Source organism: Hyperoodon ampullatus (assembly GCF_949752795.1).
Source record: "Hyperoodon ampullatus genome assembly, chromosome: 2".
Classification (NCBI taxonomy): Eukaryota; Metazoa; Chordata; class Mammalia; order Artiodactyla; family Ziphiidae; genus Hyperoodon; species Hyperoodon ampullatus.
The window spans coordinates 6,820,283-6,885,204 of NC_136915.1; the positions used below are offsets into that span (position 1 = coordinate 6,820,283).

General features: G+C 49.7%; 2 protein-coding genes across 3 annotated transcripts in view; both read right to left on the minus strand.

Annotated features, from left to right (window-relative positions):
* The window catches only part of SLC2A7 (solute carrier family 2 member 7), a gene marked incomplete at both ends in the record, with an annotated part of 24,044 nt that extends 6,297 nt beyond the window's left edge, over window positions 1-17,747 (minus strand). The window contains 12 exon segments of the mRNA XM_079719699.1: window positions 938-1,018; window positions 3,533-3,580; window positions 3,584-3,613; window positions 3,615-3,647; window positions 4,509-4,696; window positions 5,176-5,295; window positions 6,883-7,035; window positions 7,871-7,992; window positions 10,987-11,147; window positions 14,791-14,889; window positions 16,032-16,089; window positions 17,743-17,747. Coding sequence (XP_079575825.1) covers window positions 938-1,018; window positions 3,533-3,580; window positions 3,584-3,613; window positions 3,615-3,647; window positions 4,509-4,696; window positions 5,176-5,295; window positions 6,883-7,035; window positions 7,871-7,992; window positions 10,987-11,147; window positions 14,791-14,889; window positions 16,032-16,089; window positions 17,743-17,747 — 1,098 coding nt within the window.
* Window positions 17,748-24,725: 6,978 nt separating this feature from the next.
* On the minus strand, window positions 24,726-58,130 carry SLC2A5 (solute carrier family 2 member 5; the record flags this gene model as incomplete). 2 transcript variants are annotated; one of them, XM_079697038.1, is made up of 12 exons in its annotated part: window positions 24,726-24,929; window positions 25,022-25,149; window positions 25,617-25,692; window positions 25,980-26,081; window positions 26,579-26,689; window positions 26,814-27,001; window positions 27,117-27,242; window positions 29,990-30,142; window positions 35,064-35,188; window positions 40,225-40,385; window positions 41,175-41,273; window positions 58,077-58,130. In XM_079697038.1, 12 exons carry the CDS (start codon window positions 58,128-58,130, stop codon window positions 24,726-24,728), a joined length of 1,527 nt encoding a protein of 508 aa, XP_079553164.1. The 2 variants fall into 2 exon arrangements, with proteins under 2 accessions (XP_079553164.1, XP_079553165.1); XM_079697039.1 differs by lacking the exon at window positions 58,077-58,130 and adding an exon at window positions 48,866-48,898.
* Window positions 58,131-64,922: the final 6,792 nt, after the last annotated feature.

Below are 64,922 nucleotides of genomic sequence, written 5' to 3' on the forward strand. Positions count from 1 at the left end.
TGTATTTTCAAAATTTTTGTAGAACACGTATAACAAAAATATGCTAAGAAAATGACAAATTAAAGTGATGTATTTCTTGCTTGGGCAGCCTTTTGTGTTTTAATCTTACTCTGATACTATTCCCAGTTACTCCATAGCCTCTCATTGCTTCTTTTCCTACTTTCTGATCTGGGCTCCAAGATATTTTTAATAGTAGAGACCGACATGCTTGTTGACACGTGTTAGGATTTCAAGATGAGAGCTCTACCCCATTTTATACTTGGGGCACGCATCAATCAGACCAAGCTCACCTGCCAGCACCTCACCTTCCTTCTTCACGTCCTCCATCCTAACCTTCCGATTGGCCTGTGAGTGGTGTTCCTACTTCAGTTAAGGTATCTTCCTCTTTGTCTTACCATATACGAATATGTTTGGTCCCTGGTCGTCACTTATCCTCACACTAGTGTAGTCTGCCGTCCACGCCGACCTCTGTTCTCATTTTCTTCTGCTTGTTGAATGGAATGACGTCCGATCTTCCGTCTCTTTATTCTACTCTAGATCATTATTGGTGGACATCTTGTAGTGCAGTGCGCTTAAGCATTTGCATATTGAAATATATGTTTTATGGAACTTCTTGTTTCTCCTTTACTTCATGGTTAGGGCATTCGATTTAATTATTTATTTGCATGTGCATGGGTAGGTAATTGAAGTCACCCACGAACTCTACTTCAGGACGGGGCATTACATTGCACACGAAGGGGGCGTGGAGTTTGACACGCGGAGTTTGAGATCACTGGTTCTAGCGGTGTGGGTTCTGTTACAGGGACCTCCCACCACCCTGCTCGTCCACCCCTGCGTGCCCCGCCCCCAGTCCCACCCCTCTGCGTGCCCCGCCCTCCGCCCCACCCCTCTGCGTGCCCCCGCCCCGTCCCTTCCGGGCAGGAGAGCGAGGTCCGACCTGGAAGCGCAGCGCCGAGACGCGGATGCCGTAGCCGACCAGGAGGAGGCGTCGCCTACCCAGCCGCTCGACGACGCCTGCCTGGAGGGGAAGGGCGGGCGGTGAGGAGCCTCGACGGCACCAGGCGGGGGGCGCCCGGAATTCTTGGGCCTGGGCCCCCCACTACCTCCTCAGCCCCTCCTTAAGTGCCCGCTCGCCCCTGCTGCCTGCTCCGTGGAACTTAGGCCCTTATCCTCATGGGAACTTGACGTTCGTGCCGCGGACTCTGCACCACTACTCCTCCCTGTCTCAGGCATCTACAGACCCCGGGTCTCGGCTCCTTGACCACCTCCCCCCCGCCCCCCCCGCACTGTAATAACTACGTTTTCTAGTTTCTGCGTCTGATGCTTTGACATCTGGGGGCCTTCCTGACGCTGGAGGGACTGTCCCCCACACACCGTTAGCCGGTTTCTAGAGATAGCAGACAGCTCAGCTGTACGTGCGCCTTTCGCATGGAACCCGCCCGGAGCCGCCCCCACCCCACCCCCTGCTCCATGAGGCTCTCACCTGCCCCCGCCGCCCCCAGCCAGCGTCCCCCTGCCTTATCGCCCAGGGCAGGTACCAGACAGCCAGGAACAGCCCGGCATCGGGGCCCCGGAACCGCCTGAAATCTTTCAAACTAGGCAGTCCTAAACCCGCTTACCTTGCCTTGCCTGTTCCTTCCCACGGAAACCACGAGAAAGGCTCTTGCCCACGTACTGCTGCCCGCCCCCCCCCCCCCCCCGAGATGCTTCTCCATGTGGCCTTGTGTGCACCTCTCTCCCTTGGGAACCGTGAGCAACGCTGTCTTTTCAGGGACAATCATCTCACACCCCCGAGATAATAATAATACCTACATTTTCACATAGCCCCCTCCCATTACCTGCTGCTTCAACTCACGTCGAGGCCGCCCAGAATCTGGCCTCACATCATGAGGGTCCCTCTCACCCCCAGGTACTTGCTTCTCCACTGCCAGGACACACACCTCCTGATCAGCCTGTACCTTCTCGAATATTCCAAGCTTGGACAGTGCTTCGTCCGACCAGCACGCCTGCCTTCCTTCTTGTTCTAACGCCCTTTTCATTCGACTCCATCCTCACCTGCAGCATCCACAACAGTGCCATCAGCAAGGCATCACTGTCACTCCATGCCAGGCCCTGGACGGTCCCTTTACACAGGTCCCCTCCGTCCTCCCAACAAACCTACAGACGGGGATTATCACTGCCGTTCAGTGAGGGTCCAACAGGAGCAAAACGGCAATCCCAGGATTGCATAAACAAGGTAGAGGTAAGACCAACGTCTCCTTCTGTGCTTAGTACCCAGACACCGCTCCTCAGGGAGAGGGAGGGAGGCGCCCCTGTCTTTCTGGCTTGGGTTTCTCCAGGTAGGATGACGGGGAAGAGGATCCTAGTTATGACGATGTACCCTAGAGGAGGAGGGCTCTGAGGACAGAGGGTGGACCCTGCCCTAGAGGAAGGCGAGGGGCTACGGGAATCCGCTGGAGGAAGGGGTGCACAGACTCCAGGGAGGGTGGAGAATTGGGCCTGGGGGCCTCCCAGCTCCTCCCATTTCCGGCTCGTTTCAGTCACTCGGCCCTCCCCACCATGCTGAATCCTCTGAAGTTTGGGGCTTAAACTGTCTCTGGGGAAAATACAGATAAGTAATAAATAATTTTCTAAAACACCTTTAACCTCCAAGGTAACTCAAGAAACAGGAACCAGGGCTTCCCTGGTGGCGCAGTGGTTGAGAGTCCGCCTGCCGATGCAGGGGACATGGGTTTGTGTCCCGGTCTGGGAAGATCCCACATGCCGCGGAGCGGCTGGGCCCGTGAGCCATGGCCGCTGGGCCTGCGTGTCCGGAGCCTGTGCTCCGCAACGGGAGAGGCCACAACAGTGAGAGGCCCGCGTACCGCAAAAAAAAAAAAGAAACAGAAACCAAAATAATAGTGAGATAACTTGGAAAAGTTCTAAAGGACCATCATGGTCACTTGACCTTGTAAATGAGCACACCTCTGTCTATTCACTTTTTTTTTTTTTTTTTTTTTTTGCAGTACGCGGGCCTCTCACCGCTGTGGCCTCTCCTGTTGCGGAGCACAGGCTCCGGACACGCAGGCTCAGTGGCCATGGCTCACGGGCCCAGCCTCTCCGCGGCATGTGGGATATTCCCGGACCGGGGCACGAACCCGTGTCCCCTGCATCGGCAGGCGGACTCTCAACCACTGCGCCACCAGGGAAGCCCCTGTCTATTCACTTTTTTAACACAGGCATAAGTGGTTCAGATTTTAAATATAAAACTCTGAAATAATAATTTTATGCCAACAGTAACAACACGTGCATCAGTATACTGGGCATTACAACCACCATAACCATTGTACAAAGGAAGAAACTTGAATTTGAAGGGGTTTAAGTGGCCCGGTTAAGGTCACACAGTGGTAAGTATGGGCACATCCGAAAGTCTGTGTCCCTCCAGTCACCCCAGGACCAGTGCCACCAGCAGTGGACCCTGGGGGGCTCTTGTCTGCCTGCGGGGCACTGACTCAGAGATGCCCAATGGGAAGGACACTTCTGGGTGGCGCACCGAGATGACGGTCATCACTGTGTTGACCACGCTGGCACCCGCTGTTACTTACTGGGAATGAGCCGCCTCCATGCCAGCCGAGGGAGGCGTAGATCATGTCTGCATAGTAATTGACCTAAAACAAAAGCACAAGGGCTGTGAGGAGAGGCCTGAAGGCCCAGGCCGCTGACAACCTTCCTGACTCTATAACACACAGTCCTGAAAGCCTAGGGGACCCCTTGGACCGGAAGGAGGCAGTAGGTGGGAGAAAAGAGCCGTGACCTGAAGATGTGAGACCTGCGATGGAGGCTGGCTCTGCCGGAGCCTGGGTTACAGCTCTTCCCCTCTCGGGGCCTTGAGTTCTGCAACTGTAAAATGGGACCCCGAGATTTTTCCCTCTGTCGCTTTGTTAGTCTATGATCTCAGGCCCCACAGAATGACTCCTCGCCTCTCATTCCAGGCCTAGGCAACCCCAAGCTCAGCTTCTCTCCTGGCCCAGCCCCAAGGATGTGGGCAATGCAGCACTTCCGAAAGCCACCACGCGCCCTGGCTCCTGCCTGGGCTGGGTACCACTCGACGTCTCCTGCTGAGCAACCGTGAGTCCCCGAGGGCCTGATGCCACCACTTCCTGACACTTTCCTTAAGCACCATATGGGTTACGCATCCAGTCTCCGACGTTTCTGGAGGCAGCCTCCCAGCCCTGTTTTTGCAGATCTTCACCCTTCGCCTACACCATCAATAGGTACAATTATAGGGCTTCCCTGGTGGCACAGTGGTTGAGAGTCCGCCTGCCGATGCAGGGGACACGGGTTCGTGCCCCGGTCTGGGAAGATCCCACATGCCGCGGAGCGGCTGGGCCCGTGAGCCATGGCCGCTGAGCCTGCGCATCCGGAGCCTGTGCTCCGCGACGGGAGAGGCCACAACAGTGAGAGGCCCGCGTACTGCATAAATAAATAAATAAAAATAGATACAATTATAGCAAAAGAACTGCGCCTACCACATTGACCCTGGACAGCTGCTGGCCGGCCATGGGCAAGACGATGGAGACCAGCTGCCAGCGGACAGGAGGAAACGTGAAGAGGCTGAGCACAGACAGGCGGCCCTTGGCCCTCTCGGCCTGGTCCTCCACATGCGTTTCTTCCATCTCGTCCTCCACATCTGCCCAGCCTCTCAGCTTCCGCAGAGCTGCGGGGAGCACAGTGGTCCCCTCCTGCCACTGACAGCAGCTGACCCAAGGCTTAGGGAAACACAGGGGGACAGCTCCCCAGGAGCTTGGCCCAGCCCTGGCCACAGGTTCCCCGTCTTCCCAGGGCAGGATGCTCATTGGACCCCAGCTAGGTCCCCAACACCGTGACCGTGTCCCCAGTCACAACCACACCCCCACCTGGGGAAGCTTGCAGAAGTCAAGGCCCACCAACCATGATGCCGGCTCTGACCATGTTGTCCGCTGGACCACACCCCAGAGCTGCCCTGGACTCCCCAGTGCCAACGGCACCTCTGTCCCGTCCCACTGGTGCCTGTGTCATGGAGTGCATTTCCCCACCCTGCCCCCTGCCCGTTCTCTGCTTCGGGCACTAGAGAGGGATGTTTGGCCGGCACGGGGAGGCAGCTGGGAAGTGAACATGGTGGGAAGGTCTTGACAGAGCAGCCTGTATCTCCAGTACCTTGTCGAACTTCATCTCTTTTCCGAGTCAGGGTGGACCTCGGGCTCTCGGGGAATAAGGGCAGAGAGGGGAGCCAAAACAGTGCGGGGACCCCCGTGAGTGCCAAGAGCACAGGCCAGCCTGGAGGGACCCGACACCACTGAGAACATGGACACCCAACACTGGGGAATCCCTGACCTCCAGCCGACCTTCCGCGTGTCCTGACTCTGTCCTGACTCCCTCCTCTTACAAACTCACTCACCCACATTGTTCCAGCCCTCCTAGGTCCTGGTGAGAGCCAAGGACAGCAGGGACCTAGTCCTTGCCAAGATGTGACTGCCCAGAACTCACCCACAGCAGGGTTCCACATTTTAAAATGGAGAAAATAATTACAGTTTTCAAAAGATCTGCTGTTAACTCTTTCTGCAGGAAGAGTATTGCTTTTCTTAGGAACAGCAGGTGATTTAAAAGTGTGAGCCTTGGAAAAAGTGAACCCATGTCTTGTTCCTAACTTTATGGCTGGAAATGGCATAATCTCTGCCTTGCTGGAGGCTGGGGTCGAGGAGGGTGCTGGAACCAGCACTGTGGCTGTGTGAGCTCCTTCTGGAAGGTCTGGGTTAAGGAGGCGGCATTGAGATTCATCTAAGCCTTACCAGCTATGATGGAAACTGGAAGAGGTATTTTACTTCTCTAAGCCTCAGTTTTCTCATCAGTAAAATAAAGATGATGATGATGATGATGGTGATAAAGTGCCCCCTGAAGAGTGGTGAGGGGTGACAGGCATCGCACACTAGGCATCAGTACAAGGCAGCTGTTGGCAGCAACGGGCCCAGCCTGGCTTCCCCTTCAGCTGCACTGGGGTAGTTTGGGAATCGTTAAAACTAATGACCTTTCACTGAGCACGACTGGGTCCTGTGTCTCTTCAAGGTACTCTGGGGAATACAAAGTCATAAATCCACCCATTAAGGAATTCCTGTGGAATTTAGGTGATTTGAAAATGTTTACAAGGAAAAAAGAAAGAAAGAAAGAAACCCCACTGTGTTCTTGTGGGCCTTTAATGCTGGCCTGCATTCAAGCCACACTCTTGGGGCCATTCTCTCTCGCCCACTCCCCCAGAGGACCATTTTCCCCTTTCTCCTCTGTCCTAAAGCTTCCCTCCCGCTTCCCCAACCCGCCCTCTCAGGCAATGGCCTGGCCACCTTTCACTTGGAAAGTAGAAGCAACCAGAAGAAAATGTCTAGCGGAGCCACATCCACCCACGTGACAGTGACCGTGGCTGTGTGCCTGCCCTTCCTGCATCGATTGCCCTCGCTGCAGGACCATTCGCACAGCGTCCCAGCTGAAAAAAACAAAGCAAAATAAAAAACCCTTCTCTCCAGCCTGCTTCCCCTCCCAGCTACCCCCCAACTTCTCTCCTTCCTTTACAGCAAAACTCCCAAGAGTCGTGTGTGCCCCTGGTCTCCGATGTCCTCCCGGCCCCACGCACAATTTGTCCCCATCGCTCACCCAAACTGCTCTCGTCAAGGTCACCCGTCTCCAAACAAGCCACACATTGCCCAACCCAAAGGGCACCTCTTGGCCTCACCTGACTTGATCCGCCAGACACATGGGCACAGCTGAACCCCATGTGTCCAGACCCCGCTCCCTCGGCCCCCCCATAGCTCCCACGCTCCCTCTCACCCTCCCCCCACCCACCCCCCCCCCCAGACCTCGGTGAGCCACAGGTACCTGTAGGGTTGCCCAGGATGGCTTGCAAGCCGAAGATCTGTGCTAGGAAGATTCCCACGATGACAAACACCTCCGTCATTGTTCCCAGAGCACGCCTAAGTTTCTTGGGAGCTAACTCTCCCAGGTACACGGGAAGGGCACTGTAGGAGGTGCCTGGATCTAGCGAAACAAAAACCAGGGGAGGAGAAAAGAAACAGTCCCAACCTCCTGGGGCCTGGAAACTTGAGATTTAATTCATCTCATAGTCCCCGAGCTTCTCTGTGGTGTCAGCACCACTGACAGGCAGCCTGTATCACCCCCACCACTCCCCGCCCCGCTTCCCCTCCATGGAGATGGAAATTGGCCACAGGGACTGTTTAGTTCGCACTAAGAAGGAAACCTTTCCAGAATTCTCAGACTCCCAGGGGACACGGCAGGATATCCTCTCCTTCCTAGCTGCGGAGCTGGGGCCACTTGTTACAGGCGAGGACTGTGTTCCTGGGATGTGGGACTGAACGATGGGTCTTTGGCTTGGGATTATTTTCTGATTTTTCTGAAGCACAGGTTACTTGTATCATTTTTGTTTTTTTTAATAGAAAAAAACACCATAGTTAAGAAACCTCAGTCCCCTGCTGACAGGGTCCCCAAATCCTGTACTGTTTTGCTTGAATCTTCTCATCCTCAGTGTGAACTATACACCTTCCTTGGAAGATACCTTGTAAAGCCTTATCAGTTTGTACTTCAAGGTAAAAGTGTGTTTTTAAAGATTTTCCCCTGATACATTTTGTTAAAGAAGGGGAAGGGGAGAGAGAACATGAGGTTTTCGAGAGTCTGGGGATGGAGACAAGAGGATGCCCGCAAAGGGAAAAGAGCCATTCAGAACCAGGAAGACCCTTGCTGCTCCTGCTTCCAGCCTTGGCCAGTGGTGCTGGGTGTGTCTGACTCAGACCCTTCCCCCCACTGCTGACCCTCAGCATGGGCTTGGGGCTTCAGCCATCACTGTAGGCACCTGCACAGACTCCCAGTGCCACTAGAGAAAAGATGATCAGCTCGGAAGCTTTGGTCACTTCGCTGACTCCCTTCGGGATGGCAGGGATGGCGAAGACATTGTTGATCAGCAGTGTTCCCTTTCTGCAAGGACAGCAGAGCCCAGACGGCATGGGGGCTGAGGCAGCAGAAGCTCTCCTGACACCAACTCCTATTCTCCAGGGCAGCCGTTATAGAAGTGCCGGGAACGTGCCTGAGAAAGGCTGATGGCTGGGAAACTCAGAAAGCAAGGACCAGGGGGCAGAGGCCCCAGGAAAGGAGGTTTGGGGCCAGCAGGGGGCGGTGAGGAGTGGGAGCATGCTAACCATTGGAGCTGACTGAAGATAGTAGGGAAAGAGAAAGCAATGGGCCTGCCTCTGCAAGTAGGGAGCTTCCTGTCACTGGTGGTATTCAAGCAGAGAGTAGGCCGGATGAAGACTGTCAAGAATGGTGAACAGGGGAACCCCACAACAGGTGGGAGACAGAGCTGGATTAGATGATCACTAAGATTCCTCCCAAGGTTGAAAAACCATGAGACTATGAAGAGGAGGGAGGGAGTGTCTGAAAAATAGAACTACGCTGGATGCCCCTGCCTGTCCCTCAGGATCCATACCTACCTTCCAGACTGTGTTCTGTGCTCCATGCTGACTGGCATCAGTGGCTCCCTTGCCCCCTCATCCCCACATGTGGCTTGGATTTTGCCAAAGGAGAAAACAGCAGTGGATCAGGAAGGAAGATGGTGGCCCAGCTATAGGGTGGCTGCTGGCTGCACCACCCTTGGTGATCTCTCCACACGCTGCCCACATTCGAGGACCATCAGGACCCTGACTGACACAGGTGCATCATCTCTGATGCCAGGAGTGGAGGAGGGGGGATCTCTAAACAGAAACCCAGACACCTCTCTTGGGGGGATAGTCCTAAGAGTTCTACAAAAGTCCCCTGCTAGGCAACACTGAGGACTCATCAGATACACAGACTGGTTTTCTCAGGCCACTTTTCTCTTCCTGGGGTGGGCATAGCTCTGAGAGAACTGCCATCAAAGCCCAAACTCAGAGCAGAGGATCAGCCAGCCCAGAGGCTGCAGGTCCGGAGAGAACAAACAGCCCACATGAGCCCCTTCCTGATGACGAGGAAGCCTTAGCTTAGCTCAGGGCTGGTCCCGACCCCACTAGGGCAAGGCCAGCTCCACCACACCAGCTGGTCTCAGGGTCCTCATCTGCAAAATGAGGGCAATGATGAAACCATCTCTGAGGTCCCAAGTTCTGTGACTCTGGGTTCAGACAAGGAGGTGGGGGCCAAGCTTCTAGAACAGTCCAATCACTCTTGGTGTAGCTGAGAACAGCACAATCTGAATTACATAAAAGCCTGGATTATGGCATAATTGCAATATAGTGCATGTTTCCTTCATTCACGTATACAACGAATGGCAAACTAATTGTTAATCAAGGATCTATAAGAAGAGGTCCTATGAGTCCTGCTTTAATACATAATTAATTTTCAATTGCCAATATTTTCTTTGTTTTTTTGTTTGTTTTTGTTTGTATGTTTGGCTGAGACTTGCCGTTTGTGGGATCTTAGTTCCCTGGCCAGGTATTGAACCCCGGCTCTCGGCAATGAGAGCTCGGGGTCCTAACCACTGGACCACCAGGGAATGCCCCAGTATTTTCTTTTATGCATGAAAAGTGAACTGGTATGGTGCTTTAAGAGCTAGTTTTCTTTAGAGGACTTCCCACTCCTCCCTACAAACTGCTGACCATGGCACATCAAGTCCGGGTGTAACTGTGAATTCCAAAGAGTGAGATCCGGCCAAATGGAGTTCCGTGGGGCCTCACCCTGAGAACCTGGCTCACTCCCTTCCTTCCTGGGAGCCTTGATCTGGACATCCGTCCTTATCTGCAGAGTCACGTCTTGGCAGCAACTGGGCTTACGTGTAAAGATTAGTGAGTCTGTGTAAACCAAGCAAAGTACAAGAACTATTCTTCAGGGGCACATGGACTGACTCAGTCTGAACCCCAAAGCTCAGAACAACACGGGTGAGGCTGCACAGGGAGAGGCTGCAGCTGTTACAACTTGGAGCCATGGGTCTCCTGACCTCGAATTAAACCCAGTCAACAAGCATTTATTGAACACCTGCCAGAAGTGCTGAGTATGGTCAAGACTTTGCTCTCAAAGGCTGATCCATCTCCACGGGGTGGACAACAGAGGGGCTGCTGTTCCCATGCAGCTGACAAGGGGAAGAAATCCCAAGGAATTCAAGGACTTGCTTTAGGGTCAGGATGTCTATGGCAAAGTGGACTTTAGACCTCCTGATTTTCAAGGTTGCACAACTCCCCATCACATGCACAATCTCCAAGAGACAGCATGGCTTACTAATGTGAATTTTGAAAATGTCTTTATTAGCCATTTTATTTCTTATTTAAAATGCACAGTTTGATGTTGTGACATCTGCACACATCCATGATATTATTGCCACAATGAAGACAGTGAGCATTTCCATCATTCCAAAATTTCTCCCAAGCAACCACTGATCTGTTTTCTGCCACTATAGATTAGTTTGCATTTCCTACAATTTTACATAATTGAAATAATATAGTATATACTTTTTTGTCTGGCTTCTTCCATTCAGCAGAATTACTTTGAGATTCATGCATACTGTAGCTTGTGTCACAGTCATATCTTTTTATTGCTGCATAGTATTCGATTGTGTGGATATACCACAGTTTGTTTATCCATTCAACTAGGGATGCACTTTGATACTGTGTCCAGTTTTGGGTCATTACAAATAAACCTGCTATACACATTTGTGTACAAGACTTTGTATGGACATATGCTTTAATTTCTTTGCTCTCAAAGGCTGATCCATCTCCATGGGGTGGACAACAGTGGGGCTGTTGTTCCCGTGCAGCTGACAAGAGGAAGAAATCCCAAGAAATTCAAGGACTTGCTTTAAGGTCATGATGTCTATGGCAAAGTGGGGGCTGGACTTCAGGCCTCCTGATTTTCAAGGTCGCACGACTCCCCACCACATGCACAAATGCCAAGAGACAACATGCTTTACTAATATGAATTTTGAGTGACAGCAGCACCCTTCTTCTTTACCTGCCACATTTGTCAACCAGCAGGCCAATAAGCAGGGACCCCACTAAGACGCCCAGAGGAGACAAGGACATGGTGCAGGACCACAACAGCAGCATGACTTTCTCGTCCATGAAGGCTCCGTGTCGCTCAAAGTAGGTTTCATTATAAAAGGACTTCAAGACCTGGAAGACATTGACCCATCCATTGACAATCAGGCAACTCATGAGAGACCAAGAGGTAATGTTCTCAGTTGCCTCTGGTCATTGTCATGAAGGATGTGTCTACCAACACCCTCAGGACACAATTGATTCTCTGTTGTTACCTGGAGATAAAAAAAAAAAGCCTACTGTATGATGGGGTGAGATGAGGAACTAGACTGCTCAAAGTGTTAAAAATTCACTGTTGGGAATTCCCTGGTGGTCCAGCAGTTAGGACTCCAAGCTTCTATGCCAGGGGGTGCAGGTTTGATCCCTGGGTGGGGAACTGAGAACCCACATGCCGAACGACATGGCAAAAAAAAAAAAAAAATTCACTTTGCAGAACCTTGCTGTGCAAGAGGCAGCATAAGAAATATTGTTACTTCAAGACAGTATGGGGCTTCCCTGGTGGCGCAGTGGTTGGGAGTCCGTCTGCCGATGTAGGGTACATGTGTTCGTGCCCCGATCCAGGAAGATCCCACATGCCACGGAGCGGCTGGGCCCATGAGCCATGGCCGTTGAGCCTGCGTGTCCGGAGCCTGTGCTCTGCAATGGGAGAGGCCACAACAGTGAGAGGCCCACATACCGCAAAAAAAAAAAAAAAAAAAAAAAAGACAGTATGGTACTGGCACAAAAACAGAAATATAGATCAGTGGAACAGGATAGAAAGCCCAGAGATAATCCCACACACATATGATCACCTTATTTTTGATAAAGGAGGCAAGAATATACAATGGAGAAAAGACAGCCTCTTCAATAAGTGGTGCTGGGAAAACTGGACAGCTACATATAAAAGAATGAAATTAGAATATTCCCTAACACCATACACAAAAATAAACTCAAAATGGATTAAAGACCTAAATGTAAGGCCAGACACTATACAACTTTTAGAGGAAAACATAGGCAGAACACCCTATGACATAAATCACAGCAAGATCCTTTTGGACCCACCTCCTAGAGTAATGGAAATAAAAACAAAAATAAACAAGTGGGAGCTAATGAAATTTAAAAGCTTTTGCACAGCAAAGGAAACCATAAACAAGATGAAAAGACAACCCTCAGAATGGGAGAAAATATTTGCAAACGAAGCAACTGACAAAGGATTAATCTCCAAAATATACAAGCAGCTCTTGCAGCTCAATATCAAAAAAACAAACAACCCAATCCAAAAATGAGCAGAAGACCTAAACAGACATTTCTCCAAAGAAGATATACAGATTGCCAAGAAACCCATGAAAGGATGCTCAACTTCACTAATCATTAGAGAAATGCAAACCAAAACTACAATGAGGGCTTCCCTGGTGGCGCAGTGGTTGAGAGTCTGCCTGCCGGTGCAGGAGACGCGGGTTCGTGCCCCGGTCCGGGGGGATCCTGCATGCCGCTCAGCGGCTGGGCCCGTGAGCCATGGCCGCTGGGCCTGCGCGTCCGGAGCCTGTGCTCCGCAGCGGGAGAGGCCACGACAGTGGGAGGCCCGTATACCGCAAAAAAAAACAAAAACAAAAACAAAAAAACTACAATGAGATATTCCCTCACACCGGTCATAATGGCCAGCATCAAAAAGTCTACAAACAATAAATGCTGGAGAAGGAATGGAGAAAAGGGAACCCTCTTACACTGTTGGTGGGAATGTAAATTGATACAGCCACTATGGAGAACAGTATGGAGGTTCCTTTAAAAAAACTAAAAACAGAACAACCATACGACCCAGCAATCCCACTACTGGGCATATACCCTGAGAAAACCATAATTCAAAAAGAGTCATGTACCACAATGTTCATTGCAGCTCTATTTACAATAGCCAGGACATGGAAGCAACCTAAACGTCCATCGACAGATGAATGGATAAAGAAGATATGGCACATATATACAATGGAATATTACTCAGCTATAAAAAAAAAACCAAAATTGAGTTACTTGTAGTGAGGTGGACGGACCTAGAGTCTGTCATACAGAGTGAAGTAAGTCAGAAAGAGAAAAACAAATACTGTATGCTAACACATATATATGGAATCTAAAAAAAAAAAAAGGTTCTGAAGAACCTTGGGGCAGGACAAGAATAAAGACGCAGATGTAGAGAATGGACTTGAGGACACGGAGAGGGGGAAGGGTAAGCTGGGACAAAGTGAGAGAGTGGCACTGACATATACATACTACCAAATGTAAAATAGATAGCTAGTAGGAAGCAGCCGCATAGCACAGGGAGATCAGCTCGGTGCTTTGTGTCCACCTAGATGGGTGGGATAGGGAGGGTGGGAGGGAGAAGCAAGAGGGAGGAGATATGGGGATATCTGTATATGTATAGCTGATTCACTTTGTTATACAGCAGAAACTAACACACCATTGTAAAACAATTATACTCCAATAAAGATGCTAAATATATATATATATATATATATATATATATATATATATATATAGTTACTAATTGTATGACTTTGGGCAAGCTACCTTACAGAGGTAGCTCTGTAAGTCTTAGTTTCCTCCTTGGTTATAGAAATAATATATATCCAATAGAGAATTTAAGAGCTTCACTGTGATATATTGATGGTACATTGCTTGACTGAGAAAAAAATGTTCCTTCAATGGTAATAATGATAAGTATATTAATATAAGCCATGAGCAACTACTGCAGTACCTCCTATAAAGCAGAATAAAGTGTAGCTATAAAGTAATGACAGTGATTTTTAAAAGTAGAGCAGGACTCGTACACCCAAATGAATGGGAACAGACACTGGGACCTGTCTTTGCCCTTTCAGGGACCTTCTTCCTGTAACTATTCCCTGTCTCTCCTGCATCACTGGTTCTTTTTTTTTTTTTTTTTTTTTTTTTGGTCACGCGGCATTGCTTGTGGGATTGAAGCTTGTGGACCCAGTTTCAATCCCTGACCTGGGCCCTTCACAGTGAAAGCACCAAGTCCTAACCACTGGACCACCAGAGAATTCCCAATACATCTTTCTTTATTGCATCCTTCTCCTCACAACACAAACATGACTCTTGCCCTATAAAACCCCAACACAACCCCCCTTCTCCCTTCACTAAGCTTCATTTTTTGTTCCCCTGTGCAGCAAAACTCCTTAAAATGTCGTCTCTCCTCCACCCCTCCCATTCTCCCCAAACCCACTCCAATCAAGCTTTTGTCTCAACTCAGCTGGTCTTGTCAAGGTCACGCATGCCCTCCATGAGGTCAAAGCTCTGCCTCCTAAGTCCCTCCCTCCTGACTCACATGCTTTACTAGGCCTTTGGGATACTCTTTTTCCTTTGCTTCTCCTCACCCCAATCCCAACCCCTAAGGGTTTAGTCCTTGACCCCATTCTCTTTGTCATCTGCAAGTGGCCTTCCCAGGGGGAAAGGCAGTGGGACTAAGCCCAAAGCGACTGGTCAGGGAATCCAAGCCCATCCCCTCCCACCCCCTTCCCAGTGTGCCTGGAAAGGATGACATTGCGGGGCGGGGGGTGGGGGGGAGGGGGAGGGGACTAGCCCACAACCCTAGTCATTCCCTGGTCTGCAGAGGCCGGCCTCCCAAGAGTACTAGCGGAAGGCAGCTGCTTCCGGAAAAAAGCCGGTGGCTTCCGGAAGAAAGATGGCGGCCTCCACAGAGTAAGATGGCAGGCTTCTCCTGCCCACCCAGCTTGTGAGGTGCGTTAACCACAGCGATGTTGCAGCCGTATTGGAAGGCCGAGCCAAAGGCTGTGTTCAGCGTGGCCAGCACCAGCGTGGGTTGGAGGCGCTGCGGGAGCGGAGGTTTACGGTCAGGGACTGGGAGGTTAGTCCTGGGAACTTCCGGAAGTGGGGCCGAGGCTGGGCTGGAAGTGGGGGTGGAGGACCCCAGGCCATGCCCAGGGGAGTGGGGAAGGTGCCGGAGGCTGGGGGCAGTGGATGGCATCATTTCCTGCTCCTTGAACGCATCCCCCTCCTTAAAGATATATCTGTGCGTCTCCTCTGGGCCTGGCCCTGGATGAAGTAGGGGAAGCTTCAGGAAAAAGGTCCAGCGTACTGTGCCCTTGAGGAGCTTACGTTCTAGTGAGGGGAGGCCAACAAAACAAAACAAAAACACAGACAAGTACGAGACCTCCAAATAACGATAATGCTGTGAGAACAAAAAACAGGTAATGGGATAGAAGCCAGTGGGGGACAGAGGAGGGGGCTCTCTGAGCAGGTGCTTTTAAGCTGAAACCTGAAAGGATGAGGTGGGCCTGTGAGCTGCTGGGGGAGGAGTTTTCAGACAGAGGAAGCAGCAAACAGAGGCATGGCTTGCCTTTCACTCCTGGACAGGCCCTGGGGAAAACCAAGGCAATCACGTTTCCATGGCTACCGCAGCACCCAGGGTAGCTCCCGGGAACTGGCCCCCGGGCCAAAGTCTGAGGAGGGGCCAGCAGAACTGGGGCAGGGTCTGTGGCTGCCTGAGTCGGTGCCACCCAGGGCTCCAAGAAGCCAGCTGGTGCAGAGCCATGGCCCCAGACCATCCCCCCACCCCTCTGCTTGCCTGTTACCTGTACCTCTGACCCCCACCCCCACTATCTGCCTGACTGCCGACGGTCTCAGCCCTGTGCAGCCAGCAAACCAGCCAGGCAGACAAAAGCAGGATTTGGGCAACTTCAGAGGCTGGGGGAACAGGACGGGGACAGGGGTCTCCCACACTTCCCTAGAGCTGGACTCAACCCCTCCTCTCTCGTGTCTGAGCTGGGATGTTTGGGGAAGCTGCTTCTCCTCCACTGCTCTCCCAGGGCTGGTGGCTCCCCTGGAAAGCCAGGGGCAGTGTTGTCCTCTCCTTGCTAGAAGCATTTCAGGGGTCTTCCCCTCCCTCCACAGTCCCCTCACCTGGTGGCAAAGGGACAGTGGCAGTGACAGTTTCCTAGACTTGGCACGTACCCCTTCCCGGGGGGGGGGGAGGGTGGGTAGTGGAGTCCCTGCCTCTTTTTTTCTCGTCCTTGTTCAGCTGAGAAACAGGTGTGCTCTGCCGCCCAAGTGACACCTGGGTCCTGCTCTGTGTTGACAGCCTGGGGCCTGTGAGGCTTTATTACCCTTTTGGTCTCTGGACCCTGCTGACTTTCCCCAGGAGAATGTTTTCCTTTGACGTGTTGATAAGATAAAGATTCAAACTCAGCGTGAGTTTTGTCTTTGTCTCCATCAAGTTTCAAACCAGAAACTCTCTGGTTGCACCAAGGAGAAGAAAAACACCACCTGCTCTGGGTCCCTAGAAATAAGGTGTCTTGGAAACCAAGTCGGGCCTGATTGCCTGGATCCTTTATGCGTCTCCTGTGTTATCTCTCCATCTGTGCTTCCCCGTACGAATTTGGACTAATTGTCCATTTGGGGGAAAGAGCAAACTAAATACTTTTAAAGAGATACAACTTAGTTATTTCTACTTACACTTATTAGTATTAAATAAGTCAATAAAATATTGAACAAAAAAGTGCTTATTTCAGAATTATCACTGTTAGAAAGAGAAATATCATATGATATCACTTATATGTGGAATCCAAAAAGAAATGATACAAATGAACTTATTTACAAAAAAGAAACAGACTCAGAGACTTAGAGAATGAACTTATGGCTACCAGGGGGGAAGGGTGGGGGAAAAGGGATATTTAGGGAGTTTGGGATTGACATGTACACACTATTATATTTAAAATGGATAACTGCTGATCTATATTTCTATTTTTGTGCCAATACCATACTGCCTTGATTAGCTTTGTAGTATAGTCTGAAGTCAGGGACAGATGAATGGATAAAGAAGATGTGGTATATGTATATAATGGAATATTACTCAGCCATAAAAAGTGAAATTGGTCATTTGTAGAGATGTGGTTGGACCTAGAGTCTGTCATATAGAGTGAAGTAAGTCAGAAAGAGAAACAAATTTCGTATATTAACACATATATGTGGAATCTAGAAAAATGGTGCAGATGAAGTTATTTGCAGGGCAGGAATAGAAAGGCAGATGTAGAGAACGGACGAGTGGACATGGGGGAAGAGGAGGGTGGGATGAATTGGGAGATTAGGTTTGACATAAATCCACTACCATGTGGAAAACAGTTAGCTAGTGGGAACCTGCGGTATAGCACAGGGAGCTCAGTTCGGTGCTCTGTGATGGCCTAGTTGGATGGGACGGGGGGGAGGGAGGTCCAAGAGGGAGGGGATGTGTGTATGCATATGGCTGATTCACTTCGCTGTATGGCAGAAACAAACACAATATTGTAAAGCAATTATACTCCAATAATAAAAATAAAAATAAAATAAAATGGATAACCAACAAGGACCTACTGTATAGCACAGGGAACTCTGCACAATGATACGTGGCAGACTGGATGGGAGGGGAGTTTGGGGGAAATGGATACATGTCCATGTATGGCTGAGTCCCTCTGCTGTGTACCTGAAACTATCACAATATTGTTAATCGGCTATGCTCCAATATAGAATAAAAAGTTAAAGTAAAAAAAAAAAAGGAATTATCTATATTAGCAAAACAAAAAAGTAGGCAATAACTGGATAAGTTATGACAAATCAACTGGAATGCCAGGCTGCCATTTCAAGGGATAATTATGAAAATTATGTAGGGACATGGAGACCTGTTACGAACGTCATGTTAGGTGACTAAAGCAAAATACACTTGTGTGCCTGGGTAAAAACCTGTTGGCACATGGACAGCAGCATGACGACCACCGGGATAAGAGAACATGGGGGCCTTATTTCTCCTAACGGTCTGCTCATGACAAGTTAGGTATTCTCCCAAGTGCTACATGTTTTGTCTGCTGTGCCCCTCATCCCTTCTGAGGCCTTGCTAGCAGAGTGTTAACTCTTGGGAAAGGCCTGGGCCCGGGACACTTCCCTACCAAGACATGAAGAGCCCTCACAGCCTGTGCTGGGCTTTTCACCCTGGGAGGGACTATCTTTCCGTCTCAGGCTCAGTGTGCGCTTCAGGGTTCTGCTTAAAGCACATTCAGCAGTGGCCAAAGGCAGGCCCCCAGCTTCTGTATTTCAGCCCTCACGCGGTGGGGTGAGGGGAGACGGTGGGGTCCTCCCACGCAGCACAAAGTGGGGCATGTGCAGCCTCCAGGGCTGTGCATCCACTGGCTGTGGGGGACGCTTTGCCTGGAGCTGGATCTGGCACGTGCTCTCCTCTCCTGCAGTAAGTAGACGCTGTACCGCTTGAGCGTGGTGTGTGAGTGGTCTGTCCTCAGCAACCTTGAATCATGCACTCATCTCTCACTTCCCTGCCTTTTAACCTTGGCTGCACAGCCTGGTCCGCAGTGAGCAGTGAAATCTTAACATTTCTATTTCTACCGCGTCTGTCCAAGGTCATCTAGGCTTTTTCTATCATGTCCCTGAAAGTTCTTCCAGCCTCTTCCCACTGCCAAAGCCACTTCCATATTTTTAGGTATTTGTTACATCTTCCCCTGCTTCTCAGCACCAAGATCTGTATGAGTTTCCTGTGGCCACTGTAACAAATTACTACACATTTAGTGGATTAAAACCACACAGATGCATTACCTGACAGTTCTGGAGGTCATAAGTCTGACAAGGGTCTCAGTGGGCTTAAATCAAGGTGTCGCCTTTCTGGAGGCTGTAAGGAAAGGCCATTTCTCTGCCTTTTCCAGCTTCTAGAAGGCTTCCTCCATCTTCAAGGCCAACAATATCAGACTGAGTCTTTCTGGTTCTTCCTGCCCCCTGTGATTACATTAGTCCCACTTGAATAATCCACAGCAGTCTCCCATCTCAGGGTTAGCAGACCACAGTTATCTCTCAGTTTGTTCCTAAAGACTCTCGAATGCTAGTCCACTCCACCTTTCCACTTTTATCAGCCGAATTCGGTATCCTTTTGGCAGAAATCACAATACCTAGTCACAATGCTTACAGTCTAATAACATTGATTCAACACTGTATGCCTCCCCTCCCTTCTCTGAGTCAAGGGCAGCAACAAAGTCAAGCTGATGGCAAAACCAAGCTCCTTCCTGCTGTTCCTTCTGCTTGAGACATTCCTCCCCCAGGTCTCAGGTCAAATGTCTCCTCCCTGGGGAGGTCCTCACTAGCACCACCCTTTTGGAAGTAACCCACACCCCTCACCCGGCACTCTCCACCGCTTTCCCCTGAGCACTATCTGAAATGACCTCCAGTATTTGCTTACTTGTATTTTTGTTTTGTTTTGTTTTGTTTTGTTTTGTGGTACATGGGCCTCTCACTGTTGTGGCCTCTCCCGTTGTGGAGCACAGGCTCCGGACGCGCAGGCTCAGCGGCCATGTCTCACGGGCCCAGCCGCTCCGCGACATGTGGGATCTTCCCGGACCGGGGCACAAACCCGTGTCCCCTGCATCAGCAGGCGGACTCTCAACCACTGCACCACCAAGGAAGCCCCTACTTGTATTTTTGACCATTGGATCCATTACATCCACTGGCTGGCACATAGTAGGTGCTCAACAAATATCTGTTGAATGAATGAATGTCCTTGATGCATGATGCTCCCTCTCCCACTACCCTCCAAACACCTTATCCTCCCTTGCTATACAAATCTCACCCATTCTTAGAGGCTCAGCTCACCCCATTTTCCTTGAAGACGACTCCAGGTCACGTCCATTCAGTCAACGTTTACTAAGTGCCAACAAGCGTCAAGCTCCCTGTCAGGCATTGGAGCTGCTCGGATGGTTAAGACAGTGCTCACAGCAGACTCAAAACTAGATACAAGTCTTCTGTCAATTCTTATTGCCCCATAATTCCTTTTTGCATGTGGTTTGCCTCTTCCTGCCTAGACTGTAAATTCCTTGAAGACAGCAGATGCCATATAGGCAACTCTGCCGTGTCCCCGTGCTGAGCTGAATGTTGGGTGACTGGAGAGCCCTCAGCAGCACTTGATCAGCTGGTTAAGGAATAACGGGGGAGGGGAGGAAGAGGAACTATCCACGGGTAAGAGAACCAAATCACCACGCACTTTTACAACGAAACCCATGCAAGTGAGGGTCAGAATGGTAGCCACCTGCCGCCTCATTCTTCCTCTGGGAACTGAGGAACCAGCCCTCGAGGAAGCTGATTGCAGATGGCAAGACTCTGTGTCACTTTCATTCCAAAGTGGGACTTCAGACTCTGCCCTCCAGGCTCTTCCATAACAAACATCGCCAGGGTTGCTGCCCTCCCATTCCTGAAGTCTGTGTTCTGCTGGTTAAGTGACATCAGGACAGAGGACAATGTAGTGAGGTTTCCATGAAGAAAAATCTATTCAATTTAAAGGACTGAAATTTGTTCTGTGGTCACATCCTCCCTATATAGTAAAATGCCCTTTCTTTTTTTTTTTTTTCTGTACGCGGGCCCCTCACTGTTGTGGCCTCTCCCGTTGCGGAGCACAGGCTCTCCGGACACGCAGGCTCAGCGGCCATGGCTCACGGGCCCAGCCGCTCCGCGGCATGTGGGATCCCCCCCAGACCGGGACACGAACCCGCGTCCCCTGCATCGGCAGGCGGACTCTCAACCACTGCACCATCAGGGAAGCCCGCCCTTTCTTTTAAGTAACCTACTTCTCATTATGATAGTAGTTGAGAGTTATTATTTTAGGTTTTGTTTTGTTTTGGCCACACCACACAGTGTGGGATCTTAGTTCCCTGACCAGGGATTGAACCCACGCCCTCAGTAGTGAAAGCACGGAGTCCTAACCACTGGACCACCAGGGAAGTCCCTATTTTAGGTTTTTACTTACAAAATAAAAAGTAGGCAGCCCAACGCTAGTTCACCCAGTTTTGGTCTGTGAAATCCAGAAGTGTGGAAACCACTGGTGAAAGCTACCTGCCTCGTCGGGTTATGAACGTGTTGCCTTGGGGCTGGCAACTCCTCCATTTATGCTCTCCCTACGTCAGCTCAGCCTCACGCTGCTCTGCTCTCGCTCTTAAAATCCTCCCGGCCAAGACTCATCGATTCAAAACAACACCCAGTGAGCCCTGCTGCGTGCTCTTGGCACTGTGGACACACAGCAGCGAACAAACAGGGTCTGTAGCCCCTCACCGCCATCTCTCTCACTTGCTAACTGCCCTGACCTTGACTGACCTTGATCAGCATCCACGGACCTCCCATCTCCTGACATTTTCTAATGGAGGGACTCTTTAAATTGCAAATCAGATCAGAATTGTCTGACTCATGTCAGCCAGTGACTTCCCCTCACGTTCAGAATAAAATCCCCAATCCTCCCAGTGGCCGGCTGAGTCTCTGCCAGCTACCTCCTTCCTTTCCCTTTCTGCTCCAGCCGTTCCACCGACCTCGCGTCACTCCCGAGCTGCGGCCAGCCCTCTCTCACTTCAGGACGTTTGCACCAGGCCGGTGCTTGTGCAGATTCTCTCGTGGCTGCCCCCTCCCTCCCTCAGGGATGCCTTCCTCCCTCTCCCTGGAAAACAGCCGTTCTCCACCTGTCACCCTCATGCTACCTGATCTTTCTTTATCTCACCTCTCGCTCAGTGACATGGTTTTCTTCACTGTTGCAGCCCCAGTGCCTGGAACACAGTAGATGCTTGATAAGTACGTGTGTTTCCCCCAAATCTACATCCTTGTTCTTCTGGCTTCAGAGCCAACTTCCTTCTAGATGTCTGCTGTGTGTTCTGTGAGCTCCCCCATCTCACCAGGTCCAGAACTGTTAGTCTTCTCCCAAAACCTGCCACTCAGCTCCCCAAACCATTCGCCATTGGCCCCTGTTAGAAACCTGGCACGTATGCCAGATGCCTCACCTACAGTGGCCGAGTGCCCCTAAATCCCACCAGGTCTCTCTGAATTCTCCCCCTCACTTCTCGGCCTCACTACTGCTGGCTTTGCAGGGCCCTCATTATTTCTCACCAATCGGTCTCCCTCCCCAGGTCCTGCCTGGTCTTGTTACTGCAACCTCAGTCTCTGAAACTCAATGGTCACATACCACCAGGTTTATCTTTTTTTTTTTTTGGCTGTGTTGGGTCTTCGTTGCTGCGCACGGGCTTTCTCTAGTTGTGGCGAGAGAGCAGAGGATACTCTTCGTTATTGTGCACGGGCTTCTCATTGCGGTGGCTTCTCTTGATATGGAGCATGGGCTCTAGGCGGGCGGGCTTCAGTAGTTGTGGCACATGGGCTCAGTAGTTGTGGCGCACGGGCTTAGTTGCTCCACCATGTGGGATCTTCCCGGACCTGGGATCAAACCTGTGTCCCCTGCATTGGCAGGCGGATTCTTTTTTTTTTTTGGTACGCGGGCCTCTCACTGTTGTGGCCTCTCCCGCTGCAGAGCACAAGCTCCAGACACACAGGCTCAGCGGCCATGGCTCACGGGCCCAGCCGCTCCGCAGCATGTGGGATCTTCCTGGACCAGGGCACGAACCCGTGTCCCCTGCATCGGCAGGCGGACTCTCAACCACTGTGCCACCAGGGAAGTCCCGCCACCTTTATCTTGAGGCCAAGGTTCAGGCTCAGTGTGGCTCACAGGGACCCACAGACAGGATCTAGTTTGGGCTTTCTGGCTTCACGTTCACACCAAGCTACCTGGCGTTCCCCCCAAACCCTCTCATCTCTCTGTGCTGTTCCTCACCTGGAATGACCATTCTTCTCTTTCCTACTGCATTTTCTCCTGGAGAAATCCTTTTTGTGTTTCCTAATTCCCCATCTTCCTTCTGGGCAACCATAGCACCAGGCCCATCTCTTTCTCCTCCTGTTGTATTTTACCAACCCATGTAAATCCACATATCTATAAATATTTTTATGTGTAGCCACCTGTGTCTATATTCAGCTGAACAATATCTCCAACTGTAGTCTATTACCACATGGATCATTCTAGACTCTCTCTCTTGGCTTATCTGTAATTTCTCACTGCAACAGTGAGATGGTTCCCAGCATCTGCCATCCACTTACTTGTTTAATCCCAGTATTCATGTATAGTGGGGTCTCTCACTGTATCTTACCTGTGTGTTTTTGTCTACAAGATCAACATTCACTCCCAAGCACTTAAAAATAACTAAGTGCTTAATACACACCAGGCACTGATCTAAAAGCTACAAGCATAGAATTTAATTCTCATAACCAACCATGTGAGGCATTTACTATTAGCTCAACCAAAAAGGAAACTGAGGTACAGAAAAACCAGATAAGTTGCCCATGTCACCCAATTACTAAGTAGCAGAACCATGGCTGGCTCCAGAGGATAGACCCACAGAATCATGAACTCCAGAGCCTCCCCTGGGTTAGGGGTGCTGCCCGTAACATGAGCTGAATTAATAATGCCACAGTCCCTTAATTCTGACATTCTGGCCTTACTGTTTCTCAGCACTGCACGCTGCCATCTATGGTTGTTTTCTGAGCCCCCTCACACCGTAGGTCCCTGTGGCAGAAGGTAAGGATGGTTCAACCACAGGATTGTGCTCTTTAATTTGTCTGGGCCTTCACTACATTTGTAAGTCATGGAATTCACCACCTGGGGAATCCCCATTCCACCCCCACGAAAGCTGCTCCCACCCCCACCACTGTCCCACCCGGCCCCTGGTCTCTGCCTCCCTAACTCCCAGGAGAAGATTTTACATCCTGTCAGAAGCCTTTCAGCAGGTGGTCCCTCCACTTCCTTTCCTACACCTCAGTTTTCTCCACCTTTTTGTACACACCCTCTTCACACACACACACACACACACACACACACACACCCCTCTACGAAAGCCTCTATCTCTGCTGTGTGTGTGTAGGGGGCACTGCCTCCTTCTCCCGACACCCTTTCCTGTCCACCTTCAGGACCCCTCGGTGTTTGCTATGCACCTGAACACATGCAGAGGCTTCCCCAACCTTAAATCTTAAAAATCACAACTTTGCAACCACCTCATCTCTCACTCCTCCCCTTCTTTCAGCAAATATCATCTGAGCGGCCTCCTCCATGACAGGTTCTTTTAGGCAGTGGGGATTCCGGGACTAACAAAACTGGCCAAACCCCTGCCCTTAAGGGGCTGACACTCCAGTGCAGCCAAGCTGCTTGAAGAAGCAGGGAATGTGCCCTGCCTTCCACCGGCTCACAGAAAAGCAGCACATCTTGGTGAAAAGTGATCATATGTGTTTTATTGAGTATACAGAGGCAATTCTATTGTCCTCTAATAATATAATTTGGGAACAATAATCTCTGACTTGGTTAAAGTCTCCATAGGGACCTGCTTCCCAGATTCCTAGACATCGTTACTTGTGACATCATACTTTTCAAAACTCGTGTTTCTGGAGATGGATCTCACAAGAGGACGGATTCCACCCTGAACATGGGCCCGTGGCCCCCGGAAGACTACGGGATTGGAGAAGGATTCGTTTCTTTGGCCACGTTTGATTCCTTCCATCTCGACACCACGGTAATGGTTTTCATTATAAGAGCTGGTGTTGCCAAGAGCCACACAATGGCTGACCCAGCATGGTTGAGGGACAGCTGCCCAGCATGCCTTGGGGTTGGTGATGGGTCAACCTGGAAAGAGACAGCCTGGCTTTAAGAACTGCACAGAAGCCCTTACGACAGTCCCATCAGGGCCTGCCTTCCACACCGGACTTGTCCTAGTGGATTCATAGCCCAGGAGGGAAGCTCCACGCAGACCTGATTACCAGGCTTCTCCTCTCGAGTTACTGCCCCGCAGTAGAGGGCGGAAAGTCCTTTAGTTCCTCCTTTTCCAGGTGCACCTCTGACACTTTGTTCATCTTGGTGAAGATCTGATTGATTTCTATGAAGGTCTTGGACTTGGTCTCGGGGACAACCAGGAAGATGTAGGTGGTGGTGAGAAGACATATCACGGCAAAAATGATAAAGCTGTAAGCTCCGAGGCCCACCTGTGGGAGGGGAGAGGGTTCACGTGCTTGAAAAGGTTCTCGATTTACTGCTTGAGTATTTTGTGCCTCTGGGGCCCCTGGGTCGCACTTACTTGAATGAATGGGAAGATCAAGCCCACAGTGAAGTTGGAGAGCCAGTGGACGCTGCCCCCCACCATGTAGGCGGCCGGCCGGGAGGACTGCAAGAAGATCTCGGTGATGAGCAGTGCGGGGATAGGACCTGGGGAAGAAGAGGAAGGGCTGTCTTCCCTGCCGGCCGAGCAAGCCCACAAAGGGTCCTGGAGCCCCTGCCCGTGCAAGGTTCCAGAGGCATCCGGCCCAAGGCGGAGCAGTGTGTCTCCAGGACTCCTGGTCTCGTGGAGAAGCAGTGTGAGAAGGCACCTAGCAAGAGTCGGGCACAACAGGCGACCTCCTGTGATGTCCCTAAAGGGGGCCCATGACCACCTGTAAGACTCTCTGTGCCAACCACATGGGCACCGTGGTCCAGCCTACACAGGCTGCTTTACTGTCCTCGCTCTAGTCGTGCTCCGCCCAAACCCCTCTGCCACAAGAACACAGGCAGAGAAGCCATTTGGGCCGAATTCGCCCCTTCCTGGAGCCTCTCTAAGGAGCTCAGGCCAGAAGTTTCTAGGGCTGGTGGTATAGGAGGGGGCAGTGAAACCACAGAACCAGCTCTGGGGTACATACTGGGCCCAAGGGCATGTCCTGTGACATAGGAGATGACGCAGGCGATGCTGACGTAGGGCATCCAGGATATTGTGTCCTGGGGGGAGAAAACAGAGTTGGATCACACGTGGCAAAGCGGAGACAACCTGGGACGGGAGCGTCAGGACTCTCGGGTGCCGGAGGGCCAGTAGCTCTGCCTGGGTTGGGAAGGCGGGCGCCTGGCACCTCCTTCCACAAGCAGCGCCACCTGGATGCCCCTGGAATACCGGCTGGAAGTGGGTAATGCACTGCTGGGGCGGGGATCGGGGCTGGACGTGATCCCCAGGCAGCGGACTCGCGCATGCGCACGAGGGCTCAAGGCACCCCAGGCCCCACCTTCCTCACCTGCAGAGCCAGGGCGGCCGTCAGCACGCAGCAGGCGGTGAAGCAGATGGAGAAGCCCAGGAGGAGCAGGACTCTCCTCCCCAGGAGCTCCACCACGAAAACCTGGAGGGAAAGGGCGAGGAAAAGTGGGAGGCTCAGCAGGCCCTGGCTGCCCCCCTGCCCAGCAGGCCCACTGCCCCTGTGCGCCCACCTGCCCGTGTGTGTGTGTGTGTGTGTGTGTGTGTGTGTGTGTGTGTGTGTCCTTGAATGGCCAGCGGGCCTCCTCACTGTGCAGTCCAGGGGCCCCTTTTGCCATGTGGTGGCCCTGGCACAGGTAGTGGTCCCCAGTGTGAGACGTTGGAGAAGAGCCACCTCTCATGGCGGCAGCTTCCGGAGTGGACGGTGGGGACGGGTCTCCATCTTTGGGGCCCCAGGCTGCCGCACCCCCCGCCCCCAAGAGACAGGCTGTCATCTGAGGACAGCCCAGAGGCTAGAGAGGAGGGCACCGAGGGGCACGTTGCCACCGAGATCCGGGCTCCTTCCTGGGCCAAGATTCCCCACTCTCAAGGTGCCCTCCATCCTTGGTGGCAGACAGGGACTCGGCTTCCGGGGGCACTCACGGCGCAGACGGTCATCAGCACGTTGACTGCGCCTGTGCCCGCCGTCACATACTGGACATCCTGTGCTCTCACCCCAGCGCTCAGGTAGATCTGGTCTGCGTAGTAGTAGATCTGGAAGGCCACCCCCGAGGCTGGTGAGGCCGGCCGGGCAGCCTGGACCCCTCGGCAGATCCCTCCCCGCCCCCGCCCCCGCCCCCGTGCCTGCCCGCTGCCCCGGCCCCGGCTGCCCTGGTACCGCGTTCACTCCCGACAGCTGCTGGCCGCCCATGAGGACGACGATGGAGATGACCTGCCACCGCAGGGACCTCATTCTGAGCAGCTTCAGCACGGAGATGAAGCCCGCAGCCTTCTCGGCCTTGTCCTCCTCCCGGATCTCCTGTATCTCAGCGTCCACGTCGTCCCAGCCGCGCAGCACCCTCAGCACTGGGGGAGGGAGCAGAGGGGACGCTGGGGGCGGAATCACGCAACCCGCTGCCCACCCCCCCGCGAAGATGCCGCAACTTGCGTCGTTGCTCCTGGTCTCCTGGGAAAGCCTTACCGCTTTTGGCAGCCACTTCATCCTTCCTCTGAACGAGCAGGTACCTGGGGCTCTCCGGGAAGAAGGGCAACAGGAGCAGCTGCAGAGCCGCGGGGATCCCGGTCACCCCGAGGAGGATGGGCCAGCCTGCAAGGAAACCAGCCTTCCGTGAGAACCGGCGCCCCAGCATCCTCTCCTGCTGCTCTCCGCCTCCAGCCCCACGGAGCCGCTCTGGCCCATTATCCTGACTGATTTTCTTTGGAGCCGGAACACAGGCTGGGGGCCGGGGGTGGGGGCGGGGCCTTTATCTTTCTCACTTTTCTGTCCGCAGCGCCTAGGATGGTGTCTAACCAAGAGCGGACACTCTAACTACTTAAGAGAATGGATGCTGATGAAGAGCCACTACCACCTATCAGATGAACAAAGTGAAAAATTTGGACAACACCAAGCACTGACGAGAATGTGGGCAGATGGGACGTGTCCACACCGCTGTGTGCACACGTGGCATCTTTAGGGGACAGTCTGGCAGGAGCTAGTGCTGCTGGACACCCACATGCTCTAACCCAGCAGTGCCGCTCGGGAACGCATGCCTGGGCCCCCCGGACACCGGAAGGACGAGGACAGAGCAGCACTGATTGTAGAAACAAAACCCAGAAACAAGGCGAATGTCCACACGGTAGAACGGATGCATAAATCATGGTTCATTCATAAGATGGAAGTTTGTACTGTGGTGAAAATGAAGCAAGTCAGGACAGGAGCCAATCCACCAATGCGACGTTGGGTGCAATGTAATTCCACACAACGTGGTTCCATTGTATTAAGTCCGGAAACAGGGAAAATTCACTCTATCTTCTAGAAAAGTGGTGAAACTCTTCTAGGGAAGAGTAAGGATGTGATAATCATAAGTGTTGGCACAGTGGCTCCCTTTGGGGGCAGGAAGGCTGTGATTGAGGGGCGCGCAGGGGGCCGGCGTGGCTCTACTTCTGGACCCTTATATATGTTACATCACTCAATAAAAACGGTTGAATAAGTGAATGACTGGTTCAGGCTCCTTCTAGGAGCTGTGAATGCCCGACTCACCCCCTTTTCTCCTATGCAGGAGGTGATAACTGCAGACATCTGCGTGCCAGGCACTAGAGTCTCATGGCTTTTCACATGTAGCCCACTTCCCCATCATAGCCGTGTCAGGAGGCAGGTACCAGGATCAACCCCATGTTACACGTGCAAACACTGAGGCATGGAGGGCATGTAGCTCCCTTGCCCAAGATCAGTCATTTAGGAGCAAAGCTGAGATTCGAACTCAGGCACATTGAACCCTGAATCCCCATCCTCCCAACCTTCTCCCACCTCTTGGCTCTGAAGCCAGGGCCTAGCTGATCCGGGTCCCGCTTCTATCACCCTGGCACAGACTACAGCTAGTATGGACGTGCCTGCCGTTCGGGCCGTTGCCATCTGCCCTCTGGCCCCCACCCCACCCCCTACACTGAAACTCTTCCCATGAGATCTCAGTGACCCCTAACTGCCAATTCCAGACACCCTGTTCCGATCTTGACCCCCATGACTTCTGTGCAGCCTTTGTGCTGTGACTGCCCACTCACTTCCAAGGACTCTGACACTCTTCTCTCTGGCCTTCCTTCCTTCCTTCTTCACTGAGCACCTCGTATGTGCCATGAATTTTGCTGGAGATTCAAAGATGAGGAAGGCCAAGCCCTGCCCTCCACACTCTTGTCTAGAGGAGGGTACCGATGGCTGAATAGTCACCATAAAGGATGGAGGGACAAAGTGAGAGTCCACCACAACACCTGCAGCTCCCTGCATGCACAAGGAACTTTATGCTTCCATCCCCTGTGCCCACATCTGGAATGCTGGTCCTACCCACCCCCCCAAGCCCAGGCCCTCTCTGAGACCCCCTCCCTGGGTGGAACCAGGGCTCCCTCCCACACACCACAGAGCACTTCGCAGGTGCCAGGGATCCGTGGCTGTTTCTGGGTGCAGCGGGTTGGTTACGTGCCATCAGCGGGGACAGGAACCAGCTCCTCCACTCCTGGTCCCAGCTCTTTACAAGGGCGATTGAAAGGTGGGAGAGATGGTAGTTAAGCTCGGACTCAGGCCTGCACTGCCTGCATTTGTGTCCTAAGGAGACATTGGACATGTGATCCAACTTCTCTATGCCTCAGGTTCTGCGCCTGTAAAATGGGTATAGTAACTGTACATGCTTCATAGGTCGTTTGGAGGATAAAATGGATTATATAAAAGACTTCATGTCTGGCCCATACGTTTTGACTGGTGCTTTGTTAGTGGTGATTTCCCTTTCAGAGGTTCGAGACCCAAGACAAAAAAAAGGGAGGTCATGCAAGAACACCGACAGTTATGAGTTGCTGTGCACCTACTATGTGCCAGGCCCCTGGCTCTGGGGTGTGGGGGGGTGCGGCTCCGAAGTCTGGGTCTGGTGTGGATACTGGCCCTGAGACTCACCACCTCACCCACGGAGGCTGGGTCTTGTGACCCTCTTTCCTGGTCTGTGATGGGATGATCATGGGCCCCTGGGCAGCTGCATTGCTGGGAGGTTCCAGTGCAATGGTGCCGGAGGCCTTAAGCACAGAGCCTGGCACCCTGGTGGCCGTCATTACCATGCCCCGGGTGCCTGTGTGACAGCCACCAAGCAACCAAGAGAAAGATACCAGCACCTCCTGTGCCCTCACAACTCCCTCCTCCGTGTCCCAAGAGGGACTAGAGAATGTCAGTCTGTCTGTCCCCACCAACTTGTTCAGGCCCGCTCTGGGCAACCTCCAGCTCAGCACCGTGGGGTCAGGGCTGTGCGGGGGCCCCGTCGTTTAGAGAGAAAAGACCAGCTCATAGGAACAGGCTGGGGGTCTGAGGTGTCCTGAGCTCACCTTCTTCGTTTGCGAGGAGACTCCGAAGACCCAAGATCTGGGCTGCAAGGATGCCGACGGTGATGAAGAGCTGGGGCACCACCCCCAGGGCCCCCCTCAGGTTCTTAGGGGCCAGCTCCCCTAAGTACATAGGGACGACATTGGAAGACAGACCTGGGAGGGAGGGTGAAATAAAGACACCATCAGGAAACATTAATCTGGCAGGGATGAGCTCTGTCTTCAAACACATTTATTCTTCCTCAGCAATCGCATTTGTTGGGCTGAAACTGTCTCAAAACTGCAGGAGTAAGCAAACAACCTTGCAATTCTTAGGCCTTTTAATTTAAGAGAAAATAGTCTGACCAAAGAAGTTTATGGACAGTGCGTTCGCTTCCAGACTGGTGTCACCTGGGGACACAGGCCACCCGGACCTCAGGTCTTCCCTCCTGATTGGCTTGGTCTCGGAGAGGAAAAGCCCAGGTGTGGTTAGACTCTCTCTCCTCTCTTGCTCCTTGGGGGGGAAACCTGTTAATAAAAGGCCAAGGACCCCTGCCCACCAGCTTTACCTTCTGAGACTGTATATTACATAATAAGCTGATGCATAGACATTGAAGCACAAGCTTTATTTGTCAGTAAGCTTTGAAAAATTAAATATATATTGTAGACTAACTGCGTTCTGGGATCTGTGTAATGACTGAACTACTTCTGAATCCTCAATATTTGAACTTGTTGGTTTTCCCGTCTTACTGACATCTGACCCCCTTATGAATAGGTGAAACTTAATTTTATAGGCTCTAAAGTATTTTCATAGATATTATCCCATTTAGTTCTCCTAAAAGTCCAGTGAGAGGTTGGGGGTCTGGGAGGAAGGTCAGATGGGTTGTTACTGGTCCAAGTATCGCACATGGAGCCAGAGGCAAGCTGATGCTCAGAAAGACGTGGGGTCTGAGAGGGAGGCTGTGGCCAAGGGCAGACCAAGGGAGACAGTGTGGGGCGAGGGGAGGCTGGAGCTGCTGGTGAGGGGAGGGTATTTTATAGCACTGAGATAAGAGGAAACTGACGGCCAAGTTTTCAAGCTCTGCAATTCTGCCCAAGGACATCTCTGCTTAGTATTTTATTATTATTATTTTTTGGCTTTTTTTTTGACATCTTTATTGGAGTATGATTGCTTTATAATGTTGTGTTAGTTTCTGCTGTATAACAAAGTGAATCAGCTATACATATACATATATCCCTATATCTCCTCCCTCTTGCATCTCCCTCCCACCCTCCCTATCCCACCCCTCTAGGTGGTTGAAAAGCACCAAGCTGATCTCCCTGTGCTATGTGACTGCTTCCCACTAGCTATTTTACATTTGGTAGTGTATATATGCCCATGCCACTCTCTCACTTCGTCCCAGCTTACCCTTCCCCCTCCCCGTGTCCTCAAGTCCATTCTCTACGTCTGCATCTTTATTCCTGTCCTGCCCCTAGGTTCTTCAGAACCTTTTTTTTCTTTTTTTTTTTTAGATTCCATATATATGTGTTAGCATACGGTATTTGTTTTTCTCTTTCTGACTTACTTCACTCTGTATGACAGACTCTAGGTCCATCCACCTCACTACAAATAACTCAATTTTGTTTCTTTCTATGGCTGAGTAATATTCCATCGTATATATGTGCCACATCTTCTTTATCGATTCATCTGTCAATGGACACTTAGGCTGCTTCCATGTCCTGGCTATTGCAAATAGAGCTGCAATGAACATTGTGGTACATGACTCTTTTTGAATTATGGTTTTCTCAGGGTATATGCCCAGTAGTGGGATTCTGCTTAATAATTTAAAAGGGGCATCACAGTTCATTAATTAATACCAATTCTTTCTGATTTTCAGACAAAGACGGACAGTCTTTAGAGCAGCTCTTAGGTGTCTTGTGTGGTGGATGGGGGGGACCCTGCAGGCCCAGTGCCCAAAGGGCTATGGAGAAAGCGAGGCCCTCGTGTTGCCCGGTCACCATTCAGGCCCTGGGGGCCGCTTCTCAAGGCCAAGTGCTTCTGAACTTAGGTAAGAGCAACACTGGAGAGACAAACACCAGGAGGTTTGTGAAGAGATGGGATTCCCTTCATGTTGGTGAACAGTCTCATTCTGTCTTAAAAACAACTCCACGGGGCAACCCCCGGCCAGCCTGTTCTGACACCAAAGTCAGAGAAGCAGCTTTTTTTTTGTGTGTGTGGTACACGGGCCTCTCACTGCCGTGGCCTCTCCCGCTGCGGAGCACAAGCTCCGGACACGCAGGCTCAGCGGCCATGGCTCACGGGCCCAGCCGCTCCGCGGCATGTGGGATCCTCCCAGACCCGGGCACGAACCTGCGTCCCCTGCATCAGCAGGCGGACTCTCAACCACTGCGCCACCAGGGAAGCCCGGAGAAGCAGCTTTTAAAGTTTAAATTCCATTAGTGAAAGTCTGAAGTGTTCTTATCAAAGATGTTGACTAACAGCAAACCAGCAAACTGAGCATCTGGGGGTCCAAGCTGCATTGACCCTGAACCCCCTTGGTCAGAGTGGCCGTTTACTTCGTTTTTAGGGTGTCTAAGTACCACGGGGCTTGATGACACACTTTCCTGACTTTTCAGGAAATATGTGAAGGAATGAGCAGGAAATAGATTAGGCTTCTGCTGGAGTTCTTCAAGTATGACCTGAAGACACAGGGGGTTCCTGATACCTTTCAGGGGGTCTGTGAGATCAAAACTGTTTTCAGAACCGTCCTGAGATGTTACTTGTCCTTTTCATTCTCGTTCCCTGACCAGTTTTCCAGAGATCACATGCCCTCTGACATCACACCAACAGAATCCAGAAGCAGGTTTGAGAGTCTGGCTGTCTTCTGTTAAGCCAGACATTCAAGAGATTTGCACAAATGTAAAGCAATAGCACTAAATTTTTTTGTTTTAGAAAATAGAATTATTTTCATAAAGACATGTAATGGGCTTATTATTGCTATCTTAAAATGAATTAATACATTTCTTGGTTGCAATTTCTAACATGGTAAATATTGATCAGTATAACGCATACGAGCTCCTTAGAACCCTCAACAATTTTAAGAGTGTAAAGGGGTCCTGAGGCCAAAAAGTTTGAGAACTGTTGACCAGAAGTCATGCTTATTTAAAAGCAAAGGTTGGTTGGGAATTCCCTGGCGGTCCAGTGGTTAGGACTCTGTGCTTTCACTGCCGAGGGCCTGGGTTCAATCCCTGGTTGGGGAATTAAGATCCAGAAAGCTGTGTGGCATGGCCAAAAAAAAAAAAAAAAGCAAAGGTTGGGATGTTAAACTGTGATTTTTCTATTGGAGCCTAACATTTCTTTCTTGGAACCAACTCTGAATTGTTGGCTGTCAGTAGAAACGTGACAGCACCTGCCCACTGCAGACAACTTCCAGGAATCGTCCATTTTTCATAAAGCTGAGCCTGGCTGCAGGGAAAAACTGCAGGACAGGGCCAGGCACCTCAGGACTCCTGGCCAGACGGTAGATAAATGTCCAGGTGCTCTCAGGGAAAGCTAGAATGAATGAAGTTTGCCAGGGGGCCCATCAGTCCCTCCTTGAGGTGACCTCTTCTGTCTTCGGGAATCTTGTTTTCCTCTCCATCTCCCCAGCCCTGCAATCCCTCGCCACTTCCCCCAGTACCAGGCTCCTTGCTGTCTCCTCTGCTGTCAGTAAACTCCAGGGAAGGGGTTTGCTGACATCCGACCAAATTATCCCTTCTTCATCCCCATCCCTGTGTTTGGAAGGAGAACGAGTCACTTGACAATGCCACAGCCTGGTGGGGGGCGAGTGAAGCGCCCAGGGTGCAGCATTTCCAGGGGCACTTACCCTTGGGGGCCCACCCTGCAGTGCACGGCCCCGAGAGTGGGCACCTCGCTTGCCTCGACAGCCCTGGCCCTTCTGCCTACAGAGGAAGCCAACCTGGAGGAAGGCCACAGCATGGCTGAACCATGTCTCTTCAGTCTGAAGCCATCATGGGGGAATTTTCTATAACCAGGGAAACCCGGCCTGGGCAGAATGGCTTTGGAGAGGTTACTACCCTTAACTCTTTTCTGGTAGAGGGATTCATGCATTTGATAATTTCTCAAGCTTTTTTGACCACAACTCACGGTGCAAAATACAGAAATACATTTTACATCCAACTTGGTTCTCACATATGTATAAAGATAAAGAACTGAAACGACGTTTCAAAAGACAATCCTTATCTTTACTACATGTGACACAGTCTACCCTAGTTACAAACAAAAAAAAAGAAAATTCTGTTTGCTAAACAGATGTCACCACCCACCAGGCTGGGATCTGGGACCCTTTGCTGCAGTGTTTGCACCTGGACAAACATCTCCTTGAGCAACAAGCTACAGAGAAACTATAAGGGACTAAAAATAACTGTGTGCATGTGTAGTTGGGGCAAATTATGGACAAAAAGATACAAAAAGACCAAAGAAAACCCAACTGTCACCTCTGAAGAACCAGGAGAAAACACTGGATGTCTTGAGCCAAAGCAGTGTACTGCACATGCCCCCTGCACTCAACAGCATAAAGGGGTGGGCAAAACACCTAAGCCACCCCTCTGGCCTGATACCTGGACACACCTCTTCCCTCACCCCATATAAGGAACGAGCTCGCCCCCCGCCCCCCACTCCGGGAGTGAGCAAGGGAACCTGTTACTTGTTTTTGCTCCCTCCTGCGGCCGCAGGGGCTCCAACAAAGCCTTGCCTGAGTTTCTTGTCTGGCCTCTAGTCAATTTCTGTTGATTGGGGAAGGCCAAGAACCCTGGTCAGTAACAGTCCCGACTTGCAGTTTAGAAAACATTGAGATAAAGGACTGGTTGGAAGGACCAGTCCGGTCCTAAGATTCTCTATCTCAGTCTTTCAAAGAACAGCTTTCTTCACAGGAAACTCCACAGTGAAGATCTGCCCGCGGTCCACACACATCCCTATAACGCAGGGGCTTAAGCGTCTACCCACAGCAGAGGTGTAGGAACAGCTTGGACCTATATGCTTCAGAGACCCCAAATTGGTTCAGACCCCAGGTGCCTGTTCTCCCTCCCTCTGACCATCCCGAATCACAGAATGGTTTACCTGCACATATTCCCACCAAAAGTCTGGCCACAATTATCATCTCAAATGACCTGGCAACTTCACTGCATCCCATTAAGATCGCAGGCACGATGGAAAAGATGTTGTTGAACAGCAAGGTTCCTTTTCTGCAGAGGACAAAATACCAGTTGGTTTGGTTTAAGGATTTGCCACTCCTTTAACAAATGTTTGCTGAGCATCTACTCAGTTGTGTTGTTTGATTTGCTGTTGACCTAAGATGGATACAGGTCCAGTGCATGGCCTGGTGTGGGAATATTCTCTGTGGGAGCAGATATAAATGACCCCAATGCAGAGGGCATCAGTAGTGGGGAACAGAGGGAAAGGCTCACATATTACAATACAGTAAAGGGTTCTGCAACCATAAACTAACATGATTTTAGTGTAATCTTGAAACCCAGACTGGATGAGGACATTAAAGGAAAGGTTTAGGCCAATCTCACCTATCAACATAGATGTGAAAATCCTAAATGAAATATTAGCCAATTGAATTCAACAGCATATATAAGAATCTTTCAAAGTTAAAAACACCTTATTAAAGATTGTACTGGGGAAAAATATAGGATTATCAGTTGAAGTAGCAAAACAAGTCAATAAAATTTGATATCCATCATGATTTTTAAAAAAACCTTAACAAACTATAAAAATGAGGGAACTTATGTAAGCTGATAAAGGGTATCTCCTGAAAACCTATAAAAAAATCAAACTTAATAAAACTTACAAAGCAGTCCAATTTAAGTCAAGACTGGAGTTGGATTTGGGCCCTGGAGAGCCAGACAAAGGCAAAGGGAAAGTTTCTCTGGAGAAGCCCCTCCCATTGGGCTCCCCAGGAGTCTACCAGCCAGGGACCCCCACCCCATGAGATGAAGCATCACCATTACAGGACACACAAGACAATCCACCACCTGCAAGAGGCTGCACATAAAAACAGCACAGCTTCAGACAACAGGATTAGACAGAAGCCATAAAATATGTTTTAAATGAGTAGTGTCATAAAATAAGGAATCAAAAGGGTACTATAGAAAGAACAAGAACATATATAAAACAGAACTATCCAAAACAATAGCAAAAAAGATAGATTTTTTTTTTTTTTTTTTTTTTTTTGCGGTACGCGGGCCTCTCACTGTTGTGGCCTCTCCCATTGCGGAGCACAGGCTCCAGGCATGCAGGCTCAGCAGCCATGGCTCACAGGCCCAGCTGCTCCGCAGCATGTGGGATCTTCCCAGACCGGGGCACGAACCCGTGTCCCTGCATCGGCAGGCGGACTCTCAACCACTGTGCCACCAGGGAAGCCCAAAAGATAGATTTTAAAAGCAAATGAATAAAACTTAGAAATGAAAAATATAGTCATTGAAATAAAAACATAGTAGGTGAATTGCAGCTGAGGAAAGAATTAATGAATAGGAAGGCAGACCTGAGGAAGTTACATAGAAAGCAACACAGACAGAGAGAGAGAAGATGGAAAGTATGACAGATTAAGATAGGGAGGATTATAACATCACTAGTCACAGTAGCCAGAAGGTGGAAGCAACCCAGATGTCCATCGACAGATGAATGGATAAACTAAATGTAGTATATTCATACAACAGAGTATTATTCAGCCTTAAAAAGGAAAGAAATTCTGACACGTGCTACAATATGAATGCACCTTGAGGGCATTAGGCTAAGTGAGATAACCCCATCACAAAAGGACAAATCTTGTAGGATTCATTCATATAAGGTCCTTAGAGGAGTCAAATGCACAGAGACAGAAAGTTGATTGGTGACTTATGGGAAGACAAGAAAGGGGAGTTACTGTTTAATGGGTACACGGTGTCCGTTTTTGTAAGATGAAAAGTTATAGAGATGGGTGGTGGTGATGGTTGCACAACAGTGTGAATGTACTTAATGCCAAAAACCTGTACACTGGACTTCCCTGGTGGCACAGTGGTTAAGAAGCCACCTGCCAATGCAGGGGACACAGGTTCGAGCCCTGGTCCGGGAAGATCCCACATGCCGCGGAGCAACTAAGCCCCTGCGCCACAACTTCTGAGCCTGCGCTCTAGAGCCCGCGAGCCACAACTACTGAGCCTGCATGCCATAACTACTGAAGCCCATGTGCCTAGAGCCCGTGCTCCACAACAAGAGAAGCCACTGCAATGAGAAGCCCATGCACCACAGCAAAGAGTAGCCCCTGCTCGCTGCAAATAAAGAAAAGCCTGCACGCAGCAAAGAAGACCCAATACAGCCAAATAAATAAATAAATAAATAAATAAATAAATAAAAATTTAAAAAAACCAACCTGTACACTTAAAAGTTGGTTAAAATGGTAAATTTTGTTATGTATATTTACCACACTTTTTTTTTTTTTGACGCACTGTGCCACTTGTGGGATCTTAGTTCCCTGACCAGGGATCAAACCTGGGCCCTGGCAGTGAAAGCGTGGAGTCCTAACCACTGGACCGCCAAGGAATTCCCACCACAACTTTTGAAAAAGTTTTTTAAAGAAGTCTTTTTACAGACGACAACAACAACAAAGGCACAGAGGAACTTGCAGAAGAATATAGAAAATGGAGGAGAGAAAATATCTGTAGAAATTATGGCTGAAAACTTTCCAGAACTGATGACAAAGACATGAAACCTCAGACAAGGAGCTGCCATGAGTTCTGGGATAAATAAATCAGCCATAGCTTGCTCATGAAAGGAAGATTCAACAGTGTAAGGATGTTTAGTTTTCCTCCAATTAAATGATAAATCCAAATCAATTCCAAGCAGAATCCTTTTTCAGGGATTTCGATAAGCTGATTTTAAAATTAACACAGAAGACTATAGGAACATAAATAACTAAGATAAATTTGAGAGCAAGTGATTTTTTACATGGAAAAAAATTAAAATAAAATTGGCCTTCCCTCTCCACTCACCTACTAAATACAAAATAAAATTCCAGATCTATCTGGGAAAGACAAAATTGTAAAATTATTTTTTTAATTATAGAAGATTATCCTTATGACACCTGGTAGGGAAGACTGTCTTAAGATACACACACAAAAAATCATAGATGAGTTAAATGTGACCACTTGAACATTTAAAGATTTTGTATCAAAAAGATACTAGGGCTTCCCTGGTGGCGCAGTGGTTGAGAGTCCGCCTGTCGATGCAGGGGACACGGGTTCGTGCCCCGGTCTGGGAAGATCCCACGTGCCGCGGAGCGGCTGGGCCCGTGAGCCATGGCCGCTGAGCTTGCGCGTCCAGAGCCTGTGCTCCGCAACGGGAGAGGCCACAACAGTGAGAGGCCCACGTACCACACACAAAAAATAAATAAATAAAATAAAATAAAAACAAAAAGATACTACATGTACAATTAAAAATAAAGCAACTGGGCTTCCCTGGTGGCGCAGTGGTTAAGAATCCACCTGCCAATGCAGGGGACATGGGTTCGATTCCTGATCCGGGAAGATCCCACATGCCGTGGAGCAACTAAGCCCATGTGCCACAACTACTGAGAGCCTGCGCTCTAGAGCCTGCAGGCCACAACTACTGAGCCCGTGTGCCACAACTACTGAGCTCGCGTGCCTACAGCCCATGCTCCACAACAAGAGAAGCCACAGAAATGAGAAGCCCACGCACTGCAACAAGAGTAACCCCCACTCGCCGCAACTAGAGAAAGCCCGCGTGCAGCAATGAAGACCCAACAAGCCAAAGAAATAAATTAAATAAATAAAATTTTAAAAATAATAAATAAATAAATAAAACAAATAAATTAAAAAATATAATAAATAAACCAATAAATAAATAAAGCAACGGATTGAGAAGACATGTGCCGGATACAACAGAGTGCTGTGTGGACGTTACTTGGCACGATGTGCTCAGAAGTGAAATTTCCTCCCAGCACCCTCTGTGCCTCCTTTTCCCATGTGTGAAAAGGGGATGGGGCTTTTGTAAGGATTAGTGTAATTAATATCCCCTAAAAGCCCTTAGGATAGAGCCCGGCAAGTAGGAACCCATCAATTAATTGTTAGCTGCTACTGATATTTAAAGAACACTGATAAATCTTTAAGGGAACCACAAAAAACTGAATAGCATTTATCACATTTTCAGGTGGACTAGCAACTGTCAGCTCCATCTTCAGACCAGACGGCTAGTCCTTCACTCAAGGAGAAGCATCCTGCAGAGCTGTGACTTGACTGATATTCTGCCCACCGGTGGTCCACAGGGAGAACTGTGCGTTCAACACCAACCTCCCAGCAAGACTTCAGGCACAGCTTGTATGTTTCTATTCTCAGATTCTTTTTGAAAAAGACTGGAGAAGGAACCAAGGTCTGGGGTCTGGCCTTGAGCTCACTAGATCTGTGGCTGAGAACAGGCACTTTACCTCAACCCGCCTCCGTGTGCCCATCCTCGAAGGGAGGGGGTTGGAGGGGAAGAACTCTTAAATACTGTTCATAACAAGGCTGCTGGCTCTCTCATGCCCATGGAATTTACCAGGGGTGTGGGAGGGCTTAAGGACCTTTCTTGGAATCAAATACAGAATCTCTAATGCTTCTAGAATTAGGGGCAAAGATTTAAGCTCTGCTTTTGCCATTGATGACACTCACAGTGAGGGTCGCCCTGGGACCACGCGGTCTCACACTGAAGGGCTTGACATTAATCTCAGCCATTTCAGAGTTTTACAGGAATTTAATTTGGGCTACATTTTGCATATAACTGGATTCCAAGGTAAAAGAACAGAGCAGTTAGCTTGTGTTCATTTAGGAAGCAGAGTTCAGGAACATCAGTCTATGGTCTACATTGGGCCTGATGTCTTGGCCATGCCATCTGGCATTTGACTCTTCTAAAGGCCAAAAGGACGTTCTGGAAAGGACGATTTCAAGGCAAAAGAGGGTGAGAGCGGGAGTGAGTCCTGATCTCTGAAGCACTCTCTGCTCTCTCCATGCCCACCCCAGACCCTGAGACCCATCACCCCCACCCAACTCCAGCCCTGAGACCTTCGTTGCCTAAGTCCCCAAACACTTGGTCAATGTCTGGTCTTCTTAACCACATTAGGAAACAAAAATCATCGCAGCAATCATTACCTGGTTTTAGGATAATGATTTCTGCTTTAGGCCCAGGTTTTAAACTCTGATGGGGTCTATGAGTTTCAGGGAGTTGAACATTCACCTTCCCTTACCTGCCTAATTTATTCACCAAGGGGCCGACCATGAGGGAGCCGAGGAAGCCTCCGAAGGGAAACATGGACACAGAAACCGACCACAGCAAGGTCAAGGAAAATTCGCTTATGTATTCACTGATTCTGTCATAGTAGGTCTCGTTATAAAATGCTTTCATGAGCTGGAGAGCAAAGCAAAACAGAACACCAAAATAATTTGAGCTGGTTTTGCAGAAAGAACAGTGTACGTTGTTGGGCCACCCAATGGGATGAGCTGGGCACATGAACATCAACACGATTAAGTGGAGGAGAGGGAGTGAAGATTAACAGCAATTAGCAGGGGGCACCCACGCTGGGGCGGGTGGCTGGGAGGCCTCTGATGGGCAAGCTGCCAGGGATGTTTCTTTTTTTTTCTTTAAAGAATTTGGTTGGTTCTCTTTATTATTTATTTATTTATTTGGCCACACTCCGCAGCGTGTGGGATCTTAGTTTCCCGACAAGGGATCGAACCCCCGCCCCCTGCAGTGGACGCTTGGATTCTTAACCACTGGACCGCCAGGGAAGTCCCTGCCCAGGATGTTTCTAACCCCAGAAAGGAATGACTCCAGGCTTCCAATCATGGAATCAATGTTGGATGATCCTGGCCCCTCCAGACTCTGCTATGGATTACAAGGCTGCAGAAGATCAGAGTGCCCCCAAACCTACCCCCCACCCCTGGAGGCCAGCCCACCATGTGTCCAGCCAGGCCTGGCTCTCCACGAGAACCTGGTGTGTCCCCATGACCCTGTGTCTGCAAGTCCCTTGGGCTTGCGCTGTTTATTTCATGGGTTTCCCCCACCCTTCACTTGAGGTCCCACTGTGTGCCCTCAGCGCCTGTACAGTCCCACCCTAGTGGCCACCCGGGCACGGGCTGCTCCAAACCCACCTCCCTGTTCCCGGGGGGCTGCGTCTCGCCCACCATAGCGACCTACCTTGGCAGGGGAGTTAATAGCAGCCACATTGTACCCATACTGGAAGGATGACCCAAAGGCAGCTATCAGCGTCGCCAAAGCAAGCACTGGCGTCAGCCTCTGCAGGAGGAGAGATCACGGCTTTAAGTAAGGAAGCAACCCGGGGTTCCAGGGAGCTCCTGATTTACTCAGAGTCTTGCAGAAGGATGGATGTAATGGGATCTGAAGACCCGTGGTCTTTCAACCACTCCGTGTCTGGAAACCTACCCTCCACGCACCTTGGGTGGAGCAGGTTTCTTTAACCGGAGCACTTAAGCCTGGATAATCCTTTGTTGTGGGAGGCTGTCCTGTGTGCACTGTAGAGACACCTCTCACCCCATCTGTGACAACCTAAATGTCTCCAGACATTGCTAAATGTCCCTGGGGGCAGGTGGGGAATCGCCCCTGGTTGAGAATCACTGGGTCTCAACAAAACCGAAGGGTCACCCCCTCCAACCCTCCACCTAATGTCTGAGCTGCTTCTGTGACATTCCTGCCGCGGGACTGCCTCTGCTGATTGCAGCAAATGCACTCAGGCACTGCCTCAAACACAACCCCCCCCCCAAAATCAGAGAGAAAATGTGAAAAATTTTAATTATTTAGGGCCACTGACTAACTTCCTTTAGCCTCTGGACTGTTGCTCTAAGAGGCAGAAGGCACGGTGAAAGAAATATTTAAATATAGATTTCTGGGGACTCTTACACACACACATTCTGTGACGATATCCCCCTTGACACCTGGGTAACTGAACACTCATTTAAGACGATCTTTAATGACACGTGGGAATTCATTAGTAAAAGAATGAAAATTGGGAGAAAAATAAAAGTGGAAAGAGCTTTGCTCTTAGAATCTATGGATCTCAGTTTGAATTTGCTCACAGCCACTTTCTGGCTTAATTTCTGTGATCTTCAGTTTCCTCATCTTTAGCGTTAGGATAATAACACCTCTTGGAGTTATTGCAAGGATTAATTATGGAAGCGTCTAGCTGTGGAGGTGAATCCACTGACTGGAGTGGGCCTGGGCTCTCTGAACCCACCATTGACACCCTTCATCCTGTACTACAACCGAGGTCCCCATCACATGAGACTCAGCCCCTCTGGTGGCGAGCTGAGGTCCTCATGTCTCCCCTGGGCAGCATCCCTCCAATCTAAGGGGGAACCTCTTGAGAGAGGCAAGTAGTAGCAGGACAGGCAGAGAAACAGTGGGCACCTGGGCCTCGCCTCATGCCGGGGGGGACCGCTGAGCTAGTGACCCCCTCCCCGACCCCACAGAGCAGGTGCAGGACCCGCAGGAGTCCTGGTCAAGAGCAGAACCGCAAGTGAAACTTTGCCCGTCTCCTCTTCCACCAAATAATGAACAAATGCTTAATTCACAGGAAGTTTCTGGTAAAGATGATAAGAGCCACAGACAAGGCAGCCTATCAAGGAGCAGCGGGCTCTGGTTTCCAGTCTCTCCTCAGGCCCCACCACCCCCGCGGGCCAGGGGGGCAGCAGGTGACGGAAGTGGGGGGAGCAGGGGATGGTGCCCAGGAGGGGAGGCGGGTTCCAGGGCTGTTGTTACACCGTGTTTTCTAAAGGCAGGGGGTACGCAAGTAGGCATACCCGCCCCACCCCCAAAACCCCACCCAGGAGGTAGCATAGGGCCAACCATGTTACACTTCACCTCCTGAAGTGCTGTGGGTATTCATTCATTCATTCACACATTGAGCACCCACTGTGAGCCAGCCAAGGTTCTAGGTTCTAGCTACTAGGGATATAGTGGAGAAGAAAACAAAGATCCCTGCCCTATAGCTGTCCTATTGCTTGATTCGGTGGAAGGGAGGAATGAAGGAGGGGAGGAAGGAAAAAAATGTTGATTAAGGGCTTCCCTGGTGGTGCAGTGGTTGAGAGTCCGCCTGCCGATGCAGGGGACATGGGTTCGTGCCCTGGTCCGGGAAGATCCCACATGCAGCGGAGCGGCTGGGCCCGTGAGCCATGGCCGCTGAGCCTGTGCGTCCGGAGCCTGTGCTCCGCAACGGGAGAGGCCACAACAGTGAGAGGCCTGCGTACCGCAAAAAAAAAAAAAAAAAAAAAAAAAGTGTTGATTAAAATTTCTCCTCTTCTAATTCCCTTCCCAGTAAATGATAAACTATAAATGCACCAGGCTTCATTCATACTGCAGGTGCAACTCCAACATTCTGCTTTGATGGGTCCTAAAGTTTGAAGTCCTTAGCAAAGCTCAGTGGGGGAGCTGGCTGGTGCCCCCGGGGCTCATGCCCCAGACTGGGGGCATCCTGCCAGGTACGTGGATAGACAGCTCTCTGACTGCTTTTATGGGATCCTAGCAAAAATTATCAGAGACCTCACGCTGTAGAGTGTCTAAGCCTAGAGCACATAATTCAACTTCTATTCCTTGGCTTTCTCCTTGAATTCGAGCCATAGGTACATTCTAAGGACCCGTAGGAATTAGGGCTCACACTTTGTGGAAATAGCAAAGACATTCTGGGTAAGTTCTCAAGTTCTCACCGACCTTGCTGGTCCAAATGCCTTCATTCTGATGAAACAAAATTATTTTTAAGGCAGGAAAAGAAAAATTTAACATAAAATTTTCTCTGCCATTTGAGCCACTATCTCCTCCCCTTTAGTGTGCCTTAAGCATATGCATTACACATTAACTAGATCCCCTTAGAAGATGCAGGAATGCCTACTCACAAAAAAAAAGAAAAGAAAAACAACAACAACAAACAATATCCTCCTGGCACCAGCAAGCTAAATCCTTAGGAGATAACATTCCTTTCCCAATCCTGTAAGGGGTCACAATAACTCACTACTCACCTTGTTAGACTATGTAAACTGTCAATATGTTACTTTGATGTATAACACTTTGTCTCAAAAATTATATAACTGTGCTCTGACTTCTAACAGGAAGAACAGTCCTCAGAGCTTTCTGAAAGACTGTCTGCCAGGTTATAATCCTCAGGTTGGCTCGAATAAAAATTTCATTTCTTTCTTAGATTGACTGTTGATTAATTTTTTTCATGGACGATGCAATAAACATTGCATTGCATATTTATTGACAGCTGTCTATGATCTGTGTACCATGCTATAGTCCAGTGAGCAAAACAGCTGCCCTCAAGAAGACTGTGGTCCAATGGGAAAGACAGGTCTTTTTTTTAAACTTCATAATAATTTAATAATGAAACTAGAACTGGAGTAAGTTTTATGAAGAAAATCCACAGAAGTGGTTAAAGACGGGAGTCAGGAAAGTGACTGAGAGAGGATGGGGGCCTGGGTAGGGGAGTGGCTGAGGCAGGGGAGCAAGAGGTACCAGCTTTGAGGACTATTTAGGAAGTAAAATCAAGGGATTTGGTTCCCCTTGAGAAAAATGGAAATCAAAACCACAACGTGATACCACTTCTCACTCATTAGGATGGTTAAAACCAACAAGACAGGTAAATGTGCTTATGAGGATGCTGAGAAAATTGGAACCCTCTCACATTGCTTATGGGATTGTAAAATGGTGCAGCCACTTTGGAAAACAGTCTGGCCGTTCCTCAAAAAGTTAAACACAGAGTAAACATATGACCCGGCAATTCTACCCAAGAGAATGAAAACACATATACATGCAAACTTGATCACAAATATTCATAGCAGCCTTTTCATCATAACCCAAAAGTGGAAACAACCCAAATGTCTATGAGCTGATGAACTGATAAGCAAAATGTGGGATATTCGTGCAATGGAATATTATTTGGTCATGAAAAGGAATGAAGCACTGATAACTCGCTACAAAGTGGATGAACCTTGAAAACAAGCTACGTGAAAGAAGCCAGTCACAGAAGACCACCTGGTTCCATCTATGTGAAATGTCCAGACTAGGCAGATCCACAGAGACAGAGATAAATCCGTGACTGCCCAGGGCTGGGGGAGAAGAGGTGGAGATGGGGGAAATGTGGAGTGACTGTCCGTGGGTAGGGGGTTTCTTTTAAGGGTGATGAAAATGTTCTGAAATGGATTGTGGTGATGCATATACAACTCTGTGAATATATATGGAATTATATACTTTAAAGGGGTGAATTGTATGGTCTGGGAGTTATATTCTCAATAAAGTTACTATACAAAAAAGGCATGTAAGAGAAATTCAGGGCTTAAGCTTTCTTTTTCTTTTCTCTTTCTCTCTCTTTTCCTTTTCTTTCCTTTCCAAGAGGGGAAAAAAAAGAATTTGGTACTGGGCTGGATTAGGGCATGAGGGAGAGGAAGGGCCTGAAGAGGATGTCCAGGTCTCCGACCATCTTATTGAAAATGACAAATGGCTCAGTGGCCTCAAGACACAAGAGGGGACCCTCCTCAGAGGCCAAGGGAAGCCGGGACTATGAGCTGAGCTTTTGAGAAAAACTAGGAACCAAATCCCTCACGCCCACAGTAAACTGGCTTCCTGTTTTTCAAAATGCTGAGAACATTCTGAGACTTCAGTGAAACAACCACCTTCAGGGCTAGCCCTCTGAAAGGGTGTGATTCAAGCTCTCTGGGAAGAAAGCCCCACCCAAACCATTTCTCTCTTAGGAATTTGTCTCCAATTTCTCTTTCTACCACCAGAGAGACACTCTCAGTCTCAGACTTTTCTTTGTCAGGCGTCTCCAGTCAGAATGCAAATATGCCTGGAAAAGGGAGTCCCTATGAATTATTAACACCGTAAGTCACTTTATCACACTATGGAATGAACCCAAAGTTTCACAAACATTCCTTGAGGTCCGAGTGACGAGGCGAGAGAGGGGAGACAAACGTCATAACATTTTAGAGCTGGAGGTGCCCGGTGTCGTCGCTGCGGGGGGTTTACAGCGTGGCCATTGCAGCCCAAGAGCAAGGGGTTGAAACTGCCTCTCTTGCTGCTGGCTGTGTGGCCTAGGGCTAGCTATTAACTTCTCTCTGTCTTGGCTACTTCATCTGTACAATGGGGACAATGATACTGCCTTCCTCGCAAGACTGATATGGGGAATAAATGAGTTCATATATGTGAAACAGGCCCCCAGCTGGCTCGTGGTGGTACACACTCCAAGCATTACACATTATATCACGGTTTGTTATCAATATTAATTATTAACAATGAGGACCCAGAGGGGAAGTTAGTAGCTCAACGACACTCAACTAGTTGGTGGTGGAGACACTCCACAAAAAATTCTGTTTTCACTTTCCAAAGCATTTTGGCATTTGTTTCTAATCATCTTATTTGTTTCTTTCAGGCCAAAAGTCCTTTTTCCTGGCGGAAAGTCCTTGATGCACACCAGATTCATGTCTTTTCTCTCTCTCTCTTTTTTTTTTTTTTTTGTGGTACGTGGCCCTCTCACTGCTGTGGCCTCTCCCGTTGCGGAGCACAGGCTCCGGACGCGCAGGCTCAGCAGCCATGGCTCACGGGCCCAGCCGCTCCGCGGCATGTGGGATCCTCCCGGACCGGGGCACGAACCCGCGTCCCCTGCATCGGCAGGCAGACTCCCAACCACTGCGCCACCAGGGAAGCCCTCATGTCTTTTCTGTTTACATATGAGGAACCCAAAGGCCAGTGATGCCGTGGTCACACAGCCACCAGGGGACAGACAGCCAGGCCCTCCCCACCAGCCCTGAGCGGCCCCTGGCAGCCCAGCCTCTGTGGCCTGAGCTGGTCCCCCACTTCCACTCAGCTCCTTAATCCCTCCTTGGCTTCACTTTGTGATTTGAAGGTTCTCACAGTCACCACTGGCATAGTTCCGTTTTGATGTCTCCTGGGACACCCAGCGCATATGCACCCAAAGGGCCAGGTCTGCCCTCAGGCACCTGGGAAGGGGCAGCCTGCATCCCCCTGGATGGATCCCTGGAGGAGGCCCCCTTCCTTGGGGGACTGCAGGAGCAGGTGGCTGTGATCAGCCCATATCTTTTGCATGTGACTGTTTAATCATCTCCTTTCAAAATGTATCGTTCATTTTCAGGGACCACCACGCAGGGTGTTTCTGTTCTTTTGCAGCCCCACCTGGGGGCACAGCTGGGCGGTGCACTTCTTTTGAAGAGACGGCACAGACCAGACCAGGGCCCCCCTGACCCCCAAATCCCTGAGTTCTTATTACCTCACAGCTCCTTTTCTATAAAATAGAGGCGATAACATTTGACCTAACACGTTCTTGTTGTCATGAAGTCGACAAGACAGTCCCTGTGAAGTGACGCAGTAATCTCTAAAGCAGGCAATCTTGTGGGCGAGAGTGCTACTGGCATCTAGTGAACAGACACCAGGGATGCTGCTCAACATCCTACAACACCCAGGCCAGCCCCCCATGGCAAAGAACTATCCGGCCCCAATGTCAGTAGCGCTCTGCTCTAAAGGATGATCACAAAATAATAACACTTATGGGGGATCCACTCTGTGCCAGGTAATTTACACACATGATCTCATTTACTTGTTCCAGCATCCCTCTGAGGTGGTATGGTTATTATTCCCATTTTATAGGTGAGAAAACCAAGGCACAGAGCAGTTAAATAACTTGCCCAAGTTCCCACAGCTTGAATAAGATGGAGCAGGAATGAATCCCAGGTACTTCTACCTCTCAGACCTGTCCTTAATCTGTGAGCTACAGAGCATGGACCCAATCTGTCTATGGCAAGGCTCTCCTGTCCACGACTGAATAAATAATAATTTGCACAAATAAGTACCTCCCCCATCAATATAAGCAGATGCTGTTTTGATGAATAAAATGCAAATTTCTTAAAAGTGTTAATAAATTTATGTTACCTTTCTGTCCTTATGCATTTTCCTCAATCAAAAGACTCTAGCACTTCCCTGGTGGTGCAGTGGTTAAGAATCCGCCTGCCAATGCAGGGGACGCGGGTTCGTGCCCTGGTCCAGGAAGATCCCACATGCCGCAGAGCTACTAAGCCCGTGTGCCACAACTACTGAGCCTGCATGCTGCAACTACTGAAGCCCACGTGCCTAGAGCCCGTGCTCTGCAACAAGAGAAGCCACCGCAATGAGAAGCCCCGCGCACCGCAACGAAGAGTAGCCCCCGCCCCCGCTCGCCGCAACTAGAGAAAGCCCGTGTGCAGCAACGAAGACCCAATGCAGCAAAAAAAAAAAAATTAAAAAAATTAAAAATTCTATTAAAAAAAAAGACCCTAAAAGTACAACGGCAATTATATGGAGGGCAAGGGTGGGTGGGAAGAGGTTCAGAAAAATCTTTCATCTCTAAAAGAAAAGGATTCTGATTATCTAAAAGGGAGGAAACCTCTGCTGCAGATCTGAGTTCAATTCAAATCCCGCAACATCTTTTCTACCTTCTCTTCGTGCTGGCTTAGCTCTTCACCTGCTGAAAAGGTTAGTGAAAATGCCCTGAAGCGAAAATCAAAACAAAGCAAAAAACTCTCACAGGCCATGTGTAAGGATTTTGTTGCTGGTTTCCGAAGCCCTTCCCCTCAAGTTCTTACGGTGAGGGAAGTTGTGACAAACTCATCCTTTGAGTCTCATCATTTCGGTTCCAGCCCAAAGAACCTCTGAATCTCAATGTGTCTAAATGTCTCCTCTCTCTAGTCCCTGTAAAAGTCCAGCTGCTGGGTGAGCTCTGAGGGGCAGATGCCCCAGTGGTCCTCGCCGTGCACAGAGCTCCGAAGAGCATCCCCAGCAACGCCGAACAGGCCCTGCCGTGGGGCTGCTGCTTGCTGTCTCGACAGCAAACTTACCCCTTCCCTCCTGACTGCATCCTGTTGCTCCATCTTTTCTCTGGAAGCGCAGGGTTCTGCTTACTTCCTTTCAGCCAAAATAACAAATGCACTGAATGGCGAGAGAAGACATTCTGGCTGTACTTTGGCCAAGCCAGGTAACAGCCAATAGCATTTTTATAGGCGGGCTAAGGCAGAATAACCCTTTCGGGAACCCAGAGGTTTGTCTTGTTTTCGCTTCTTCTTTTAAGGGAGATGTCTGGGGTCTAGCTCAGCAAGTGGGCACCCCCCAGGGACTGCAGGCACAGTGCCTTCCAGATTGGGACAGTCTGCGGTATTTCCTTACTGCGAAAGTCAGGCTCGTGGTGAGTGACTGGAAGGGTTATTTCCGTCACAAGCACATGGAAAGCAGCAGGTGCCGGTGACCCTACAACACACCAGGTAACACGGGGGCAGGAGATGGGGTCATTAGAGGCTTCTCAGGAGTGGTCCCTGCCAGGAAGCCTGCAGCCAAATCTCTCCACTAGGAAGTCGGCTTTTGTCCAAAGTACCACGGAACACTTTTCTCAGAAAGTTTCTTATTTTCCTTTTTAAGGAACTCAGAGTCGCCTAGAGATGAGATTTTCTGTGTAATCATCACTATTGCAAAAGCAGTAACTATTTCAAGTCCCTTTATCTGCAGGGCAGGGAAAGTGAGTCACAGATGCTTGTCTGGGTCCTCCATGCGTGGCCAGGCCCCCGTCGGCCCCCTGTGCTCAGCGCGTGTTCGGCTGCCATGTGGCCACCACACCAGCTCAAGTGGCCAAAATCCAGGGCAGGCTCTCAAAGCCGATGGGCTTTCATCGTTACAGGGCATGTTCCCCGTTTTATTTGTTGTGGCACAAATCCAGTTAATGTAGTCACATCTTCCCCTGTTCACCTTCAAATGACAGTTAACTGGGGGTCCACTGTGTGTCGGGCAGTGGTCTTGGCATGAGTGGCGAACTCGGGAATTGTCATCAGGTGCCTCTGTGTGGGAGGCTGAGAGGAAGGTGACAGCGTGTGTGTGTGTGTGTGTGTGTGTGTGCGCGTGCTGGTCCCTGCTTCCCCATTCACGTGGGGGGTTTGGGGGGATAGGGAGGTGCTGGAAGCAGTGGGGGTCGGACTGACCATTTCCTTTCTCTAACTTCATTTCCTGTCCTTTTAATCCTGGGTCACAGCCCTAATACCATGATTTCCCGCTGAGGTTTGGCAAGACCAGAGGTTCCCAATTATTTCAGAGTTTTGAAAAATTCTCCAAAGAAAATGCACTTTAGTTGCGGGGCGGTGGGTGGGGGAGGGGTGGGGGGGTGAAGGGGAGGGGACAGGCTGGGAAAGCACAAAGAGCTGTCAGAAGTTTGCCACCATGGGTCATTGCCAGGCCCAGAGGAAATCAGGAGAGCCACTGCTGGGCCCAGAGCTTCCACTTCGCTCCCTGGGGAGCTGAAAGCTGAGAGATGGGGTTGGTGTCGGGCGATGCAGATCCCCCCCCACCCCCGCCTCGACCTCCCACCTGGAGTGGAGGTGGTGGGAGGAGCCGGCGGCCCGGCCTGGGCGGGAGGGGGCTCTCCTGGTGGCGGAGAGGAGGAAGGGAGGGAGGGGAGGGGAGGGGAGCGGGGAGCCGCAGTACCTGGCTCGGCGGCCCCGGGGCAGCGCAGGTACAGCCTCGGCGTCACCAGCGCCTCAGCGGCGGGAGCGCAGCGCAAGTGGAGAGAACGCGGCGGGGAGGCCGCCGGGATGCTGGGCCGTGGGGCGCTGTCCCTTCGCCCCTGCCCCGGGTTCCCCTCAGCCCTGCCCGCGGCCTCCTCAGCCCGGGACCCTCGAGCCCCGCGGCGGCCAGGAGACACCGAGGGAGGGCACCTGGGGGCCCCGGGAACGGTCGGGAGTGGGCCCAGAGCTCGGGGACTGTCCCCGCCCAGGTCCTCTGTGTCCCTTGCCCGGTCCTTCCAGGCCTCGGGACCCGGGCACAGCAGCCTCGGGGTCTCAGGCCGCCTTTAGGCCCTTGGGGGAAGTGGGTCCTCTGGGCGCCCAGCGATCTGGGGGCTCAGAATAGGGAGTGGCCCACTGGTCCGAGGCAGGGACTGTCCCTGATGGGGTCTTGCAGGACCCTAGCGTCAGGGCGACCTGAGGTGTGTGGGCCGGGCTCGCCCACTGCAAGTGTCTTTTTGGTTTTGGGAACTTTCCACGTTTATTTATTACCCGCGGGAGCTGAAAACGGGGGCGGGGAGGGAGAGAGTGTCCCATCTCTGGCCCTCGCTCTCCCCACCCTGCCCTTGTCTCTGTCCTGCCTGCGCTAGGAAGGGGACCTGACAGTTGAAACCTATTTTTGCCTTGGGGTTTAAAATGACAATAATAAACAACACTGATTAACCCAAGGATATTTTGGCTAATTGCACATAGCAGGCCAAGGTGTGTCACAGGAACACGTACTAATGTTTCCAAGAAACGGACCCGTGCTTGAAACTACCTCTGTTGAGAGACAAAGAATCACTTTTAAAGTAATAGGAAAGTGACCAGACCCGGGTTCTGCTAGGGCCTTCCTGACTTTCTCTTTCCCACCTTCCATACAGTTTGGTTCATTACAGGGAAATTATATCAGGATTTTATCATTGAGGGAGAAAAGGACCCAAAGCGAATTTTCCTCTTTCTTAGAGGGCTGTGTGTTAGGTCCACTCTAACCTGTCACAATGGGGAAAATGCTTGCTAAGAATCCTTGCTTGGCAAGGATTCTGACATGAAGATTTGGGTCCCAGATCTCAATTCCCAAATCATTATTATTAACATATATTATTACTATTAAACGTTATTATTAACATAAAATATAAATATGTTAGCACAGGACTTTAGAAGACTTATCAGAATCTGAAAACAGTGGTTATTCTGGGATGTGAGATTAGGAATGATTTCAATCCTAGCATATATTTACATTTATATGTACTGAGTCTACTACTGTCCTAGAGGGGGGATACAACAGGGTGCAAAAAAAAAAAAAAAAAGCCTTGTCCTCAAGCAGCTTAGACTCCAGTTAAGCAGAATTTAGTCAGATAAATACACTGATGAATTTATAACTATAAAAGGACTCTAAGGAAGGGGGTTGGGGGGCTGGTCAGCGAAGGCTTCCCTAAAAAAGTGAGCTTGAGCTGAGATGGGAAGGAAGCATGAATAGAGCTTACCTAAGCAGAGGTGGGGGGTGGGGATGGGGTGGTGGAGAGAGCCTTCCAGGTAGGGAATAGTATGTGCCAAGGCCCTGTGGTACGAGAGAAATTGCAATCCGTGTAGCTGAAGAGCACAAAGTGGAAAGGAAGGCTGGATGGAGAAGGAGGCTGGGGAGGTAGGCAGGGCCAGACTATATTTAGCACTTATAGACCATGTGAAGGAGCTTCATTTTTGTTCTAGGAGCAGAAAGAAGGCATTAGAGGGTGGAGGGTGACCAGATTTGTGTTTTGAAAAGTGTACTGTGGCTGCCTAGAGGAGAACTGATGAGGGGACAAGAGACCAGTGGATTTGGGGAAGAGGAGAGGGAGCTGTTCTTTGCTGCAGAGCAAGTGAAATATGCCAGTGACTTGGACCTGCGTGGTGGCAGAGATTAGAGAAGCAAATGCATCTGAGAGATATTTAGGTTGTAAAACTGACAAAACCAGGTGATTGACACCAAGGGGAATTAAGAGGATTTTTGTATTACTTTTAAAATAAAACAAAAAATAAAAATGGTCTATCTGCAAATGAAGCTTTTCAGAATTAGAAAAAAAAGTTTGTATAGGAAAATTTAACCAGGATGTAAGCTGTTGAATTAGCATCACAAAGCAGGTCGGCAAATCCCCGGGCTGTTCTTGAAACCAAGCAGGACCCTGTGGTGCTCTTGGGCACGGAAGCCTTTCTGTGTCCCCCTTTTCTTGTTTGTAGGGAACAAACTCCAGCCTCCATGACCGTCCCTCAGTTCCAAAGGGCAGATTTGAACAGTTGCCAATCAGGGACCGGAGGGAATGCAGAGACAAGGGAGGAACAGCCAAGAAACAATAGTGCGGCCTTGGGGCAGGGTCCTGGTTCGCCTCGAGGGATACACATGACAATATCTTTAAGCTCTTTATGGAACTAAAACCCCCAACAAATGGAAGATGTCAGCATTCTTCAGTCCAGAGAAGCTTTTCAAGAAGACCACATGAGGCCAGATTAAAGGAACCACAGAAGCTCATCAGATTACCCGAGGCCAGATTAAAGGAGTACAGGTCCTGCACACACCCTAATCTTATCAGCACCCCCATCCTTGAACTATAGCTATAAAACTCCTCACCAAATCCTCCCGGGTTGGGACATATAGTTTGTGAGGGGCACGAGCCCACTGTGTCCCCCTTTGCCTGGCAAAGCAATAAAGCCATTCTTTTCTACTTCATCCAAAACTCTGTCTCCGAGATTTGGCACTGGCGCACACATACCGAGTTTTCGGCATCATTCTGAGACCAGACGATACCAGGACTTTAAGTCACTCTTGGTCTCATCTCTACTAGGAATGTTCTGGAATTTTAAAGTTTTGTCGTGGGCCTCTATTGTACAGACTGCTGTGGCTCCCCCAACCCATCCCCAAATCCATTTGCCCAGTCCTTCTAGTACTAGAATTTGGGGCAGGACCTGAGGCTGCCCAAAGGCAAGACTAGGTTTCCCATCACCCTTGTGGTTGGCAGGGACACATGACAAGTTCTCTCTAAAGCAACACATGCGAAGGTGTCACGTACTGTCTTGTGAGAACCTTTCTCTCTTCTTTGTTCCTTTTGCCACCCTGCTGCCTGGAATACGGGTGCCACCAGCTTGGACCACAGGTTGAGGCCACACAGGACAGAGCAAGAAGATGGAAGGAGCTTGGGCCCCTTCCCCTTTGAAGTGCTGCTCCAGCCCAGACCACTGCCTGGACTTTCCATGAAAGAAAAACACTCCTCTTTTTCATTTTCTGTCACTTGCGGCCAAACCCATTTCTTACTGATATAACCATCAAACATTTGCCTGAAAGTCTGTTAGGACAGAAAATGGGAAGGGACTCTTACCCTTGAAGAAGCTGTGAAGACATGTTTCTCTCTCTCTCTCTCTCTCTCTCTCTCTATATATATATATATATATATATATATGTATGTATTTGTTTGTTTTGACTACAGCCTAAATCAGATTTTAAAATGTGATGACGTGGGCTTCCCTGGTGGCGCAGTGGTTGAGAGTCCACCTGCCGATGCAGGGGATGAGGGTTCGTGCCCTGGTCTGGGAAGATCCCACATGCCGCAGGGCGGCTGGGCCCGTGAGCCATGGCCGCTGAGCCTGTGCGTCCGGAGCCTGTGCTCCGCAACAGGAGAGGCCACAACAGTGAGAGGCCCGCATACCGCAAAAAAAAAAGTGATGACATGGCTCTCAACTGGAAGCGAATGGCCTAAGAACACTCATTTTAAAGGAGAAAGTGAGAACCCCCTAGCTGCTGGGTGCAAATGTCAGTGGAGATTTACCCAGGCTGCTGTTTTCATTAGGGCTGTATTTGTTTTTGTTTGTGTTCAGATTTAAAATTGTGTGGTGGTCTGCCCCAACCCTATTTCCCCCTTAAATCCTGTTATTTATTTATGTGCCGTATGACAGAAAGTGGGGTCCTTTAAGAACATGTGCATCACATTACAGCAGAAGTGCCTGCACGTGCCTCGGAGGGCACAAAATGAGGCTGCTACCAAGGTGCAGAGTGTGTGTGGATTGCTTGATTGGAGGGAGGGGTGGGAAGGCAGGAGACAGCTCTGGGTCATCCCCATTCCAGGTGTAGATAAGGAAGAAGTAATTAGCAGGTCCCGGCATGCATCCAGCTATCTACACAGGCAGCGCTCCTGTTGCAGGGGGCCTGGTAGGATGACACAAGACTTCCCAAGCCCAGTGCCCAGTGGGGCCAGCTACACCTCACCCAGGCCTGCCTGGATTCTGGCCATCAGAACCCAACTGCAACGTGGGTGGAAGGAAGAGGGAGAAAACATGCCTGATCCAAACTGTCTGGCTCCACAGTCCAAGATTTTATCAGATGCCCCCAAGGCAGAAAGGCTGTGGATCATGTTGACACACCTGGTGAGTAAACTTCAGAGATGATACAAGGTTCCTAAGTTTTCTTTCCAAGAATAGAATTTGACCTCACCTATCAGAGTGCCCATGCACTAAAGAGTGACCTTTGGGAATCATGGACAGAATGCATGAAAGCCAGGGGGTCACAAGGCTTCTCAGGGACCCGAGTGGCTTCGTTGGTTACACATTACCTTGGGTAGACCACTCTTTTTTTTTCAAACTGTGGTAAAAATCTTATAACAAAAATTTGCTTTTTTAGGTGTACAGTTCAGTAGTGCTAAGTATATTCACTGTTGTACAACCAGTCTCCAGAACTTTTTCATCTTGCTAAACTAAGGCTCTATATCCATTAAACAATAATTCCCCCCAGCTCTGGCAACCTCTGTTTTACTTTTTGTTTCTATGAACCTGACTACTTTAGTTGTTTCTTATAAGTGGAATCGTCGAGTATTTGTCCTTTTGACTGTCTTATTTCACTTAGCATAATGTCATCCAGGCTCAGCCATGTCATGAGCAAGGATGTGGAGAAACTGGAACCATTGTATGTTGCCAGTGGGAATGTAAAATGGTGCAACTGCTGTGCAAAGCAGTTTGGTGATTCCTTAAGAAGTTAAACAGAATTACCATATGATCAGCAATTCTACTCCTAGATATATTTTAATTTCAAAAGAATAAAAAAAGAAACTGGCACTCAAGCAAATATATGTATATGCATATTCATAACAACGCTATTCACAATAGCCAAAAGGTGGAAACAGCCCACACGTCCACCAATGGATGATTGGATAAACATTATTGTGATATATACACACAACAGATTACACAGCTCTAAAAAGAAATTAAGTCCTGACACAAGCTACATGAACCTCGAAAATATTATGCTAGGTGAAAGAAGCCAGGCACAAAAAGGTCACATACTGTATGATTCTATTTATATGAGAAATCCAGAAAAGGTAAATCCATAGAGACTGAAAGCAAATTGGTGGTTGCCAGGGGCTGGGGGGGGAGGGGAATGGGGAGTGACTACTTAATGGGTGTGGGGTTTCCTTTGCAGGTGATGCAGATGTTTTGGAACTAGATAGAGTGGTGATTATATAACACTGTGGAGGTACTAAAGGCCACCGAACTGTACACTTTAAAAAGGTTAATTTTATGTGAATTTCTCCCTAGTAAAAGCAAGGGAATAAATGCTGGAATACTCTAGAATAATATGCTACTTTGCCCATCTCTTTCTGACTCTGGGGTTAGTGACCTTACGTTAATAGTGTTAAAGGATAATTTTCAAGATAAAAGGTGAAAATTATGACTTTTTTCCTTCCAGTTTTATTGAGATGTAATTGACAACATTGTGTGAATTTAAGGTGTACAGCATAATGGTTTGACTCTCGTACATCATGAAATGATTTAGTGAACATCCATCATCTCCTATAGGTACAAAATAAAAGAAAAAAATTTTCCTTGTGATAAGGATGCTTAGGATTTACTCTTTTTTTTTTTTTTTTTGCGGTACGCGGGCCTCTCACTGCTGTCGCCTCTCCCGTTGCGGAGCACAGGCTCCGGACGCGCAGGCTCAGCGGCCATGGCTCACGGGCCCAGCCGCTCCGCGGCATGTGGGATCTTCCCGGACCGGGGCACGAACCCGTGTCCCCTGCATCGGCAGGCGGACTCTCAACCACTGCGCCAGCAGGGAAGCCCCGGTAGTTCTATTTTTAATTTTTTAAGGAACCGCCATACTGTTTTCCATAGTGACTGGGCCAGTTTACACTTCCACCAGCAGTGCGAGGGTCCCCTTTTCCCCACATCCTCATCAATACTTATTTTTTGTCTTTTTGATAACAGCCACTCTGAAAGATGTGAGGTGATATCTCATCGTGGTTTTGATTTGCATTTCCCTGATGATTAGTAATACTGAGTATCTTTTCACGTGCCTGTTGGCCATCTGTATGTCTTTGGAAAAATGTCTATTCGGATCCTCTGCCCATTTTTAAATTGGGTTGCTTGGGTTTTTTTGATGTTGAGTTGTGTGAGTTCCAGCATCAGTTACCTACAACTTTCAGAATTTTAAGTTCAAAGGTAGTACAACGGGGCTTCCCTGGTGGCGCGGTGGTTGGGAGTCCGCCTGCCGATGCAGGGGACACGGGTTCGTGCCCCGGTCCGGGAAGATCCCACATGCCGCGGAGCGGCTGGGCTCGTGAGCCATGGCTGCTGAGCCTGCGCGTCTGGAGCCTGTGCTCCGCAACGGGAGAGGCCACAGCAGGGAGAGGCCCACATACCGCAAAAAAAAAAAAAAAAAAGGTAGTACAAGGGCAGAGCGCTGTGCCAGGGGGAAGTGTGCTGTAAACAATGAGCGACTTTCCCCGGAAGCGCACGCTATTCCCTACAGTCAGTTGACAAGAACCTCAGTGGGAGCATCACCGATATCAGCACCGGCTGTAAACCAAGGCCCCCGCCGCCTCCAGTTGGTCGGTTGTTGAACGGTTACAGCATCCCACAGGATCTAGTGCTACGTGACGCCCCAGGACCAGAGAATACATTTTACGTGTCCAGCCTGGGGTCTTAAGGAACATATAACGGAAGCCAGAAGCCCAGTAGGTATTTCCGGGCCACGCAAGTTCTCCTTGAAGCCAAGCCCTGCAAGCATCCGCCCCCGCTTTTGAAGCCCCCGGAACCAGAGTTCCTCTAGGTCTCCTAGGTCTGCAGCAGCCGCCTTACCTGGGAGCTTGTGAAAAATACAGACTCACAGACTCTCAGACTCCACCCCAGACCCGCTCAATCAGAACGTGCATTTTTTTTTGCGGTATGCGGGCCTCTCACTATTGTGGCCTCTCCCGTTGTGGAGCACAGGCTCCAGATGCGCAGGCTCAGCGGCCATGGCTTACGGGCCCAGCCGCTCCGCGGCATGTGGGATCTTCCCGGACCGGGGCACGAACCCGTGTCCCCTGCATCGGCAGGCGGACTCTCAACCACTGCGCCACCAGGGAAGCCCCAGAACCTGCATTTTAACCAGAACCCCGGGTGGTCCCGGCTCTCAAGAAAGTCAGAAGCACTGCTCTGCGCTTTTCCTGAACGTGGCATCGGCGACTCCCCGTGGACACCCAGCCCCGAGGTCTCTCGGATCTGTGCCCAGCCAGGGCGGACTCACCCCCAGGGCTGACACAGTGTCCCCAGTGCTCTCCTCGTCACTCATGTCACTCATCATGGCGCTGGCTGGTTAACTTCAGACAGCACCTGCCCTCCGACGCCCGAGGCTCCCCGTCTGCTTTTCCTCCTGGGGTGGTGGTGCCGAGACAGGGAAGAGACAAACGCTGTCTGCTGGTATTTGAGAGAAGCTCTCCCAGATGCAACGGGTCCAGGCAAATCCAGCGATTCGCTGGGTGCCGGGGAGAAGAGAAGCTGCAGAAAATGTTAGCGAAAGGGAGAGTCCGCTCCCATCTCTGACTTAATGGTCATGGGAGATTCCCCAGATGCTTGTCAAATAGGGACTGCCCGACAAGAGTAGGTGTGAGATTGTTCCATCTGGAGCTGGGCCTGGGGCACTGGAAGCAGAGGGGAGGATCCAGCTGTGGGGGAGGGGCAGGAAGTAGTCGACCCTTCAGGGGTCTTAGGTAACACAAGAAAAGTTAACGGAGAATAATGACAGCTGCGTCTTGTAGAGCTTTCCTCTGGCTCAGTCCTTGTACTAAGCACTGGGTCTCATGTTAGTTTCATTATTATTTCCTTTTTAGATGAAATCAAGACTAAGAGAGGTCACAATTCTTTGCCCAGAGTGACACCATTAGGAATGGCAGAGGCCTGGTTGACCCAGTTTCTCTCCTTCCAGACCCTCTTTGTTCGCACACCTGTCTCTCCTGACCCCCTTTCTTGGACCATGGTTTGTCTGCCAAGACATGGCTGGGTGAAGACGTGGCTGCCCTCATCAGCATCACTTTACTACTCCCAGGAGACTGGCCCAGAAACATATAAGTTGCAAGTGTCATCTGGAAAAAAATAAGAGCTCAACGTAAGAGCTGTGAGTTGAGTTTTATTCAGTATCTTACTGATGACTATGGCCCAGGATACAGCCTCTCAGAGAGCTCTGAGAAACTGCTCTGAAAGAGGTATTGGAGGAGCATATATATGAAATTTTTTGACTGGGAAATACATGGAGCCAAGCCTACATCTTGTTAAAAGATTAATGCTAATCACAGAAAACAGATATCTCCAGTTAATGATTTTAGTGCTTTGCTATGCATGGGAAGGTGCATAGAATCTGGGGTCATCAAAATTCTTTCTTAGACATGCATCTTAACTATCTAGGGCCCCATGTGCCCAAAACACAGAGTACTTCATCCTGAATTCCTTTCAGGGTATGCTATAGGTCAGGGGCTAATGACTTCTTCCTTGTAGAACTGGAATTGTGGGCAACATTTTTTTGTTTCCACAAGTAACTTCTACTTCCCTCCAAGAACTTTTAAGAAACGATGCATTCTTTAACAGAAAGCATCGTGACAGTTTACACCCAAAACTCTTTAAATTCTTCACCTCCAGATTCTTACCCCGCTGTGCCCACGGAGGCAAAACTGGGATGTCATGACCCTTGCCTAATCCCCAGCACATTAAAAGACCCACCTTAAACCACACTTCAAAAATGCCACTAAAGGGAACTTCCTGGTGGTCCAGGCGTTAGGGGTCCATGCTTCCATCTCAGGGGGCACAGGTTTGATCCCTGGTTGGGGAACTAAGATCCTGCCAGCTGTGCTGTGCGGCAAAAAAAAAAAAAAAAAAAAAAAAAAAAAAAAAAATTCGCTAAATATCCCACTAAATGTCCCTCCCACTCTGAGACCCTATTAAGGCCCTGTTGGGAGTGCTTTTCCTTATTCTGCAAGCAGTGCACGGCTTAGTCTTATCAACAGGCTGGGCCGACTCTATGGGAGGCCTGCAACCTGTGCGGTCACTAGGGCCTCTGCTGAGAAGCGTGACTTCATTTGGCCCCAAATGTAATGAGCTCAGTAAACATTAGCTGTTGGCTACTATCAATGTCCTGACCCCATAACACCAGGCAAACCTTTTCTTCATGGAGCCTGGATTCTGCTCCAATAAGTGATTCTGAGTTTTGGGGTGTTTTTTGGTGGGGGAACCCACATGCTTCATTCAGAAAGTCATCTAGGGACTTCCCTGGTGGCGCAGAGGTTAAGAATCCTCCTGCCAATGCAGGGGGGATGGATTCAAGCCCTGGTCCGGGAAGATCACACATGTCGCGGAGCAACTGAGCCCGTGCGCCACAACTACCGAGCCTGTGCTCTAGAGCCCACGAGCCACAACTACTGAAGCCCGCGTGCCTAGAGCCTGTGCTCCACAACAAGAGAAGCCACCACAATGAGAAGCCCGTGCACCGCAACGAAGAGTAGCCCCCGCTTGCCGCAACTGGAGAAAAGCCTGTGTGCAGCAACGAAGATCCAACGCAGCCAAAACCAACCAACCAAATAAATAAATAAATATATTTAAAAAAAAAAAGTCATTTACCTCTTCCCCCCAAACTTCTAACTTTTTGGATGTGAAAGGCTTAAGCCCCACGTGCATGCTGGGCTGGCCCTAGCGTCTCACTCTGTGCCCAGAACCGGGCAGGCTCTGGGGAAACAGGCCAGGTAGAGTGGTCCCTGCAACTTCTGGTCTCTATGGACACCATGGCATCTCAGAGGTCTGCTTAGAAGGCCATGGAGCAGAGGGAGGTGGTCTTCAGGGTGTCTGCTGGCTAAGGGCAGAAGCAGGGAGCCAAGCAAGAAGGGAAAAGAAGGGCTTTCCAGGGAGAGGGAACAGCATGGGACAGTATGGAGCAGCACTGTGATACTGTGATTTATAATCAGAAATATATATTTGGTCTTCATCCCATCCTGGCACATAGATCCTAAAATCTTGGAATTTCCTCAGCATCGAAAGTGTCTTTTTTTTTTTTTTTTTTTTTTTTTTTTGCGGTACGCGGTCCTCTCAATGCTGTGGCCTCTCCCGTTGCGGAGCACAGGCTCTGGACGCGCAGGCTCAGCAGCCATGGCTCATGGGCCCAGCCGCTCCGCAGCCTGTGGGATCCTCCCAGACTGGGGCACGAACCCTCGTCCCCTGCATCGGCAGGCGGACTCTCAACCACTGCGCCACCAGGGAAGCCCCGAGAGTGTCTTTGTTATGTCAGTGAGGTGACTTTTGGAAAAGCCCCTAGGTAAGCAAAGAATGGGGCTGGTTGCCAGGGGAACAAATCCTGTGACTAGGGAGTTGGAAATTTCAGTCCTACGCCACCAGCCTCCTGGGAGGAGAGAGCGGCTGGAGGTTGAATAAACCACCAATAGCCAATGATTTAATCAGTCATATAATGAAGCCTCCACAAAAACCCAAAAGGACAGGAAAACACAGAGGTTTGGGGAGAGTAGGACTTGGAGGACATGGAAGCTCCGTGTCCTTTCCGCATACCTTGTCCTGTGCATCTCTGCCATTGGGCTATTCTTGAATTATGTCCATGGTAATAAACAGTGATCTAATAAGTAAAATGTTTCTCTGACTTTTGTGAGTTAATCTAGCAAATTAATCGAACCCAAAGAGGGGGTCTCCAGTGGGAATCTCCAGTCTACGGTGGTTGGTCAGAAGCACAGGTGAGAACCTGGACTTTCAGTTGGTACCTGAAGTGGGGAGACAGTCTTTAGGACTGAGACCTTCACCTGAGGGTGTGATGCTGTCTCCAGGTAGACAGTGTCAGAATTGAACTGCAGGACATCGAGCTGGTCCTATAGCTGGTGTCAGACGATTGCTTGCTGGGGTTGGGAAAAACCACAAGCATCACCAGCATGGAAGTGTGTGCTGTTTGCTGGGGTGAGGAAGGCGGAGGCGACTCCAGAGAGGGGGACAGGTACAGGTCAGAGGAGGCCTGAGAGCTTGGACTGTTCGCTGCCTCCCCTGGAGTCCCTCAGGCCAGGTCGCCTGGCCAGACTGTGCCTTGGGTGGTGCTCAGAGCCTCCCTAAGCAGGACGAGGGGGCTGGTGCGAAGGTCAGGGAAGAGGTGATGGAGGGTCACCGAGGGGAGATGGGGTGGATGGGGAGAGAAACACAGCACCTAATGAGGAGTGGAGAGTCTCAGGAAGGTCTCTCAGTGCCGGCCGGGAAAGGCTTCTTCCATTTTCTCACAGATAAGCATGTAGCACCTGGTTCAAGGTATGGAGATCAAGGCAAGAGAGAGTAGCTAAAACACCCTCCCAAGTGGTTGCCCGGAAGAAACAGGACAGGACACTGCTAATTTTGTATTGTTTAAGTTTGTGTGTGCTGTATCTTTTTGTGTGTGATAATTTTATTATTTTTATTTTTTTAAATTTCTTTTTAATTTTCATTTTATACTGGAGAATAGTTAATTAACAATGTTGTTTAGTTTCAGGTGTACAACAAAGTGATTCAGTTATACATATACATGTATCTATTCTTTTTCAAATTCTTTCCCATTCAGGTTATTAGAGAGTATTGAGCAGAGTTCCCTGCTCTATAGTAGATGCTTGTTGGTTATCTATTTTAAATACAGCAGTGTGTACATGTCAATCCCAGACTCCCGATCTATCCCTCCCTGCCAAGTTGCATCTTAATAACAAAACTAATATTAAAAAGATGCAAGCCATTTCTAGGGGCTAGTCAATGTATTTTTAAATTAATTAATTATATTAAGACTTTATTTTCGTAGAGCAGTTTTAGGTTTATAGCAAAATTGAAGGGAAGATACAGATTTCCCATGTGCCCCCAGCTCCTACACCTGCACAGCCCTCCCCAGCATCAACACCTCCCACCAGTGGTACCCTGGTCACCTGGGATGAACCTGCACTGACACTTCATTATCACCCAGAGTCCAGAGTTTACATTAGGGCTCACTCTTGGTGTTGGACATGGTGTGTTTGGACAAATGTGTATTGACAAGTATCCATCATCATAGGGTCATACAGAGTGGTTTCACTGCCCTAAAAATCCCCTGTGCTCCACCTCCCTCCCCCCAACCCCTGGCAACCACTCATCTTTTTACTGTCTCCATAGTTCTGCCTTTTCCAGAATGTCCTATAGTTGGAATCGTACAGCATGCAGCCTTTTCAGATCGAATTCTTTCACTCAGTAATGCATTTATGTTTCTTCCGTGTCTTTTCATGGCTTGATGGCGCCTTTCTCTTTAGTGCTGAATAATATTCCTTTGTCTGGGTGCACCACAGTTTATTTATCCATTCATCTGCTGAAGGACATCTTAACTACTTCCAAGTTTTGGGCAGTTATGGATAAAGCTGCTATGAACATCTGTGTGTAGGTTTTTGTGTGGACGTAAGTTTTCCACTCATTTTGGTAAATACCAAGGGGTGTGACTGCTGGTAAGAGTATGTTTAGTTTTGTAAAAAACTACCCAACTTCATTCCAAAGTGGCTGCACCATTTTGCATTCTCACCAGCAATGAATGAGAGTTACTGTTCCTCCACATCCTCGTCAGCATTTGGTGTTGTTGATGTTCCGGATCTTGGCCATTCTAATAAGTGGGTAGTGGTATCTCGCTGTTTCAATTTGTGTTAACTGGTGACACATGATGTGGAGCATCTTTTCACATGCTTATTTGCTATCTGTGTATCTTATTTGGTGAGGCAGCTGTTAAGGTCTTTGGCCCATTTCTTAATCGGGTTGTTTGTTTTCTTATTGCTGTGTGTTAAAAGTCCACTGTAGGGCTTCCCTGGTGGCGCAGTGGTTAAGAATCCGCCTGCCAATGCAGGCGACACAGGCTCGAGCCCTGGTCCGGGAAGATCCCACATGCCGCAGAGCAGCTAAGCCCATGCGCCACAACTACTGAGCCTGCACTCTGGAGCCCATGAGCCACAACTACTGAGCCTGCGTGCCACAACTACTGAAGCCCGCGTGCCTAGAGCCCGTGCTCTGCAACAAGAGAGGCCACTGGAATGAGAAGCCTATGCCCTGCAACAAAGAGTGGCCCCCACTCGCCACAACTAGAGAAAGCCCACGTGCAGCAACGAAGACCCAACGCAGCCAAAAATAAATAAATAAACATTTGAAAAAGAAAAGAGTCCGCTGTATATTTTGGTAACAGTCCTTTATCAGATGTGCATTCCCCCCAATCCCCAGTTTCACTGAAAAATAATAGACACACCTCACTGTATAAGTTCAAGGTGTACAGCGTGATGGCAATTCACATACATTGTGAAATGATGACAGTAGGTTAGCATCCATCATCTTGTATAGATACACAGATGTGTCTTTTGCAAATATTTTCTTCCAGTCTGTGGCTTGTCCTCTCATTCTCTTGATAGTTGATGTATTTTTAGCTTTACAAAATCCAGGAAGTAGAACAAATAAACAAGGAATGCTTTTGGGAGCAAAGTTCCCAAGATGTAGCAGTTAAAAAAAAAAAAAAAGACTTGAAGGCAGGGCTGCAGGGCTGCGAAGTTCTGCACTGAACGAGGCAGCCGGCTCCAATGGCTGGTTTTGGAAGGCTGCTTCCTTCAGAGAAGAGCCCTTGTGCCCCAGCAGTTCCCGGCCACCTGGGAGCCTTAGTTGCCACTGCAGAGGGTCACCAGGTGTCGGGATAGAATCATGCAAGAAGGGAGACATGGTTGGTGGCTCAGTATCTGGAGTGTCGCACTCATGAGAGTTTAGCCCTAAGCTGTGGGTCCTTGGAACTTGGCTTTGTTGATCCCCATATGGGACGGGGCCTTGGAATCTGTATTCTAAACACCACCACCCCTGCTTCCCAACCCAGACCAGGCGAACTCAGGAGAAGCTGGCTATACTGACCAGTGGCCACCTACCCGACTGCATTTGCCCACAGAGAAGGACACAGACGTGGTCTCCAGGGCCCAACCGTGTGGAAAGCTCCGGACCTGCCCCACAGCACAGGCCCGTCTGAGCCTCACTGCCGACCCGCACCCACATCAACGGCAGTCGGTTTACCAAATACACAAAAGAAATATAGTTTATTTAATTAAAAATAGCAAGACTTTGG